This window comes from Lotus japonicus, chromosome 6, assembly GCF_012489685.1.
Source record: "Lotus japonicus ecotype B-129 chromosome 6, LjGifu_v1.2".
Taxonomy (NCBI): Eukaryota; Viridiplantae; Streptophyta; class Magnoliopsida; order Fabales; family Fabaceae; genus Lotus; species Lotus japonicus.
Genome location: NC_080046.1, coordinates 4,131,374 through 4,202,713, shown reverse-complemented (window position 1 = coordinate 4,202,713; position 71,340 = coordinate 4,131,374). Strand labels below are relative to the sequence as shown.

Genomic DNA, 71,340 nt, shown 5'->3' with positions numbered 1-71,340 from the left:
AAAAATAAAATAAAATTAGTTAATGGGGTTGTCTAACTTATTCAAGGTGTATTTTGACTAAAATTACTCTAATTTTAGGTAGAAAATTACTTAAACAATGAACTCGATACTTAATTGTCTAAAAACAAGTTGGACTTGGAAAGTTTCCCCAATGACAATTTAGTGAAATTTTGAACTTCCAAACAAGAGACAACTTACCTCCTCCCCATCTCTTCCCCTCTCATTCCCTTCCCTCAAACTCTTCTTTCCTCTCCTCTAAAAACTCACAAATAAAGACTAGAAGAGCATTACAAGACAAACCAAAGGCCATCCAACAAAAATCAAAAGACTTGATAAACCACCAGCTCCATTTCTTAACCACAATCTCTCTCCAATTTCCACAAAACATGTAGATAACTCCATTCCAAAACAACAATAACTTTCACCCAGCAAGTGATAAATCAACGCCACCAACCTTAGAGCTCTTCAGAAACCGAAATTGAAAAACACCAGGCCAACCAAATTGCACTGATAGATAACAAAAAAATCGCACTGACCTTTTCACCTACTCCTTCAACAACAACAAAAAATCCAAATGTATGCACTGAACAACAAAATTAAATACAACACTCTTGAACCAAATAGATATTCATTCATCTCTTTAAAGTATTAGCACTGATATCTTGAATATCGTCTCTACAGCAACTACAATAACAGACAACAACATTAAATGAAAAGCAAGTGACTATTTGTACTTTTGTAAGAGTGTGGACGATCAAGCAATGAGATGATACAGCGTCCAACCATCTACAAGAAGAAGTATATAAGAAGACTTCGGTGCTAGAGAGCATACCAATTCTTTCAATCTTCTAGGCATTCAAGCATCAAGCCGAAAAGTCGAAAGCATCTTCGTTCTTCATTGAAAATCATAGCACCTAAGAATCAAATCCTGTCTCTGAAATACTCTTGAACATATTACAGTCAAATCTCATACACTTGCAAGAAAATAACTTGTTCTTAATCTTTCTACATCACTCTTTAAGAAGAGATTCACAAAAGAAGCAAAATCCTTTCGGATTTAAGAGAAGTCTTGTATAATACATGTTAAGATGAGTTCTGTAGAATACTCGTCGGAAGAAGTTATGTCGAATACTTGTTGGGAGAAGTCTTGCCGAATATTTGTTGGGAGAAGTCTTATTGAATACTTGTTTAGTGGAAAAACTTGATGGAACCAAGGCCTGAACACAGCCCACCGTTATTAGGTGAACTAGAATAAAATCTCTGGTGTTGCTCCTGTTTGCTTTAAGTTCTTTATCGCGAAACACTTTAATCAATCCGCTGCACGTAAACTCATTTTTAGAAAAGCTTTAACAACTTATATTTTCTTGATTTGGTTTTATTAGACACAATTCAAACTCCACTTTCTTCACCAACGAGTGGTTGGTTCAAGTGGTACATGTTTGATTCCCCATAAGTAAGGTCTCAGGTTCGAGTCTTGAGGATTAAAAAAAACCCTCACTGGAAGAGTTAGCCCCACCATGATGTGGATGTTCCCGGCTCGAACAGCATTACACCCGAAGGAGGACACCTGTCTCAAAAAAAAAAAAAAAACTCCACTTTCTTGTGTCATTCCTATTTTTATCATAATAATCCAGACACAACAATTACCAATACAACAGTACGTGTTTCATTTTTGAAACAAATTGAATTATTTTTCCGGTATTCCCATTAATTTAATTCCACACATTATGTCATGAAATTTCATTTCATTTAACGCACACAAAATTTTGTGTTATCTTTTTTTTTTTTTGACTAACTGAACGTCAAAATAATTACGCGACGCGTAAATCGCGTCAAAATTTTCTGGCAATAGAAAATAATATAAAAAAATAATTTAATATTCACACCATTAAAGCACACATAAAAATATTTCATAAATTTTTCTTGTTATTGCGAGCGAAAAGATAATAAACAGTAATAATAATGACAATTGACGCGCTAAATTACAAGAATTAAATTATTTAATTTGAATCTTACATTTATTCTTTTGTTAATATTGGTTTACAAAGTCCTCATGTATAAAAGGGATTGTGTGTGTAATAGTCACTAGTTAATAATCATGTTGGTAGGTAGAATGATGAAAGGGAGGAAGATGAAGGGGAAAGAGGAAAAGGGAGAAGAATGGGTGCAGGTGGTTGTGGGTGGAAGGAGATTGAGGAAGAGGATGTACAAGATGGAGAAGAGGAAGAGAATGAAAGGGGAAGAAGAGGTTGAAAGAATAAAATAAAAATGACGCGTAGAATAAAAAAATACATATATGATAAGTGAAAGTCATGTGAGTTTGATAATTGTGCAAAAAAGGTGACACATGAGTATAAAATGGAATTGTTTTTATTTTGAATAAAAAAATCAACTTTATTTAATTCTAAACATATTTAGGCTTTTAGTAATTTTACAAGTTATCATATATCATATAGTTCATATTATTTCCGAAAAAAAAATGGTAACTCTGACAAGTGTCACCCTACATTTTATGCTTTTTTTTATCATATTATTATTAGTAGGTATATAATGTCATATTTATCTTTTCTATTTTTTAGTAATTGAAATAATAAATAATTTAATATTTTCAAAAATAATTGATGTATTAATATAGTATTTAATAGTTATTAATGTTATTAAAATAATTAACAAAAGTCAATTGTGACTTTTTTCAAAAATAATTGTTGTATTAATTAAAAATTTAATTATTTTTAATGAAATTAAAATAATTAATAAAATATTAATTGTGACTTTTCTACCATTAAGATTATGTTGTCAATTTTTTTAAAGATTATGGTTATATAAAAAATGAGTGTAATATCTTACGTTCAAAATGATATCATATGTTTTGAGTGTGGGAGGTTTGGTCATAAGAAAGAACCATGTCCCCATCAACACCCGGAGGAGAAGGAGCAAGCTGCTCCGGTCCAGATCAGGGAGGAGTCGGAGACCGCTGCCAACCAAGGAGGTGATTTTGGCCCCTGGATGATAGCCAAAAGGGCTTCACGCAACACCGCACGACGGCCGGCGCCGAAGGTCGATGCTAGATCCGCCGGAGGAAAGGGCGGTGGAACTAGGTTTGCCGCTTTGTCGAATATGGAAGTTGATGAGAATCTGGGAAATGCCATTTCTGGAACTGTTTTCCCTGTCAATCAGGAAAACAATCAGGTGCCAAGTCCCACTCTGCCGCAGCGGAATATTCCTGCACATGATGGCACATTAGTTGTGCCGGTGGTGGACCCCAAAGAGTCAGATAAGTCACAACGCAATCAGGAGCAAATGATTGAGAGTAGACCCAAGGGCTCGGAAACCATTGTGGCCAAGCCTAATGATGGAGTTGCCGATCTTGGGCCCACAACAACAATCCATAATGCTCTTACTAGTCCAATTCCCAATGGGGCAAGCGTGATTTATGCCCAATAGTCAAAGCAGGACCCACCCCAACAAACCAGAGTCAGCCCAGTGTCGTTGAAAAAAGCGAAGATTAAAGCTCGCCAGACCCAACGTGAAGCAGGTACTTCTGCTCGTGATGGAAGCCCTAATACAAGGGTACAAAATAACAAGTTCCCTGGAGGTCAATCACGGGAACGAGAGAGGAGTCTGTCTCCTCGAGGCCACAGGAACTGTTAAGTGTTCCATCCTTCACCCCATATCTGTTTTTTATGGTGTACAACATATTCAGCTGGAATATTAGAGGAGCTTAAGCTAAGGGAGTTTCTCTCCTTCTCAAGGATATTGTAATTAGACATAATGTCTCTTGTTTGGCAATTTTGGAACCCCGTGTTCGTGCAACAAGCATTCCTCTGATCTTGAAGACCATAGGCTTTGATGAGTTTTTCGTAATAGAGGCCGAGGGTTTTTCAGGAGGTATATGGATCCTTTGGTCTAAACAGTGGGGATCAATGGAAATTCTTTCTTCTCATCGCCAATTCGTTCACGCAAGGATTACTCCTAAGGATGGCCTCTCCCCATTCCTGGTTACCTTCGTCTATGGTAGCCCTAACTATTCTATCAGAGAGTTTCTTTGGAAGGAGCTTCGCTGTATCGCTGCCCAGATCTCAGACCCTTGGGTGGCCATGGGGGACTTCAATTCCTATCTCAGTGCCGTGGACAAGTCAAAAGGTGGTCCTCCAAACCTGCTAACTATGCGCAAGTTTAGAGATTGTCTTGACGACTGTTCACTCTCGGACCTTGGCTTCAAAGGCCCACCCTACACCTGGGAAGGGCGAGGGGTTAAGGAGCGAATTGATTGGGCTTTGAGTAATGACCGTTGGCTTATGCAATTTCCGGAGGCCAGCGTGTTCCATCTCCCTCGCATGAAATCAGACCACAACCCTCTCCTTCTTCGAATCTGCCCAGAACCTGTAGATGCGTCCCAACGACCCTTCCGCTTCTTAGCCGCTTGGTTGACACATGCAGATTTCCCGCGTGTTGTTGAAAGGTCGTGGAATAATAACACCTCTTGGATCCCGGCTTCAGATACCTTTCGGGAAGAGGTAACAATGTGGAATAAACAAACATTCGGGGAAATTGGAAGAAGGAAAAGACAGCTTATGAAGCGGCTTGAAGGGATTAATGCTCGCCTGCGCATGCATCACATCCCCTACTTGGAGAAATTACAGCAACGCCTATGGAAAGAATACCATGCTACCCTTGTTCAAGAGGAGCTACTTTGGAAACAGAAATCGAGGGTCAACTGGCTCAACCACGGGGACAAGAACACCAGGTATTTTCATACAGCAACGATGACAGGCGGAAGAGAAATAAAATCGAGGCACTGACTAACGCAGAGGGTACTACCATTACGGATCCGAGCCAGCTCCGTTCCATGGCCGTGACTTTTTTCCATGACTTGTATACCCGTTCGAGTGATGTAGTCCAATATCATGTTAGAAACGCTTTTCCTCGCCTCCCCACCGAGGACCTCACAGAAATCATGGGCCCTTTCGACCCTGAGGAATTCAAACACGCAGTGTTTAGTATGGGAGCTCTAAAGGCTCCAGGCCCCGATGGTCTCAATCCTCTTTTTTTCCAATCACAATGGCATGTTTTTGGTAACTCTGTTGTTCAATTTTTACAGGAATGTATCCAACAACCGGAGAAGATCCAGGAGATGAATGACACCTTAATTGTCTTGATCCCAAAAATAGATCGCCCTCATCTCTTGTCACAATACAGGCCAATTGGGCTTTGCAACGTCATCTACAAAACCCTGACAAAGGCGATAGCTAACCGCTTGAAAGGGGTTCTTGGCTCACTCATCTCACCAAATCAGTGTAGTTTCATTCCCGGGAGACAAAGCTCAGATAACATCATCATTGCCCAGGAGGTCTTTCATTCCATGAGGTATATGAAGCGGAAGAAAGGGTGGGTTGCTATGAAGATCGACTTAGAGAAAGCCTATGATCGTCTCGATTGGGCCTTCTTGCATGATACTCTATTGGAGGTGGGACTAGATCAGAAGTTATGTGATCTTATTTTGCAATGTGTGTCACTCAGCTCTTTCCAAATCATGTTCAATGGTGGAAAAATTGAAAAGTTCTCTCCCTCCCGTGGTATTCGCCAAGGGGACCCGTTGTCACCGTACTTATTTTTACTTTGCACGGAGCGCTTGGCCCATCATATTCAAAGAGAGGTGGATGACTCGAGATGGAAACCTATCTATCTTTCGGGACATGGCCCCCCCCATTACTCATCTCTTCTTTGCGGATGGCCTTCTCTTATTTGGGGAAGCCTCAACTACCGAAATGAACACGATGATGAGGTGCCTTGATGACTTTGGCAAGGCCTCAGGACAAAAAGTCAGCAAAGAGAAGTCACGTATTCATATCTCTCCTAATGTTAACCGAGTGGAGGCTAATAACATTAGTAGGACAACGGGCATTCAGCTTACTTCTGACATGGGGAAATATCTTGGGGTCCTTTTACTACATAAGGCTCCTACCAAGGCAACCTATGACTTCATCCTAGAGAGAACTCAGCGGAGACTCTCCTCTTGGAAAGCTTCTACCCTCAGTCTTGCGGGAAGAATGACGCTTGCTAAGTCGGTGGTGGCGGCCTTGCCCTCTTATTGCATGCAAACAATGAAGATCCCTAAAGGTGTGTGTGACCGGCTTGATCAGTTGCAAAGGAATTTTGTGTGGGGTGCAGAGCAGGGTAATCGAAGGGTCAGTCAAGTCAGTTGGGATGCCATTTGTAGCCCTAAACAGCAAGGAGGTCTCGGTTTTCGTCGTACTTCTGACTTTAACGATGCACTCCTCATGAAAGTGGGATGGGGTCTAATACACCAACCCAACTCATTATGGGTTCGTGCACTTAGAGGTAAGTATGGGTGTGGTCAAGGTACTTTACCGGTAGTAAAGAGATGTGGAAGGGAGTCACTGATTTGGAGGGGGATTCGATCAACGTGGGATCACGTTGTTGCCGGTTGCACATGGCGGGTGGGGGATGGGAGAACCATCCGTTTTTGGAGAAACCCGTGGCTCATGTCTGGACATACTTTGCAGAATTTGGCCACTGGTGTTATCCCTCTTACAGATCTGGAGCTTCCTCTCGCATACTTCTTTGAGGAGGGAAGGGGTTGGAAAGTCTCCCTCTTCCAACATCTACTTCCCCCCTCAACAACACATGAAATTGTCTCCCTCCATTTCGTGTCCCCTGATGGAGGTAATGATGATCTTTCCTGGTCCGGTACTCCCTCGGGTGCGTTTACCACAAAGTCCGCTTTTGATATGCTAGCTACCACCCATACCCCGCATCATGAAGAGAGACTTTGGAGAGTGGTCTGGCAGATTAAAGGCCCGCAACGAACCAGGGTCTTTCTCTGGAAGCTTGGTAACAACGGGGTTCTTACAAATGCAGTCCGACAGAGAAGACACATGTGCGCCACTGATCTTTGCCCACTGTGTCGTTCTTCCTCTGAAACATATACTCATTTATTTCGAGACTGCAGCGTGATGTCCACTTTTTGGGGTTCTGCTATACAAGGAAATACCTCAAGTTCGTTCTTTACTGAAGACTGGGACACATGGTTCCAACGGAATATCCAAGGTGACTTTAGAGGTAGTCCCGGGGTGGATTGGCCACGCTTCTTCGCTTCAGCGCTGTATGCGATTTGGCGTATGAGGAATGATAGTGTCTTTAACCAGATCCCTCATTCTTCCACGCGAATTTGGGCCCTGCTTAAAGCTCTAGGTCTGGAGCATCCGTCCTCTTCAGCTCCCTCATCCATGCTCAGAGCCAATACACAAGGCCACTACCCGAGGGTCTTTGATTGCAACTCTCCAAGGGTTACGAGTTCAGGCTGGATCAAACCTGATGTAGATTTGTTCAAGTTGAACGTCGACGGAGCTGTTAGCCATAACCTTCATGCAAGTTGTGGAGGTGTCATTCGTGATGCTGGAGGCTCTTGGGTTCGAGGCTTCAGTTGTAACCTTGGTAATCTTGCCTCAATGAATGTCTTCCTAGCTGAACTGTTAGCGGTGAAACACGCAGTGGACCTCGTTATGGACATGGACCTGCAGCAGGTGATTGTGGAATCAGACTCCTTAGAGGCTATCTCTCTCCTGCTCTCCTCCGATGTCAGCTCCCATCACTACGCTCATGTTGCTCTATCTATTCTAGACCTGCAAAGGGTTCATGGATCCCTTGTCTTCCAGCACACTCCGAGGACTTCGAACTTTCTAGCGGATTACCTGGCGAAAGTGGGTTTTGATCTCCCTTGTGGTCCGCATTATTTTGACTCCCCTTTTGGAGAATGTCATTCCATCTTGCAGCTTGACCTGAGTAGTTCCCCTGGCCACTCTGTAGGCCTTAGCTAGTGTTTCTTTCCTTGGGGCTTTGTCTTTCCCCTCATTGTAACAAAAAAAAATGATATCAAATGTTTTCCGATGAATAAAAAAAATGATATCAAATCTATATCTATCTATCTATATCTATCTATCTATCTATATCTATATCTATATCTATATCTATATATTATATAAAAGCAAAGTTTGGCAACAAGGAGGGTAAAATAGTCATGCAATAGAATATGACTCATGAATGAATATTTTATCATGGGTCTTTATGTAATTTTGTAGAATAATTTCTAGGAAATCAATCATTACTGTTAATTAGTTTTGATTTTAACTGTCCTTACAATTTTAAATGAACTTATTATTATGGGATGTTATTAGTTATGGAATTCCATAAGACAAACATACTTAATTTTCATTTATTAAATTATTAATTCAACTAAATTAATATTAATAATCATTTTCAAGGGAAGTTGAAGGATTTTTTTGTTACAAGAGGAAAAAGAAAACTTAAAAGAAAACTAATTCCATAGGGAAAACATAATTAGTTTTGATTTATTGAATGGATTAAATACTATGATTTCACTAAAAAACCACTAACATTTTCCTCTTCCATCAATATCATCTTATATCTATTTACTATTCACCTTGCAACTAATTTAAATGAATTTATAATTACTTAAATATTATATGTTATGGAATTCCATAGGGCACATTAAATATTATTTCACTCAAACAAAAGAAAAACAAACCACTAACCTTTTCCTATATAACTATATAAATTAGTCATAAAGCTCATTTAGAATGTGAACTTCACATAGTGTGTGTTGAGGTATTTTCTTTGATTTTTTCAAATGCTCAAAGTTTGAGTCATTTTGCAAGTACTTATAATGTATTTTTCAATGATTAGTTTAGTTTACCAGTTTGATATTGATTTTCCATCTTGATTTTCTCATAATTTTTTTCTTTGATTTCATCCCACTTTTCATGAACAAGAATCTCAAGGACTCGTCTTTCTTCAGCACGAAGTTAGTTGATCGAGAAAGCAATGACTCATATAGAGAAAGGCCATGAGTAGATCGAAAAGGCCTCGCGAAGTCGGTAATCCTTTTTCCAGGCTCCTCTTGAACAGAAGAAGAAATAAAAAAAATATTTGTAAGTCTTTCGTCTTTCTCCTATGCATCTATCTATCAATATCTATAACTATATATTATAGGGGTTGATGTTCTTCATCATCATCGTCCATCCGGTAAGATCCTCATTTTTCTTTTCCTTTTTTCTCTCTCTTTTGAATTATTTATTATGATTTCAACATCATTTCTTCTTCACATTTGTTCTGTCTCAACATGTCTTCTTTTTCCATTCATTCTTCTCATTCCTCATTTTTCACTACGGTAAGAGATTCGGTGTTTATTCGTAATATGTATGTTGTTATCGCTAATTCAATCGGTGAAAGTTACCCATTTTATGTCACTTTCGTCATTGATGCATGTTTTGATAATTTAATCTTTAGTTAATGTAAGTTTCTTGCTTTTTTTCCATTATTTTATTATCAACTTAATCAATCAAATGATTGTCCTTTCTTCTAATGTAGTTCAATGGAATCTATGTTATCCTCTTACATTTAACTGATTTCGTTTCCATTTTTTTTCTTGCAGGTTTTGCAGCTAATGTTTCTGTTCTTCCAATGTATATACTATCTTGAAAACATGTAAGTGTCTTGCATTTTTTGTACTTTTTATTATTTCATTGTCGAATTGGTCGACCAATGAGAGACATCTTTATTTTATTTAACAATTTTATGTGGTGTTGTCATCTTCACCGAGGTTCTTCTCTTCTAATACATTAAGTTTAATTCCACTTATGGCAATTTTAGGTGTCACTTACACTATGAATGTGGTCACTAATTTTACATTATTTTTTCAATTTTTGATTTTGTTATGCCTTCTTATTCCTTTTATCTATCAACACTATTTAATGAGTATACTTAATTTTTGTTTATCTTCCTATTGAAATCAAATCCTTAATATTTTTTTAAAGAAATTGAAGGAATAATGACATTCAAGTTAAATTATTTAAATTGTCCTTAAATTAACCATGACTCATGAATATTTTTTTTACCGTAGATACTTTTGTAATTATGTAGATTTATTTTATGGGAGACCAATCATGATCGTTCGTTGGTTTTCATCTTGAACGTTCTTTGTAACCTTAATTAAAAAACCAATTAGGAGTTAGATAGAAATTGTAAATTTCAAGAATGAATTTAAAGTGTCAATGCATCATTAAAAACAAAGAACTAAATCCATGAGGTAAAAAAAATTCCCTGCCCAACTCCATAAAACATGTGTAACATTTACATAAATTTAATTAATATCTAAAAAAACATTATAATCTGACGAGTGTAAAATAAAAAGAATTAACAAATTAAAAAAATAATCTCATTTTAAAACTTAACAAAAGGAAAATTTCATAGAATTGTACTTCATTTATGTTCGTGGATAAACAAACATAAAATACATATTTTTTTACATATCTATTAATTTAAAGGGTTAACTATCATATTGGTCCCTGTGTTTGAGTCGCCGTCTGAGGTAAGTCCCTTGCCGGAAAAATTATTGTAAAAGATCCTCTTCTTTATAAATCATTTGGAGCAGGTCCTCGCCGGAGCCCGAAGCTCCGGCGAGTGATGATTTGGACCGGTGACAGGGCAAAAAAAGCTGACATGGATTTAAAAAAAATAAAAAATAAAAAATTAAATAACACTTCAGAATATTGGACCCAATTAACAACAAAAAAAAACCCTAAATTAATTAATAAAATCAATTCTCCCAAAGTAATTCCCCAAATTGTTCAAAAAGAATTTCCCCAAATTAACCCAAATTTTCAGTCATTCTAATCAAAATTAGTGTTCATATTTTGCAACCCAAATCTTCTTCTTCTCCTCAAATTAGGGTTCAATCCAAATCCTGTTCTTCTTCACCACCACCAACCCCAGCAGCCTCCACCACTTGAACGTAGCAGAAGCACAAACACTGCAACAACGATCTGGATCTGAATCTGAGTGCGACGGAGGACGATCCTGGCGTCTCAAACCGCCGCCACCGCCGCCGACGATGATGACGGTGATGATGAGCAGCGTGAACGAAAATTTCTTCCTCTCATGTCGATTTCTTCCTCCTCGCATCGTGACAGAGACCTCAATCTCTTTCTCTGCCTTCGATTTGTGCCGATTCACAGCAATGCTTGGGTTTGCAGGTTAGGGTTCCAGATTGGTGGTATTTGGGGGGTTTGGTTGAATATGGATGAGGGTGGATCATTGGTGGTTCGAGGGTGGTTGTTTGTTCTTGCTTCTACCTTTGGTCGTAAAGTCTTGGAGGCAATTCAAGTTGGTGACCAGATTCTGTGTTCTGTGTAGCTGCTGCATACCTGTTCTGTTCTGTTCTGTATTGGGCGTGGTGTGTTCTTGTCCTCCCCTGTGCGTCTCTGACTTGCTATTTGTTATATTGATGTACTGATTCGGTTGGGATTGAGCCTCCTCCATGTCGGAAGCAGAAGAAACTGTGGGTGAAGCCTGATGAGTGGATCTATCAAGAGAATGAAGACTGATGTTTTGGTTTTTCTGGATCTATCAAGTGGTTGATCGATCTCTTCACCTCTCTCTTCTCTCACCCATGTTCTGGGTTCTTCTGGATCCAAACTTAGATTGGGGTGGGGATTTCGGTTGGGGGTAGGGGTTGGGGTTTTGGTTTTGGTTCCGATTGCAGGTGAGGGTGAGGATGAGGATGCGGGTTGGGGTTTGGGGGTGAAGTTGCGGGTTGGGGTTTGGGGTTTGCGGGTGAGGGTTGAGGTTGGGTGAGGTCGTGAGGGTTTGCAGGTGGGTGAGGGTGAGGGTGAGGTTGGGTGAGGGGGTTTAGAAACTGTGGGTGAGGTTTGAGGTTGGGTGTTCTGGGTTTGTGTTGTGCACTGGGTTTGAGGTTGGGGTGTTTTGATGATGATGATGATTCTGGAGTGTTATTTTTTGGGTTAATTTGGGGGAATTGAAGTTAATTTGGGGGGAAATTGATTTTGTTAATTGATTTAGGGTTAGATTTGGTAATATGTTTAATTGTAGTTAATTTGATTAATGAATCTGACATGTAATTTTTTTTAATTTTTTAATATTTTTTTAAATCCACGTAAGCATAACTAACACAGTCAGCGATCCAAATCATCACTCGCCGGAGCTCCGCCCTCCGGCGAGGACCCGCTCCAAAAGTTTTTCAAACACGGGGACTTTAGACCAAATATTTTCCGGGGAGGGACTTACCTCAGACGGCGACTCAAACACAGGGACCAATATGATAGTTAACCCTAATTTAAATTATAAAAAAAATAACAGTTACAAATTATGAATTTGAAAAGTACAAAAATGAAAAATATGTCAAAATGTTATTAAAATTAATCTTAAAATTTAATATTGTGAAGGCTTTAGAAATTTACATATCTATTGATTACAATATATAAAATTAATGGTTAATATTATGCATTAATATCATTTAGGAGTTATGTAGAAGCTCAAAAGGTAAAAATATTAAAGATTGAATTTAAATCAAATTTTAAAGTGCTTAATCATGACACAATTCAACGTTTAAATTCATGAGGTAAAAACTTTTTCACTTCTACAAGTCCATTTACATGTGCTTACTATTATACATAATTCATAAAATTAAAATATATTCTTAACGTGGTACTTCCTTTTATTTGTGAATTAAAAAATAAAATTGAACAGTAAATTAATCTCAATTTTTAATTTAAAATTAAAAATATAGATTGAAATGTTTCTCAAATTCATCTAAACAATATATATTGGATACACATCATTATCAAAAACATAAATAAGTATTCTTTGCTTTACTCACAAAAAAAGGACGGTTACATATTATGAATTAATGTCATTAAGTAGTTATATAGAAGTTGAGAAGTTTATAACTTTCAAGATTGTATTTAAATCTCACATGAAAGTATCAAATCATGACACCAAATTTAAGGATTAAGTCCAAGGGGCAAAAGTTATTTCACTTTTACATCTTCATTTCCATTTGCTTACTATGTAAATGACTGAGATTGTTCATCCATCTCAATGTACGTATAAACTTCGTGCTCTCTGAAAAAATTTCTCTCATATAAATTATTTATCAATTCAATATCTTCATAAAAATTTGACATTATTTCCAAGCCTCTACAAGCATTCAACAAATTAATATTACTAATGGTATGTTTCAAATAAAAAATCATCAAATTAAAATTTAGTTATATAGCGTCAGAATTCAATTAATTATATTATTTTTGTATATAAAGATTTGTAGGAAATACGAGAGGGGATCAAAACACACAAGTGCGTCTCCCTTATATAAAGTCTTAAGAGAAGGTAGTTTGAAAAATTGAAGGATATAGTAGTCATTCAGTTAACTACGAGTCATGAATGTTTTTCTATCATGTATATCTTTCTAACTGTTTAGATTTTTTTTTATAGGAGATCAATCATGACCGTTCGTTAGTTTTCATCTTTGTTGTTCTATGTAACCTTTTAAGTGTTATATAAAAAAACTTTTAGGATTTAAATAGAAATTAAGAAATTTGTAACCTTCGAAAATGAATTTAAACCTCACTTCAAAGTGTCTAATCATAAAAAAAAGGAATTAAATTCATGAGACAAAAAACTTTTCACATCCATAACTCCATATAACATGTGCAATATTTACATATATTTCAAAAAAAAAAAACAGTGTTCCATATTATGCATTAATATCATTTAATAATCATAGACCAAATAAAAAATCATATTTTTATGAGTTAAAAATAACTATCCAATAAAAAGTAAACAATGTCATTTTAAAATAAAATAAAAAATTCTTATAATGGTGTTTTATTTTGCAAGATAGAAACTTACTATGTAACGTAGAAATGAGTGCATTTAAAACAAAGATTATACAAAAACAACACTATTTATAATGCAATAGTTTTCTTACACTATCATTTATAATGTTGTAGATTTAAAACTTACTTAGGAGCAAATAAAAGTTTCCGTATTTACAAAAATAACCACTTTATTGCAGAGCAACAACATGTCATTAGACGACTTCCCCTGAATGACTCAAATTGAGAACTTTTATTTGGAGAGAACATAGAGAACTTTTATTTGGAGAACATTAACAACAGTTATAAGATCAAAGGACGAATAACACATTACTCACAAGCATTATTTTGAAGTTGTAGACTGAATACTTGGAGATATTATAATATTTACTAAGAAGCACAGTTTCAACCAACCTTTTGGAGGAGAAGTTGTTGTTGTGGAATGACAAGAACAACTGAAAGTTTCAACACAAATTTCAACAAAATATTAATTCAAAACAAAAATATGGACGCATATTGTATCAAAATTGACTTTCACCACATCTGGAGGATGTCGAGCACGTGCCGGGGAGGAAGCTCCCTGGAGGTTTTGGCGCATATGAGGTATTTGTTGTCACCAAATATGGACACAATGCAGCAGCATGTCACAACAAAAAACTCAATGTGACGAAACATATTATTTGGATCCTCCCGAATAGTGTAGAAAAAAGACATGAGGATACCTGCACTACCAACATCAGCCAAAGTAAAAAAAAACATATAAAATCCTGCATATAGGTAATACAATCCAATATATATATTACCAAAGCAACACACAAACGACAAATGACAAGGGTTTTTTTTTTTTTTTTTGATAAGCCAAATTTGTATTGTAAAGAAGTACAAGAGGTACTTCAACCCAATACATGACAAGGGTTGTAAAACAAGACAAGTTTAAAGTATGTGTTATGTCGTCTTAGGGGAGACAAGACACCACAGACACATTAAATCTATTATCATGCTACAACCAAACAAAAAAAAAACACATCTATCAAAAAAAATTCTAATATAAAAATAATATATTAATACGAAAATATATTTTAGAAAATAACGTAAAAATCATAAAAACCCACAAAATAAATTAAAATGAATATCCCCGTGCATCGCACGGGTAAAAGCACTAGTATACCATAAAAAAATTGATATCAAATAGTTTTAAATGATTGATTTGGAAATTAACTCAAAAAATTTGTATTTTGTTATTTCGTACATACATCTGGAAGATTAAAATAGTTTTGTTATATTGATTCAAAGCATAACAAATTAGAAAAAGATAGGGAATTGGAATGTAATTAGGATTAAAAAAACTTAAATGAATGATATACGTATTTAAAAAAGAAAAACGAGAGAAGAAAAATGAAAAAGTATGATGTATGACAATAAAATACTATTACTTTATCCGTACATAACGCGAGATCAATATTAATAAAGTGTAATGTATATTCAGAGAGGTACCTAGTTTTTTTTGGTACGTAATTTTTTTTTTGTTACATGCACATGCACTAGTTTGTACATACATTCCTAATTATTAATGAGATTCCATTTAATAAAATATTATTATTTAATATACCAAATTGTTTCGTTAGAATTAATATATCAAATTTAATTCAACTAGATCGGCATTTATAAACAGCATCACGTTCGAAAAATTTATAAACAGCATCATTCAATAATATTCTCGTGTTAATAATTGAATCCACGCCAAAATAATACTAACAATAATTTCTCAATGATACAACCGAATTATTAAAAAAAAAACAGAATTATAAACATCCAAATTTTCATCAATAATTCCGGTGGGACCCACGTGCCAATAATAATCTCCTTGCCATGCCACTTCGTATCTCGCGTAATCGAAGCTTATGTCTTACTCCAACGTCTTTTATTTCCATATTCTTGTTGTTTTCTTCCATTTTCTCACCTATCTCTCTGCATTTGAATTGACTGTTTTACCCTCGTCCCATTGCCTCTCTTATTTTCCTTGTTTTTTTAAGTTTAAAACAAACAACTGTAAAAAAAAATTAATTTAAATATTTCAATCCAAATCTCTCTCGATTTCTCTCAATTTCTCAAAATTTAAGATCTTATTGTTTTTTTTAAGTTAAGTTCTAACCGTTAATTTTAAATATTAACACCTAAATAAATGGTTTTGAATTTTAAGATATTTTATGATGAATTTTGAGATATTTTATGATGAACGAGATAGAAATTTTAAAAAACTAAAGAATTCGTAGATAACAGTCGAATAAATAACTGCATCTAGATAATCATTAACAGTAGTAAGATCTAATAGGCGGTTAGCACCCAAACTCGCAAGACAATTCACAGAGTCATTAACCTCACGAAAAATATATAGCGAAATTGATTGTCCCAACTACGCATAAGAAAAAGGTCGACCGTAAAAGCCAAACTACACCTAAGTAAAAGGTGAATTTTGAGATTGAGTTTAATTAAATCATGAATTTTTTACACCATTAAATTTAAAATCCACAATTTAGATTTTGGACTGAGAAGATAGAAACTAAAAAAACAAAAACATTAAAAAAACAAGTGTGTGTCCATTACGATTTTGATTTGGTTTCAACTACTTTCTCTCTCATGTTCTTTCTTTTCTTCTCTTCTTGTTTTCTTTCCTTCTTCCTCTGTTGTCTCTCTCTCTCTCTTCTCTGAAACAAATTGAATTTCGCCATAATCGCCAACAGAAATTCGCTGACACGCGTTGAGACCTCTCTGTACAACCGCATTTATGCACTTCCTCCTTTAACTCTTCTCACCATCTCTTTGTTATGAAGTTACACGCTCCTTCTTGTTTCTTCTCTTCTTCGATTTCATGGAATTATCAATTCTCAGGTTTCAACCTTCTTCTTCTTTTTCTGATTGAAATTTAATTGATTGAAAGTGAAAGATGTGATGTTTTTTTGTTTACCCGTTTCTGTTTTTGGTTTTGGAATTTGATGCAGGTGCTAGTTGGAAATTTGCAGAAATTTTTTGTGATTGTAAGAAGGGATTTCAAGGTGGTTTTGGTTTTCTTCATGGGGAAAGGTGATCATGGACGCTGCATTTTCCCTCTTACAAGCTTGCAAATTGGGTATGATTTCTCTCTTTGTTTCTGATTTCATGGTAATTGATGCTGTAGTGAAATTGATGGTGGATTGAATTTTTGTTTGTTTATTGACTTGATGATGCTTGATTTTTTATTTTAATTTCTCCTTTTTAAATTACTGTTGTTAAAAAACAAACTTCAGACATGAAATTTTATGTCATGATTTTTGGTGTGCACATTGTTTGTTAGTTTGGTTTTCAGTTTAGGGTTCTATATGATGCTTTGTCATCAATGGTGATATATGCAAATGATCTGCACTTTTGTTTTTTTTTCTCCTTGTAAATGTTCTAAACTTTGCAACATTTTACCAACTGGTGTTGTCTAGTGATTATATACATTGGTCAATAATGCTGGGTTTGCAAGCAGTGTTATTTTGTGTTTCCAAACTTGTCAATGTCATGCTGACCATATTCACCGTTGTGATGTATTTTGCAGAGACTTGCAATCATATTTTGCAGATCTTAGCATTTTCCTTGCCAATGATAGTAAACGAATGTATATTTTGGTTGACAACAGACCATGGTTGAGAGACCTTGGTTCACGGGGAGCACACATTTGGCAATTGATGGTTACCAAGGTTACTAAATACCTCAAAATCATTTGAAGAATTTGCCTGTAGTATTTGTCCTGGAATAAAAGTTTTTAACTTATTTGCAGTCAAGGTTGTCTCCTTTTGCCAACACCAAATCTCGAAAAGAAAGAAAGGAAGGAAAAGAGGATCGTTCTCAATCAAGCACAAAGAAACCAAAGAAATTTTTGAGATGGTTCTCGTTGATTGAAGCAGTGATGTCATCAAAAAAGAGAGTTGTACTGCCTGTGAAGAAGCTAAGGAATTCTTTGCAATTCAGCAGTGAATTGCACAGAACTCTGTATGGCTTTATCTTATTTGAAGTTGCTTGGACTAATGTTCGTGGTATCAACTACTTTAATGAACTTCAGGTACTGGATCTCTTCAACATGCTAGTTATTTTTTCAGTTTAGAGTCATCATATATGGATTCATTTATTTTGCAGACTGATACATCACTGGCTATAGAAGCTAAACTTATGAAAAGATGGGAATTCGACAGTATAGCTCAAGCTGCAAGCTGCATGTCTTCATGGTTCTCAGGAACACTTGCTGAACAGCTGCTTTTGAGAGAGCATCTGGATTCTGCCTCAGGTGGTAACTGGGATTCTCATTATTGCTTTATGAGTGTGCATATTACGTCTGGTTTATGGTAGCTTTGATAATGAGCATGTATTTGTCAGTAGTATTTGCATGGAGGGATCCACAGACACACACCCACACCTGATATTAATTTACTACATATGATTTATTCTGCTATAATTTGGGTTGATAGGACTCTTGTTTAGGGAGAGACATTGCCATATTTGGAGTGTTGTAAAACATAGAAGATGAAGGGATAGAATAGTGAGACTTCTATTAAAAAACTCCGAAGTTTACTATGTTAACCTCTTTCCTATATGCACGTCACGAGTCAGGCAGGGACTATATTGGATTTTCAATCTTGTAACTCTTTCTTTTCCTGTTCTATCCTTTTCATTCTTTTATAATCTATTTTACTGTGGCTATCAAATTTCCAAACATAATCTAACAGTATCTTACATGATGGCCACTAAAGGCTTCAGTGTTTCTTTAATTTCTTAACCAAGATGAATTTTCAACTAACATTTCTTCTTTCTCTGCCATTTTATCAGGAGAAAAATTTTATGATGCTAGTGAATGTTTCTCTGGGACTGTATCCGATGATGATGATGATGATAACATATGCGACAGTATTCTAACTGCTGAAGATAGTTTGGGTACTGCTATTGGAGTATATGCTGATGATACTGAAGAGACAACAGACATTTTACACACACCCCCTCCTCCTTCTGGACCTAACAAGAGAAGAAAATTAATGAATTTTGTTGATGCTGAAGATAGCTATTCAGCAGCTAAAATGGATAAGTCATTGAATTATTCTCAGAGCTCTAGCTATGTTTCTGATGATACTGTTGAACCCACTCAGTATAGTGACGTTCTACTGTTATTTAGGTTTAATGATCATGACCTCCCATTTAAACTAAGGGAAATTATTGTTTCTGACCTGAGATTGCTTACTTTGTTAGAGGCTGGTCTTCCATCTTGGGTCATCTTCCTTCAGTCATATCCAGTGTTATGCAATCTTTATCGTCCATGGATGTGCCCACTTGCAAGACTGTTATATGTTTTGATCTCATTTGTCACTGTCCTCATTGGCTTCTATGATTTATACAAAAATGTTCCAGTTCTTAAGGCAACTGCTTCTCGTATATGTGGGCCTCTTTTTGATTGGATTGAAACTTGGGAGATGGTTTCAAGGGTCAAATACTTGGGGACAATGCTGTTTCTACATAACTTCCAGAAGGCTGTTAGGTGGTTTCTTGCCTTTTCACATACCACACGATCCTTTTTCTCAGTTCTTGTTCAACCGCTCGTAGAGTCATTGGTTGAGATTTTTGGATTTCTTCTCCCAAGCTTAAATTTTGTGTTTGAATTAGTAAAAAGCATCTGTTCTGTCATTGGGTTCGGGATTGAGTCTTCTTGGAATCTAGTGGGAGATGTAGTGGAGCTGCTCTTTTTGCCATTGTGGTTTATGCTCTCTATGATTTGGAGTATTGGTAGGTGATCATGTTTTTTGGAATTCTGGAACTGTCATTTACTTGCTACATTTATCTTTGTTTTCGGCTACAAAAATTATCATCTGGCATACAAGTTATACTAATTACCTGCATGTTCTTCTCTTCAATATACTGCAGCTACTTGTGTCTTATATCCTTTATTTTGGATTCTATGGGAAGTACTATATGCTCCTGTTCGTCTAGTCCTAGCAGTATCCAGTTTTGTGGCTTCCATCAGTTCATGGATTTGTGATATACTTGGAGACACATGGCAGTTTATAAGTAGCATTTTTCAGATGGCATCATCTTCTGAAGCAGCAGTCAGCACCTATGAAGTTTCAATGTGGCGCTCTCTTTGGAATGACCTTTTTTCACAGGTTAAGATTGCATAGCAATGTTTTTTTTTTGGATCTGGGTGGTTTCATCAAGGCAGACATCCTGATTGGTAAATATGTTACATTTTCTTTTCCAGATTTTCAAAGCTCTCAAGAGCATACTTTATGGGCTTGTTGCTTTTTTTACTGCCTGCAACAGGCATCGGCTAAGGTACGATTATATTCCATTTATTCATTGAAAGAGACTGAATTCCATTTCATGTAAATGTTGGTTGTGTGATGGTTGAATTTCTGTATTGTAGTTAATAGGATGTGTTTTGTGGATTTTTTTAGCAATGGCTCTGGTAATTGTAATCATATGATCAATGCTGTATTTAAGTCAATAATACAGTAATGTGTACTTGATTACCTAAATTTCATGGAAAATAAATGTTCAATGAATAAAAAAGAATGAAATCACCATGTTTTCTTTTGGTTTGACATTGAATTGCCTGCTCCTCTGAAAATGGGGCATATAGTTTTTTAGCTTTTCGTGCTTTTTTATTGTCTTGTTCTTTTCCCTTCAATTTTCTGTAGCAATTACTGACGTAGATGTCATTTTCACTTCCATATCGTATGACCTTCTTTTTTATTTATTCATTTTAACTTTTAAAAAAGAACAACCTCTCCAATTGATGAAACAGTAGAATTATATTAAAAAGATGATGAGAAAAATATGAAAAGAACTGTATTACAGAATTGTAGTCTACAATACCCCAGAGCCTGGCTCCTATTCCACTACCACAACACGCCAGCCCCAACCCCTGCTAACTTCCCTCCTTAAAGGAATAACCGTGGGATTAACTGCCCACTACTCTATTACATTAGTTCCCATTTTTCTCTTCTACCCCATCCTTTTTCTTACTTCTTCTGCTGTAGGTTTTTGAAACCCAAGGCCCATGACGAAAAGTAGGCCTAGCATGTTTTCAAACTAACACGATTCCCACTCTTAAAGGGTTGCAAATGAGAGATGAGAAACCATCTTTCTTAATTGAACTGGAATGACCTAGACCACGATTGAAGGCAACTTGGACATTCTGCAACAGCACATATGTTAGAGGAAGGAGGTCAAATATGGCACGCCCATATGTGATCCAAATCATGTGTCAATCATCAATCATACTGGTCCTTTATAAAAAAATAGTCAACCGAAAATGAATATGAATATTGATAGTGCATGAATAAGCTATCAAATGGAAAATTAAATTGAATGAACAGCCAGGGATAAGAAGAACTGAGTTTGGAGTTTGGGATGAGATAGGTGCAGCTTGATCAGTGTTAGTGACTTTAAGCTTAGAACTGTCAGCAAGGGTGATCAAATGAGCAGTTTTGGTGGGTGATGTGTTAGAGAAAAGAGAGGGATAACTAGCAATATGATCAGAAGAACCAGAGCCTAGTATCTAGGTAGCCCTTAATTGCAAATGCCACATTGTTTCACTGTTTCTTGTTTTCAAATATTCAAATATTTGTATTGAAAACAGTGAAAACAAATTTTTCGTGTTAATGTTTTTTAAACAAATATTTGAGAACAAAAAATAAGGTGAACAGAGTGTGCACTTTTACAATTATAATTGAAAGCAGAAAATGTTTTCTCTAACCAAATAGGCCTTCAGGTGCGCTTGTTCTCTCTCTCTCTCTCTCTCTCTCTCTCTCTCTCTTGTCCACTCCCGTAGCCGTAGGTGTTCTGACCCGGGGGTCGGATAGACGTCACCCGGCTAAACCTACCACCTCTCTCCTCGAGCACCCCTGGTCCCCAAAGGATGAACACTCACGTAACTTCTGAAGGACCCAAGAGCCATTAAACAGAGTGACCAGGCTTAAAAGGAGATCCAGCCTAAACACTAATGCCCTGCAGCACTACCCAAGAAAAACTGACTACACTGAACCTCTCGGACACCGACTTCTACCACGGCAAAACCAATCGTGACCTCTCCCGGCTGCGTACCCGGCGAGACCAACGTCGTCTCCCCCCAAACCAAATGTCCAGGCCAAAATGCTTTCCATCATCCACGTCCCATCAGGGGTTGGTATCCTTACGCCCTAGGAGCAGTGTTATCAAATCGCGATCGCGGACCATCGCGGTGAGCCAAAAATCCGCTATTTCGGCCGCTATTTGGCGGCGAATAGCGGAAATAGCGGGAATAGCGCGCTATAGCGGGCAATAGCGGCGTCGCGATTAGCCAAAAATCCGCTACGCTATAGCCGCTATTTGATAACACTGGAGCAGACACAGAGCTCGAGAGCACCTCTACAGTATGCAAACCCACTCACAACTGCTCGATCTGGGCAGGTGCCACAGGATCTAACGGCCCCTAATTGGATCATAGTATACGGATACTCATCACGACCTTGGTATCCCCAGAACCACTTTCCTGTAGAAGGCTTAGAAAGTTTTAAGGCACTGGTTCTCATTATTAACCCAATTCCTCTCTTCTACCTGCCAGCTCCATACCTCTTACTTGGGTGTTGGAGTGTCTTTGCAGGTACCCGCGGCGTTGTTCAATGACAGAGCCATGCCATTCCATCACCGGAGACGCCCACCTTCCCTGTAGCCTGTCGTTCTAACCTCAATCAAGACTCCAAAGTGATTTGGCCAGATTCGTCCAATCATATTCTATTACTCATCTATTTTATCAATTGACACAGTATACGGCTGGCTTGTCTTCACTTATGAAGTCTTAATCCTTGCTTTATGTGGTTGCTGGTGCAATATTAAAATGAATATTTTCTATGTTGGCTGCTACTATCTATAGCATTATTACAGTAGATTTGATGTCTGTTGAAATTCAGCATTGATGATAGTTTGCAGGAGTTTATATGAGCACTACATGCCTAGAACAGGTGGTTTCAATTTCATTTTCTTTTTGGGTTAAAACTTCCTATGTGGTTTGAATCATTAAATTGTGTTGCAAAATGTTGGATTGGCTCTTGACTGTTGTGTGCTTAAAATGCAACTAATTATCATGAACATATTTAGCAATCTACTAATCTAGCAAATAATATATGTTGCTAAACCTAATTTGCCATGGTTATGTGCAGCATTTATAATCATCTACAGGAGTTTATCCAAAGATTATTTCGTCAGTGCCGAAGATCACAGCAAGCAGATTTAAAAGACAACAGAAAAACTTGCTTGACTCTGGATCTGGTGAGAACTGTTAAATTGAGTAGGATGCTGTTTATTGTGGAGAATCCTATACTAATTCATGTTTGATATGAAAAACGATTGAAAAGCAGGAGAATAGCTCTCAACTTAATTATTTTAAAATGGCATTGTTTAGACTTGCACAAACAAATCAAAATTGCTTCTGGGAAATTTAGTTTCTACTCAAATCTCAGCATTGCTTCATGGTACTTTTTGTTATAGAAATTAAAGACCTTTATTTTGGACCATTCAGAATGCGAGCTTTGCACTGTTTGTTTTACTATGTGCAAATATGTTGATGCCATTTTTAGTAGCTCTGTTTGTTTTACTATGTGCAAATATTTTGATGCCATTTTTGGTATCTTTGGTGCTGCTGTGTAAAATTAGCGACCATTGAAAGGATATAAACTCATCTATTGACTCCAATTACCAGGTGGAAGACAAGAAGAAAGTTTAATTATATCATGCTTTCCAACAGACAGATCTCTCCAAATGGAAAAACAACGTTGACTATCCTAAGTTCCTAACATCAATCAACGGCTCAGAGACACGGCATTTGGGTGAGTCCATTGCATTTTCAGCAATCTCAATCACCTATAGGAGTTTTTTTAAGATTATTTTTCTGTGTAAAAAATTTGTTGTAACCATTTCCCCTTTCTTTAGTTCCATTTCTTTCTTTTTTTCTATTTTCTGACTATTTTTCATAGTGGAAGTTATCAATTGTACAGACATTATGTACAGGAAACTTGTAAATTTAGTTATTAATTTCTTTCAATGTATATTCAAAGTTGATTAATGTTTAACTGCGTACATGTTGTACAGCTACAGCATCAAATTTTAAAATCAGCTATTTATTGGCGGTTTATATATTTATGAAGGACAATGTGGTTTCCTTTGAGATTAGAAGGGTGCATTTGTGCAAGCGACGTTGTTAAGATACATTTCTGTTTGGTTATAATCGGTTGAGTACATGATCTTTACTTCTTTTGCTCATTCCATTGTCGATTCACCAAAACTGAATTTGAAAATGCTATGATACCTTCTATACATAGGGAGACGAGTAGGATTTTATTCATGGCTTTCAGAGTTGTTATCATTGTATTTTAACGGCCCAATTTGAACCTTGGGTAGTTATTTCTTTGGTACCCTGATTTGGTGATTATCTACTATGTTCGGTGAATCCTTAAGTGAAATAAAAAAAAAAAAAAGTAGATTTTGTGCTCAATTAAATAGGTTTTTCTTCCTTGTTGTGTGAAACTTAAAATCTATGGTAAGGTCTGTGCCTTAAGAAAAGAAAAAGAAAAAATAGATATGATATTGAAATGAAAACGTTTCATTACTTTGTTTAAGAAGAAAAAAGAAAGTGAAAAGAGAAGAGATAAATGAAATAAATTGCTCTATTGTGCTTGAAAGAAAATGATCACTTAGCTCAAAAATTTCTGCAGCTATTTGTGTTTCCAATTCTTTCTATATCCTACCATGCATTGCGCCTCAAGCCCCCATTGCAACCTTTCGAGGTCTCTCCTATTCTACACGTACTTCTTTGCTAGATTTTGAGGTGATTGATTGATAGATTTAATGAAGAAGACAAATATTATTGGAATAAGCTCATGTAAATATAAAGTATACATCTCGGCACTTCTCACATACGACATATCTAGCATAGAGATATTGTTCGAGGATGAGATCCGACAAACTGACCAAAACTTGAGGCCTCAAATGAAATTGGGCTGAGTTTCGTCTTATCATTTCATGGCTGCTCAAATCTAAGAATGCTACATTCATAACACTTTAGATAATTATGCCACATATAACTAAGTCGGTTAGGCGGTTGACATATTGATTAAGCGATTAACTAAGTACTAAATTGACAAAGAAATAAAGATAGATACTTATTTTTTCTATTGATCTTCCCTAAACATCCTAGAAATTGACAACTTTCTTGGATGTCATAGTGCTTTCTGCAGGTACACCTCTGCTGGATTTGCTTGCCGCCGTGTTCCTCCATTCCTTGCCCCACAATGTTCCGCCCTGCTTAGCTGAGATCCATTGTGCCGCTTCGAGCATTGCCAAGTAGGGACTTGAATTCAAATTCTGAGGAAGAACAGAACCAAAAAGAATATAATAGGCTGTTTCGTTCCGTTTTGTTTGCGTGTCAAATGGTACCTAGATTTGATTCGAAAGAATTAGCAAAAGGAAATAACAAAGTGGGAAATAAATAATTCACGACACAAGAAATTAGAGAGGGGGAAAGAGTAAAGAAAAGAAAAATTAGATAGAAAGAGTGTTATCAACTTGAGTACAGAACTTTACAAAATTTTGAAGAGATGTTTTCATTTGCAATTAAACTCAAGTCATGTGTTTTGTTATAATCTTGTTTTGTTGCTCCAACCACAGTTGTTGCAGCTGCAGCAATGTTTGGTTTTGCATTGACACATTAGATGTTTGTTCATTGCTCTTTGCACAGGGCCATGGCCCAAATGGATCTTCTTCTGCAGGCATTGCCAATGTTGTCTCCTGGCAATCCTTTGCACTAAAAGTTGGTGCCACTGTTGAATTATACACTTGAACTATACTCCGATTAAGATTCTGATCACTATGGTTCGATGCTTCCATTGTAGCATCAACATTTGAATCAAGCACTTGAAACGTTGGTGTTGAATCATACGTAAAAGAACATTGAGCCTGGAAGCTTGGTGCTACAATCATCTTATCAGATGTTTGAGTATGAAAAGTTGGTGGCACTGTCATGTTAGTCTCGGCAGAACATTGAAAGGTTGGAGCAATTCCTGTCTCATTTGGAATTGTGTCACCAAAAATCAGATCCAAATTTGTAAAGGAATTAGGACTTTGATCAGATAAGGTTGATGCAAGAGGAGCCGGAGTACAGAAGGTTGATGCGGTTTCCTGAAACGTCGGTGCCACATCTAAAACATCATTGGAATTAGCATCTGTGGCATGAGTAACAGTTCCTATGTCTTCCAAGAAGGGATTGTATGTGTTCTGAGGTGTTGGACTTGGAGCTTGATCAAATAAGGCGACAAATGGATCAAACCCATTGTTCAATTTGGGTGATGTTTCAGCAGGTGCAGTAACTGTCTTTGCCAAAACCAACTCCCAACAATCTTTGGAGCTGTCATTGGAAATGGAACCCTTCCTTGTGTGTTTATGCTCCCATTCAATTATTTGATTTTGTTGCACATCTTGCTGCAAATCTTCAAAGCTTATAATATCCAAACTCGACCTTGATGTTTGATCAACAGGAAATGATTTGGTAGAACTAGAACCATTTGCACTAGCAAAGTCATCATATTGTGAATGTTTCTCATCTTGATCAGAATCAGATTGCTCAGAATACATATCTTGCTCAAGGGACCTCCTAGGACTCATAGCAGCATCTGTAGCAGTCATGAGGTCTTCAAGTGATGTGCATTGAGACCCCAAATCAGATCCACTCCCAAAATACCTCTCAAGCGTTCCGTATCGTTCCCCGGCTTCAACTTGGGACGATGAACTCGAAGCTGCAGAGTGATACTTTGTTGCAGGAGGAGATAGTGAGTGTTTGGAATTGGAACCACCATCATTTGCTTGGTCCTTCAGGAATTCCTGCAATGTCTCCATGAGCTCTTCAGAAACTTTTTGCACAGTTGGGTACTCATAGGACCTCCCAATCCCACTGTTAGCACAAAAAGAGTAAAAACGAGATAACTCATCAAATTGCTTGGAAGATTTAACACAAGCATGGAATGCAGCAGCGCATGATGAAAGTGGCATATGGAAGAAGCTATCTAAAACAACAGCAAGACCATCAGAAATATCCTTATAGAGATCAAAGCTTTCTTGCACAACAGCATAGAGGGAAATCTGAATCAAACGATTCGTCTTGGCCGACCCGGTTGGCCTAGTTGCTATAGCTCTATCCAACAACCTTTGCCAGTGAGGCATTCTATCAAGCACCATGGCGGGTTTCATGTCTCTAATCCCAGGCTCATTGGAGAGATTCTTCCTCTGATGCTTCTCATGAAATCGGTTATGATACGTGAACCTCCTTTGAAGCTTTCCGGTTAAAAAGCAATCCAAACGCTCATCAAGGTACAGAGCAAATGTTCTGATGAAAGCAGTGTAATCCCAAGGGCTAGAAGAATTGGAATCATCTTTGAAACTTGAAAGGTTGAGAATTTTGGCACCCCTTTTCATTGCATGGAAAACTTCTCTAGGAAAATATGGATCGCCATCTTGGAAAATTCTGAGGACGATCATGAGAGATTTAAGGACAACGATCCAGTTTCGCGTCTTGCCGATTCGCTTGCCAATGCAATTGGCACATGCTGCTGCATAGAGTTTGTTAGAGGAAACAATGTTGACAATTTCATTCACGTAACGTTCCTCAATGGGACTTTTGTCATGGGTTGTTGCTTTGAGGATTGTGATTTCAAGGTTGGCTGCATTTGTTACCTTGGCAAGGCTAATGCTTGTTTGGTCCTTCACTGCTCCAATTGCCTTCCTTAGCTTGCTTGGCATGGTGAATCAAATTAAATTTCAAGTTTTCTGGGAAATTTGTTAGAACATTACTTGGCATTGAAGTTTATTATTTTTGCAGAATTTGTTGTAAGAAAAAAAGTTGAAGAGTAAAAATTGTTCAGAAAGAAAACTTGACATCATTTTCTGAGACATGGAAGAAAATTGGCCAACTTTCAATTTGTTCTATTTTTAGGTTGTGGATTTGGATGGTGGAGAGTAAAGGTGGGAGACAAAACCCAGGGCATGACAAGAGTGTAGGATAGAGTTAGTTTTTTTTAGTTAACAAAGTGTAGCCAACCTAATAAGTAAATAATAAATAAAAGGGTTAATTAAGTATTTGGTTCATGTAAAATAAAGCATATAACTTGTTTTAGTACAAAAAAAAATCTTGTTGAAATACATCCCCTACTTTAGGTTTCGCATAGAATAAAATAAACGAAACTCGTCGATCACGTCATTATTTTCCATCATCGGAAAATAATATAAGCAGTAAAATATAAACTCTCAATTAAATAATACAAGGCAAATATTCTATAGATATTTCTTGTCAATGTGGTGCGAATAATAATTCAACATGGCACCCAGAGGCGTCGGAAAAACCACCCTCATTCTCCAACGTTTACTCGCCGACTGGAACAAAGGCCCTCACCTCACCAGCTACGTCGACTTCGCCAAATCCATCAAACACTGCCACACTCCTTGGGCCTCCTGGTCCAACTGCTCGCCGCCCGCCCTCTCCGACTGCCGGAGGAGCCTCGAAAACTGCCTGGAATCCATGGCCGAGAATGGCGTCCGCGCCGGCACCATCACCTCCCACCAGATATTCGCTTCATTAAACAAGTGACACGGCCTCATCACCACCCTCCGTCGCATCCTGCAAACCCTGCCTCTGACAGAGTTTCTTGTCAATGTGGTGCGAATAATAATTCAAACATAAAAATACAGTAAACTAGCGCACAACGCTAGAATTACGATTGTGTCTTACAATTTTCACCAAATAAATAACATAAACGTGGCTTTTTTAAAAAATTTAGAATAATCTGAAAAAATCCATGTAATAAATACATGAGCAGAGATTAAACAACTACATCGTCACTTAATTCATGTGATGGATCAAAGCATGTGTATTTTCAAATATGTATTTTAAATAAATTAAATAAAGATGATTTTAAAATAAGATCAATGATAATACCACAAAATAAATGTCAACCTTTTTTTCCGATGAAGGGGACGAGCTTAGCAGCCTAAACGACAAAGCCAACAACCACATGCCTCTGTAATAGACAGTAGAAGCACTACTAGACATAAAAGTTACAGAACAAAAAACTAGGGAGCGAATCAAAGACGCGACTCGAACCCAACCCATGTTTGACCAAAAAATCCGCAACTAAATTGGCCTTGCAAAAGAAATGACCCTAAATCACATGCAAAAACTCTCGTAGGATGCCACAAATTTGGATTATGAAAGGAGCATAGGGATGGAGAGCTTCACAACCCATATTTAGAAGTTTGATACAACAGGAAGAGTCTGATTCAATCACTACTCTATAGAACCCTCTAGCCTGTAGGAGACGAACGCTGAAGAGAATTCCCAAAGCTTCACATGTAAGGCCAAGTAAAAGTTCAACGTCTTTGCATAGGCCACTACGAAAGCTCCAAAGTGATACCGAACAACACCACCACAAGCCGCCACACTAGAAAGGGAGGAGAATGCCCTATCAAAATTGAGCTTAACCCAACCTTCATCGGTAGGAAACTACCGAATCACAGGCACATCAAAATCTGGACGAACAACACGAGTAACTTGAACCAAACGCAATGTCCCCTGGCAATGGCCAAGCTTCCCAAGGGCCTGGTTGCAAATAGATAACGAACAAGCCTGCTACAAACCTCTAAAATAACGGGTTATCTTGGAAATTCAAATTTTAACAATTGTATTTGTATGTAACTTAATCAAGCATAAAAATTTAATCATACCTGTAATGATTCAAAATAAAATATAATAAACATAATAATAAACTAAGAGATTGATTAATTTATTTAGAAACAAATTTTTTTATTACGCCAATTTTTATACTTTCTCACACAAATAAAAAAGACTCCAAACATATATCTAACTTCACATATTAAGAATTCACGCTTAGACCTCAAAATTACATTTACACATAAGCTATAACATTCATCCTCTCTATAAACACACTTTAGAGTGTGGCCAACATGATGCAATTTAACATGGAAAAATGAAGAAATGTGAGAAAATTTTCACATAACCCAAACATTATAATGAAACCTTAAAATGATGGTCACTCGTGTAAGACAAATGTTAGTTATTAGTAAATTATTTCTTCCTTATAATTTAAACCTTGACACTTCACCGTGCAAATCCCTTCATTTCCTTTAGTTAATCTTCACTTGCAATTTTTACTTGAAAGTGTTCAAAGTTAAATGGGTGGTGGTGGCTAAACCCCAAAACCCTTGTTCCTCTTTGATTCCTCCTTCCTTCCCACTCAGCAATCAGAATCTCCTTACTGCAGAAGCATGGCAGCAACAAAGAAAGCATGGAGGATCATTCCAAGACCCCTCCTCGAAACCATTCTCAACAACCACGCTCAACACCACCGTGTCCCTCAACCCCTCCTCCTCCACGGTCCCAGAGGCGTCGGAAAAACCACCCTCATTCTCCAACGTTTACTCGCCGACTGGAACAAAGGCCCTCACCTCACCGGCTACGTCGACTTCGCCGAATCCATCAAACACCGCCACACTCCATGGGCCTCCTGGTCCAACTGCCCGCCGCCCGCTCTCTCCGACTGCCGGAGAAGCCTCGAAAACTGCCTCGAATCCATGGCCGAGAACGGCATCCGTGCCGGCACCATCACGTCGCGGCAGATTTTTGCTTCATTAAACAAGTGGCACGGCCTCACGACCGCGCTCCGCCGCGTGCTGCAAACACCAGCCTCTGATAGGGCTTCTCCGGCCACGCTGTGGGACCGCGCGGTGTTCGCGATGTCTGCTAAGGGCAATGCCGCTGAGATCGAAGGGGTTTTGAAGTTTGGGGAGAAGGAGATGCGTGCTCTGTCTGTTGAGGAGGCTTCGTATCTCAAGGAGTCTGTTGCCGCGCTGAAGCTCGCGAAGAAGGTGATTGAGGTTCAGCAGGGGTGGAGGGCCAATGCCATTGCTCATATGAATCGGACCGGCACGTTCTCTAGGACTTTGACTCTTTCGTGCACGGATTGGCCTTGTTTGTTGTTGGAATTGTTATCACAAGCTGCTGAAATTGATCATTTTCAGGTACCTGCACCAATATAGCATTTCAAGCTAGTATTAATCTGAGAGTTAATTTATTTTTCCAAGGCATTGCCGCGCTCTATCAGTATTGTCTTTATCTATGCTATAAAATCAACTTGGATTGCATATTTTGTTGTTGTTGTTGTTGTTGTTGTATTATGTGTTGAGGTGTTCAAATTGATGATGTGTTCAAGTTGCCTGCAGCCGAAGCTGGTTATAAACAATATTGAAGTTCTGAAGCATGCCACTATAAATGATGAGTTTTCAGTCAGTGGATCTCTATATCATGATAGCTTGATATGGAGAATAATTGCTTTGGGCGCCAACGAGCGGTGTCTTCCTGTTATCCTGCTGACATCTGACAGGTGATTTTCTTTTATTTAAACTTCATCTCCTTCCCCTCTTTATACTTTTTGAGAACTTACTCTACCAAAATTGTTCTAAGACTTCTACCTGAGTGCAATTATATTTGTTTAGTCATTATGACTTCTATTTATGATTGTTAAGCTTATTTGTGTTCGGTGAGACGGTTCAGAGTTTATTTATGCATTGGTTTCCTTTGGCTAGTGACTGAGGGCCTGTGATACGGGCTTTTGGTGTGGAGTGTGAATTATTAGTTGTTTTAAGTCTATAAACATTGTTCCATGACTTCAGTTTGCTTGCTACTGAAACTTTGGTAGCTAATGGAACTTGTAATCTTGTTTTCATTGTCAACTTTATAAATAACTACTTATTAAGTATTTCCAGAAGAATGCACATCAAATTTTGTCATTCATATATTAAATTTATGAAATCTCAATATTTAATAATTTAAATAGGTAATACAGGGAACTATTTGAAGCAAATAATGGAAAGTGCACAAATGAATGCCAGGACTAGAATAAGTAGAATAAAAAAGGGTAGCCTTGTGTTATAAAGGTCTCAACCTGGTTGGGTCCAGGGAAGGGTCAAACACATTATGGTCTAGTGTAGGTAGCCTTATCTTGCAGTTGCATGCGGTTGTTTCGAACCTTTGACCTCCTAGTAGCATGGCAACAACTCTCCTTTGCATTACGGGTTCGCTTCAGAATAAGTAGAATAATTTTTATTATTTTAGCAGCTTATTAATTTTCAGCAAACTTGTTTTCTATTATTTACAAATAGTCAATTATGATTACTATTAGTGGTCAAGTATATCAAACATCTACAAATAGTCAATCAAGAGTAAATGTTTTGAATGCCATTGGGTCTAGGTTGCTCCCATGTACTAGGTTTAACATGCTTGGGCCTTTGCTTTTTATGGTCTTACTCCACAGGTTTTTGGTTGTTTTTAGTGCTCTCTTATATTTATAATTATTACATCTTCCCTCCCCCTTCATGTTTTCTTTTCACAAATTGGAATATTTGGTGGAAGTCACCCTTTTTACAGATATTTTATTCATCTTTCCTTTCTACAATTAACACCTTGTTGTTTACTCCAGTTACTATTCATATGAAGCTTTCTTGGATTTTGGATATATGGAGATTTTCATCTCACGCGAGGTACTTGAATAACTACCATCTTCCTCCTTCCCCAGTCCACCCTGTCTCTACACACACACAAATGCATCCTGAGATTTTAGGTTCGAAGTTGGGTCAGGAAACATGAACTGACATATTATTGTATGCTGTCCTCTGTTGACTGAAACATGAAAAAGGAATTCAAGGATTAATCTACAACATTTTATTTAGCGTCTCTCTCTGCCTCCCTTCTGATGAAAGAAATCAAAGGGGATTAGAATGTAGGGTAAACTACCCTTTACTTTGTGACCGTAGGTCTCCTGGGCTTGGAAATTCTAAAGGAAAGAAAATCTGTTGATGTATGTCAGTGCCCACCCAGAATTCATAAGTTTTTACTAAAGTTTAACAAGGTTTGGCACAGTCTTAAGCTGCTTGGAATTTATAAAATTTGGTAATTGCACCATTTGTATAGTATTGGGGTTCTCATTGGTCATTGGAAGATGATAAGCATCACTGCATCTCCCTTTCATGAGGAACCATAGTTTGGAAAGAACTGCCCCTTGTATCCAATTTCCACATGCATTCCAGTAATTTCAGGCAAACACTGTTAGTAGCAGTCATTATGTCAAATAAGACATAAAGCTCAATTAACTTGAGATGTGTCTAATTAATTCTTTATAAAGGATTAAAGGGTATGAAAATCCTCACACCTAAGCTAAGCTTTTGGGGTAGTGTTAGGCATAGCCCAAATTCTAAGATATACCAAGCAGTCAAGCACAGCTAAGTATACTTGCAATTTAGGTGGCAAACCATTGTAGGGTACAATGTTATTGTTTATATGATTGCATTTATAGGTGCATGAAAATTCATCGATGATGGTGACTGTTCAACTAAATTTTGATCAACATCTTGGAGAGCCTACATCTGGAATTTAGCTATGAAGTCTATTAGAAATTGGGAGGCCTATACTCAACCACAAAAGCTAGCTCAAGAGTTGAGGTTTGCACTACCCTTATAAAGCTTATCTTGGCTCTATCTCTAGCCAATGTGGGACTTCTAACACACCCCCTCACGTCCAGGATTGAACAGACTGGAACGTGGGATTAACAACGGGTGGCCCAATAATGGGAGGTCTCCACAACAAATGGATCTAGGATAGGCTCTGATACCATATTAGAAATTGGGAGGCCTATACTCAACCACAAAAGCTAGCTCAAGAGTTGAGGTTTGCACTACCCTTATAAAGCTTATCTTGGCTCTATCTCTGGCACAACCTCATGAGGAGCATTGGAAAGCTGTCAAAAGGATTCTAAGATACCTAAAGGGCACTCTTACTCATGGTGTACTTCTTCAACCATGTTCCATGACCAGGCCTCTCCCTTTGATTGCCTACTGTGATGCTGATTGGGGATCTGACCCTGATGATCGCAGGTCCACATCAGGCTCATGTGTTTTTCTTGGTTCCAATCTTATTTCTTGGACAGCTAAGAAGCAGACTCTGGTTGCAAGGTCAAGCACTGAGGCAGAGTATAGGAGTCTAGCAAATACTACTGCAGAACTGTTATGGGTGCAATCTTTACTCACAGAACTGAAAATTCCCTTTACTACTCCTACAGTTTATTGTGACAACATGAGCACAGTGTTGCTGACTCACAATCCTATTTTGCACACCAGAACTAAGCATATGGAAATGGATATATTTTTTGTAAGAGAGAAGGTTCAGGACAAGAGTCTCCTTGTTCAGCATGTGCCCTCTGAACATCAAAAAGCTGACATCTTCACCAAAGCTCTCTCCCCAACAAGGTTTCTACAGCTCAAGGACAAACTGAATGTAGTTGACAAGCTTCAGCTTTTGTCACCTCCTTCAGTTTGAGGGGGTGTATTAGAGTATATAGGTGATATGAAAATATTGGTTATGCTTAGTGTGTGTGTGCCAGCTGGAATGCCAGCTGGACACAGTTGTTAATTCTGTTAGAGGAACAGCTGTCAATTCTGTTAGAGGTTGTTACCATTCAGTTAGAGTTAGCTTAGCTGTTAGTTTAGCTTGTAGAGCAAGCTTCTTCAATCCTATATAAGGATTCAATCCTCATTGTATCGGTTAACAATTCATAGTGAATATTTCATATGCAAATCTTTTTCTCTTTCTCTGGTTTTCCTATTAAAGTCAACATGAACTTGAGATATTTTATTCCTTGGGCTGTTTCTATGCAGCTGCAAAAATGAGGATTTGTGTCTATCTAAGACCTTTGTCATTTGTTATTTGGTTTACTTTATGTAATTCTTCAACTTTTGGCTGGCAGACCTTTGGATGGACTCCGCAAGAAGCTAAAATGCACATGGTCACTGACTATTTTAGTCATTCAGAAGTATGGATATTATCTTGTACAAAGCTTATTTATTTATTACTCTTATTTTAGTTCCTCAGTTTTTACAAGTTTTAACTATTAGTTCTTAAATTTCAGTGGAAAGTGATTGCTGAGGTACTTGGGCCAAACCCTCGACATCTATCTGAACTTTATGCACTTAAACAAAGCAAGTAAGAGCTTTTTCGGATTCTCTTTATTAGTGGAATATTTTTACTGCTGTGTATGCTGTATTCTGTTATGGTCAGTTAGGGATTAGTTGAATGATGGCTGTCAATGTGACTGCATTAGTTAGAGCAGTTATACCTAGCTCATTGTATATATGTGATCAATCTTGTACGCTTTACAGAATAATGAAATGCCGAATCATTTCAGCTAAATCTCTGTCAACCTGATTTTCTCACATTTTCCCGTAGAATATTCTCAGTACTCTTATTACACTCTCATATATGATGTAGTCTCAGCAATAGTACACTTCTAAGCTTTGTATGTCTGTGTTTGGTAGAGTATGCAATAGCTTAGCTTACATGTAACTCAGATATCATTCTTTTATTGTACAGCTGTACTTGGTTAACACTTAGTTAAATAGTTAGTTATTCTGTAGTAATTAGTTTCTATTAATTAGATCTGAGCTTCGCTTACTCAACAAGCCCCATCCTTTGATAAATAAGTACCTGTGTTCATCAAATGAATAAGAATATCTGTGTTCAGTCTAAACAACATATCAGCTGTATCTCTTATTCTCTTTTATCTCCACTATGGTTTCTCTACGTGCTCTACATTATCATATAGGGGTGTATAGTCTTTTGATCATTGGTACTACATGTTTAACTAGCTCATGCTTTTATTTTACTGTAGGACAAAGGAAGACAAAGCTAGTACCTTTGAGGACATTATAGATGCGTATCTAGCATATTTGCAAGTAAGTTCCGAATTAAGCGTGAGATCACTTCTTTCATTTCTAAATCTTATTGTTGTTTATAAACTATAATAAAGAGCATATATTGAATTGTATTGAACTAGAGTCACCATATATGTGTCTTTACCTAGTAGCTCAAGCTTTTAAGAGAGTTGGTTCATACTTCATAACATAATAACATAAATTTTCTTAAAATTGTTTCTTATAGTATTCTAAAGTGCGTGCGCGCGCACACACACACACTCACTAGATATGACCTTTTTGAGTAAATTGTATCCCTCTCCTGAAGTTTCAAAATATTTCAGATGGCCCCGTTAGAATGTGATAAATTGCAAAGAATTCTTTTTAGGAGCAAATAAAATGTGAATTTGTAAATATTAATTTTTTTTATTAGGGAACATTTGTCATATTTAAATAGAAAGCAATAGAAATTCTTATTATTCTCCCTTTTATTGTGGAAGGGGGAATTTGTGAATTCTGATTTTTCAAAAGCTTAGGGAAGATGTGTTTCATTTTGTTTGTTTGTTTTTGGTTCAGTTATATTATTTCTGTGGTAGTCTTCTCACTCCTGCACGTGTGATTAATTGTGTGTAGCATTACCAAACTTCATGTAGATTTCTGTCGTGAATCCTGCTTTGGATAGAGCATTGGAGATCTTGCAAAATTTTGCAATTGATGTACGCAATGGAAAAATTTCAGAAGACAAATTACGTTTTGGTGCACCTTGGAGGCATCCTCCAAACATGGATGACCCTAAATTGCGCATGGAGTGGGCAAGGCTTCAGTTAATTGATTTTGTTCAATCTCTGGTCAATGCAGAATTTGGGGTAAACTTTCTACTCTTTTCCAGTTTATATTTTTCCTTTTGCAACAAAAAGTTCTGTTGGAAAATGGGAAAAAAATTGAGCAAAGTATATAATATATTCACAAATGCTAGCTTGTAAATTTGGATGACGGTCCAAAATTACGGGATGATGTTCGTGCTCTTCTGAGTGTTTGTTTGTTAAAGAAGGTTAAAAGCTTTACTATCCTACCTTTTACCTTTTTTTTGTTTTGAACACAATTTTACATGCCTAGAAATAGCTTGAGCTAAAAGGAATCTTTTATGAAAGGGATAAAAAAACCATAAATATTATTACTGTCTAAGTGTCTATATAGGCTAGGAAGCTGCTAAGAAGACTAATATTAATTTTAGAATTTCCTTTTGTTTGATTTCTATTTGTACCAGTGTTATTAATTTGTTTATGTTTTGCACCCAGTCTATTGTATTGTACTAGAGTGGATAGTGTATGCAAAAGTAATAGAGTAGATTACAAGAGTGATTGTATATATAATGAACTGTGTAAGATACACAGTTAAAATAACAGCTGACATCGAACTTAGCATCACTCAATGGTCATAACTAAATCAACAGATTTTAACAAAATTTAGGTAGCAACAGTATCTGGACACCCCGGCTCGCTGTACATTCCTTTAGCTATAGGCGTGTCCAATCCAAGAATAGTCCGTTCCCTCTAACACCCCCCTGCAAGCTGAGGATTGACCAAACCACTTTGAGCATGTCTGTAAGTGTAGAAAATCGCAAAGGAGGCCTCTGTAAAAATGTTTTCTCACTGATGAAATGAGGGTATCCGAGTCCCTACCAAATTTTGCTTGAGAGCCTTCTCTCTTACTGTATTATGAGATAGAGTCTGCTTAGATGGTCAGAAAATATTTGAGGTATTATGTTAGGTACCAGAGAAAATCAATTGGAAGAATAACTGAGAATTACTAGAACACTGAATCCTCTGGGTTTAACAACCAGAAGCAGTGAATTAGGGAAATTACAAGCAGCTGAAAGAAAATGCAGTAGTAAAATAAGAGCAATTCGAGAGTGCTCTGCTCTCCTAGTCCTAGTCCAATTTCTGCCTACCTATCTCTCTCTCCATAACTAACATATATTCCCTATGATGATTGAGTGGTCCCCATCTCCCCATCAGGTGACAGGTGCCTCACCTCACCTAGTGGTCCTAATTTCTAGAAGGATTCCTTTACAGGCCTTTTGACAGATCATTGGGCCTTCTGCCATATACCTTGCCAAACCTGGCCTTAGTTGAAGTGAGGTTTGCATCATCTCTCCCCCCTTGGAAACTCACCTTGTCCTCAAGGTGAAATTCTGGGAACTGTTCCTTCAAAACAGTGAGTTCTTCCCAAGAATTTTCAAACTCTGGCAGCTCCTTCCATTTCACTAATACCTCAGTGTTCCCATCTGCTGTTTCTCTGAAGTCCTCAATTGTTTCAGGCTCCACTTTCAATTCCCAGTCCTCAGCCAAAACCTTAGGAAGAGGTTGGCTAATCACTGCTCCACTCATTGCCTTCTTCAAGAGGGATATGTGAAAAACAGGATGAACTTGGCTCCCCTCAGGAAGCTTCAACTTGTATGCAACAGGGTTAATCTTCTCTACAATAGGATAAGGCCCATAATATCTAGGACTCAGTTTCTGATTTGTCCTTTTAGCCAAGCTCCTCAGTTTGTATGGTTGAATTTTGAGGTATACAATGTCTCCAACCTCATACTGTACATCTCTTCTATGTTTATTGGCTTGTTGCTTCATCCTGTTCTGTGCTCTCTCCAAGTTCCCCTTGAGTTCCTCCAATATCAGGTTCCTTTCAGTGGTCATCCTGCTAACTTCATCCACTGAAGTTCGAGCCATATCCCCTCTAACAATAGTTGGGGGATCCCTGCCATATAAAGCCTTGAAGGGTGTAGTCTTAATTGCAGAATGGTAATTTGTATTGTACCAGTATTCTGCCCAATTCAACCACTTAGGCCATTGCCTTGGTTTAGTTCCTGTCATGCATCTCAAATAGGTTTCCACACACCTATTAACAACTTCTGTCTGACCATCAGTTTGGGGATGGTATGCAGAACTGAATTTCAGCTTAGTACCAGCCAATTTGAACAATTCAGACCAAAAGTGACTCAAAAAGACCCTGTCTCTATCAGATATTATAGTAGCTGGAAAACCATGCAATTTCACCACCTCCTTGGTGAATACCTCAGCCACTTCCTTGGCAGTATAGGGATGAGTGAGGGCAATAAAGTGTGCATACTTGGTGAACCTATCTACTACCACCAAAATGGTGTCTTTCCCCATAGCCTTAGGAAGACCCCCCTATAAAATCCATGGAGATATCAGACCATACCTGAGATGGTATTGGCAGAGGTTGAAGGAACCCCGCAGGATTGAGAGCTTCATATTTGTTTCTTTGACACACCTCACACTTTTGCACAAATTCCTGGATGTCTAATTTCATTCCTTCCCAATAGAAAAGTGCAGAGATCCTCTTGTATGTCCTAAAAACCCCAGCATGGCCACCTAGGACAGATTCATGGAACTCCTTAAGGATGATTGAAACCTTCTCAGAACCTTTGGGGATCACACTTCTGTCCTTATACATCAGCTTTCCCTTCTTCATTTGATACCCCATAGGATAATGACCTTGAGTTGCTATCTCCTGCATAATCTCTCTATACTTGTCAACAGCCAACAACTCAGCTTCTAGATCTTGCCATTCTTCACACTGGACAGAAGAAATAGCTGTAAATTGCATCTTTCTGGATAGAGCATCAGCTGCTCTATTTTCAACCCCAGGTTTGTACTTGATTTCAAAGTCAAACCCCATTAATTTTGACATCCACCTTTGCTGCTCTTCTCCCATTACCCTTTGCTCAGCAAGGAATCTTAGGCTTTTCTGATCTGTATGGATGACAAAGTGGTGTCCTAACAAATAATGCCTCCACTTCTGTACTGCTAAAACCACAGCCATCAATTCCCTCTCATAGACAGACTTAGCTTGAGCTCTAGCTGAAAGTGTCTTGCTCATGAAGGCAATGGGCCTCCCCTCTTGCATGAGCACTGCTCCCAATCCATTGCCCGAGGCATCTGTTTCCAGAATGAAAGAGTTGTTGAAATTAGGTACTGCCAATACAGGTACAGTTGTCATAATTTCCTTCAGTTTTTCAAAAGCCAGATTGGCTTCATTGCTCCAAATGAAATTGTTCTTCTTCAATAACTGATTTAAAGGGTATGCAAGCTTGCTGTAATTTCTCACAAACCTCCTATAATACCCTGTTAACCCCAGGAACCCTCTCAAAGCCTTTACTTCCTTAGGAGCAGGCCAGTTCAGCATATCTTTGATTTTGTCAGGATCAGCCGCCACACCTTTCTGGGAAATCACATGTCCCAAGTAAATTATCTCTTCTTGCCCAAAAGAACACTTCTTTTGGTTTACCACCAAGGAATTGACTTGAAGTGTGTGTAAGACTTCCCTCACATGATCAAAATGCTCCTTTTCACTCGCACTGTAGATGAGAATATCATCAAAAAAAACTAGCACAAATTTCCTTAAATAAGGCCTCAAAACTTGGTTCATCAAGGCTTGGAAGGTGGAGGGGGCATTGGATAACCCAAAGGGCATCACAAGATACTCATAGTGGCCTTCATGAGTCCTGAATGCAGTTTTTGGAATGTCTTCCTCATTCATTCTGATCTGGTGATAACCAGATTTCAAATCCAACTTGGAGAAAATCACTGCTGCTCCAATTTCATCTAGCAGTTCATCAATGATGGGAATTGGAAACTTGTCAGGCACAGTAACCTTGTTAAGGGCTCTATAGTCAACACATAATCTCCATGTCCCTTCCTTCTTCTTAACCAAGATTGCTGGACTGCTGAATGGACTTGTGCTTTCTCTGATTATGCCAGAATTCAGCATCTCCTTGACCTGCCTTTCAATCTCATTCTTTTGATAAAATGGATATCTATAGGGCCTGCTATGTGGAATGGCTGCTCCTTCTTTCAACCTGATAACATGATCACATTTCCTCTTAGGAGGTAAACCTTCTGGAGTCTTGAAAACCTCAGGGAATTCTACTAACACTTCCTTAAGTTGTTGAGGAATCATCTCTTCCTTTTTGTTGGTTGCACACATACAATCATAAGCAAGGAATTCCTCTTTTGTTGCCCTCCTCTGAAGCTTCTTGCTACTCCTCATGGATTGCTTGTTTTCTCTCTTGAAGTGGTCTCCTTGCAGCCTCATCTTCCTACCATGCACCTCCCATTGAAGGGTAAGGTTCTTGAAATTGGCCTTAATGTTGCCTAAACTTGCCAGCCAATCCATACCCAGAACCAGTTCAGTACCTCCAAGACTCAGTAGGAAAAAATGTTGAACAATAGGGATCCCTTGTGCTTCTATTTTGAGGTTCTTACAGACCCCTGAATTCCTCTCCTTGGCCCCATTTCCCACCTCTACAACATATTCTGTGGTAGCAATCACTTGCAGCCCCAATTCAGCCACTAGTTCCTGAGAAATGAAATTACTAGTAGCCCCACAATCCACCAAAATCAACACCTCCCTTCCTCCTATTCTTCCCCTGATTTTGAAAGACTGATTAGAGGTTAACCCTTCCTTGCTGTTGAGGGACAGTTGTAGCACCTTGCCCTCCAAAATAAACTCCCCATCCTCAGCTTCTTCAAAGATCTCCTCCTCTTCCTCATCCTCCTCCCCTTCAATTAGGATGAATTGGTAATGCTTCTTAGTGCACACATGCTCCTTTCCCCATTTTTCCCCACATTTAAAACACAATCCCTTCCTACTTCGCTCTTGCAGTTCACTTTGTGATAGTCTTTGCCCTCCATTCCACTTCCTCTCCGGAACCTTAGCTTCATTCCCACTTCCCTCATTACTCTCCTTGGATTGAGTGGTCTTGCCCTCCTGTCCTTGCCCCCCAGCAGTGTTCTTCCTAACATAGCTTGAACTAGAATTTGTATGTTTTTCCCCATTACTGGAAAATTTGACACCAATCCCTCCTTTATCCTTCCATCCTCTCTTGTCTTCTTCCTTGGTCTTTCCTCCCCTGAGAGCAGAGTTCTTTTCTTCTATTAACAAGGCCCTATCCATCAGTCCAGCTAAATCAGCAGCAGGATACAACTTCATTTCTGCTCTAATCTCCTCTTGTAACCCATTCAGAAACACCCCTTTCAGAATCTCCCTATCAGCACCTCTCATCGGAGCTGCAGCTTCTTCAAAGCTCTCTCTATAGGCCATGACACTACCCTTCTGCTTAATGCTAAGCAAAGGGCCAAATGGGTTCTGAACCAAAGTGGGTTGAAATCTTCGAATCAAGGCATGTTTGAAAGGTTCCCAAGCTCGCTCCGGAGCTTGCTCTTCCCACCACTGGAACCAACCCAGAGCCTTTCCTTCCATGGCGATCATCACCATTTCCAACCTTTCCTCTTCTCCGACTCGACTGAGTTGGAAGAAGCGCTCTACCCGATTGATCCACCCATAAGCGTCGCTCCCATCGAACATCGGGATATCCACCCTCCTTCCCGTTACTGCTCGCAAATGGACACGATGAGGATGATCAAATCGCTCTCTGCTGTGGTCAGAAAATCGCGACCCGGTTCGCGACCCGGTTCGCGACCCGGAATGCGAAGAAGCTTCGCGATCTCTCTCACGCGATGCTTGCCGGAATCTGGGTGTGTTGGAACGTCCTCGAGTTCGCCTCCGCTCGCGATTCATGATGAGCCTTCGGAGTTCTTCAAATTGCTCCGTCGCCATCTCCTTCATCGACGTCACGGATCGCTCGAGATCATCTACTCTGGATTCCATCGCAGCTCTCGTCACCACCATACAAGCTCCCTCAGGATCGGGAGCTCTGATACCAATGTTAGGTACCAGAGAAAATCAATTGGAAGAATAACTGAGAATTACTAGAACACTGAATCCTCTGGGTTTAACAACCAGAAGCAGTGAATTAGGGAAATTACAAGCAGCTGAAAGAAAATGCAGTAGTAAAATAAGAGCAATTCGAGAGTGCTCTGCTCTCCTAGTCCTAGTCCAATTTCTGCCTACCTATCTCTCTCTCCATAACTAACATATATTCCCTATGATGATTGAGTGGTCCCCATCTCCCCATCAGGTGACAGGTGCTCACCTCACCTAGTGGTCCTAATTTCTAGAAGGATTCCTTTACAGGCCTTTTGACAGATCATTGGGCCTTCTGCCATATACCTTGCCAAACCTGGCCTTAGTTGAAGTGAGGTTTGCATCATATTATGAAAGGAGTCTTCTTCATGTTGAGACAACGTAAATGAGAAGGCATTGAGTAAGTCCATATCTTTCAATTACGGACTGAAGGGTGTTATATGTGATAGGTGTTATAAATTCAAGGTTCAAGAGTTACCCTAATTTACTATAATTACATCACAATATGCAACATAAAATCATCCTATAATTATCCTATTTACATTATTTCTAACACTTCCTCAAGAGTGTTGTAAATAAATTTAAACAGGCATGTCCTGGTCTAGAATATTTTATTTTTACCTTTATAGGGCAGATTTTTTCCTTTTTCCTTTGATTAGCAATTAATTTGATTGGTTAGTGATAGTTTATGTGATTGGAGTCTGTACCTGTATAGCATCATAAAAAATAATATTCATATTTTTTTAACCTCATTTTTCAAGTCTAGCAAAACATTTTTTGATACTATTATTGGGATAATCCCATGCTGGCCCCCCTAAACTACTCAGGCTCAGATATCCAGTGTTGTCAGCATGAGATTTCGCCTAATAGTAGTGATGATGAAGTGAGTGCCAAAGAATGTGTTGGTAGCACCTCTCTATGGTCCAATATTATATGTGATATTTATAGTTCGGGAAGGCAGTGTTATTTTGTTTACTTACCATGTTACGATGCTTGGAATCTGATAGGACTGTTGACTGTAGTCTCTCATTCTTGCGGGCCTAGACTGTGGATGGTTTCAGACTTTCAGTAGGAGCCGTGAGAAGAATTAGTTTGTTAGCATATGTGGCTGGTTGTTAGTTTGTTTAGAGGGAAGTTATGAGAGTATATTAGGCATGAGTGATAGAGGGGTCATCATTTTCTTATGCATTCAGTTAGGCTTGGTCTGAGGAGGGAGAGTATTCCTTCTCCGGGAGTAATTGCTCTGGTCTTCTTGTTAGCTCTAGAGTTCTTGAATTTTTCAATAAAAAAATCTCAGCTGTCAGAATTTTGTTTCTGGTTTCCTATCAGAATCTGTTTGGCAATACTGATTGTTATCTTCATGCAGGTCAACTACCGAATCGATTATAGTGAAGAAATATTTGATGATCCAGCTGCAGTTGCATTATTACAGGTACAAACTACCGAATCGATTATAGTGAAGAAATACTATTAAACATAAGATGGCCAAACTGAAATTATACTGCTGAAAATCAACAACAGTTGAAACCTAACATATCCCTTAGGTACTGTCAGCTAAAAGAGCCCGATGATAACTTTTGTAAATTAAGAAACAAATTCATGATGCTATTATTCAACAGCAACAACAAAAGCTGTTTTGCGAACAGCCGGGGCTCAGTACTACTAATATTCAGTAGTATGAAAGCTTTGAATTTCTTCAAATATATTTGTAAACTAAAATTACTGGAACCATGTTCTTAGAAGCATTGCACATGGAAATCTGTCTTGTTTACACCTCTTTGGGGTCTCTGGTAGGTGGGGTTGCTCTATGCTCAACGGGATCCACCCTTCATTCGGCCCATATCTAGAGGATATGAGAAGTGTCTAGTAAGATGGTAAGTGATTGATATTTTTTTTTCCAGTGTAATGTGCTATTGATAAAATGGAGAGGATAATTTAAGATACTTACATAAACTTATATTTGGTTACAGGCTTGTCCAGCAGCGGATGCAACTCAGGTTCCTCGACTTGATTTCTTTTCTATGGCACAGAACAATACGGGGACGTTATTATCGCCATTTGATGGTGCAAGTAGGCTATAAGTAGAGAGCATCATAACAGGTATCATTTTTACTGAATCATTTTCATTTTCATTTTTTCTTATTGTTGAGACTTGAGACTAATGTAGCATCATTAATAATAGTTCACTGTTTTGATCCTTGATCATTGTGGTCAGTTAGCCAACATGATTTGGAATGGGTTTAGTTCATTATCTTGATTAATGATTACACTGGCGGATCATTCATTGAGCTTAATAGAGGTTTCAGAAACTGTTGAGTTTGGTATAGAGGGGAGGCAGAAAGTGAGGAATATAAAGCGTGCCTGTTGGGTGGATTTTAGTAGCAGCTATACTTGTTTGGATGTATTTAAAATTGGACAATCATATTTTCTATGATCTTTGTTGGCAGAGTTGCCCTTTTTCAAACATTTGTCCTATTTTCTTTATTTTTCTTATTTTATTTGTGTGTAGGAGAATGATTTGAGTAAAGATATTCAGGTTTTACTTTGGACAATGACAAAGTTAGGCAAGTCCTCTCCTAAGCTTCATTGAAAGACGTGTAAGTATGTTAGATATGGTTAATTTACTCTATGAAGATTGAACAGTACAATTACCAACATTAATGAGCTTTGGTTTAAATTTTCTTGCGGGTAGACTTTCTGTTCCTTATACTGAAGATGAAATGCTTTTGAAAATGGCTCATTGCATCAAGCTCGTTGTAAATCCCTGCAATTGATGATTTTGCACGTTCTGATGTAGTTGAGTTTCTGCCTTGCAATTTTTACAACCTGCAGATGCTTGCAAAAACTGTTCCATGGCATCATTTCACAAATTTGAGATTTTTTTTATCCTCATCTTAAATCTTAATATGTATGAGCTTCTTTTTCTGTTCATACGTTGTTATAATATTGCTATCTGCTTAAGGTCGTGCATAGCAATTATCTGTTTGGCTGCTTCGTCTTCCTTTTTCCTATGAACTAAATACATTATTATGTTACGTTTACAAATCTATCTCCTGTTTGTGTTATGAATTTAGACTTACAGTAGGGATAAGTTCAAATATGTCACCCCAACAAAGTTCATTTCTGCCTTCAATGTTTTTTCAATGCACCTAAGCAATTGTACTTACTACTCACGGCTTCCCTGCCTCAATTTTTTTTTTACAGATTATGTTTCTAAGTGCATTGTGCCAAAGTTTCAGTAAATGATGGCTCAAAATTCTGATTTCAACAGTCAAGAATTTTCGGGCACATTGAATTAATTTTTTGTGAGATGAGGTATCGCGACTAGCCAACTATACTACTATTGAAGTAGCAAAACTCAAGGACACACCAATTTGCACTGCCGGAGTTCTCTGCTTGTTTCTAATCTGGAGTTCCAGGTATTGAACAGAACAGACATTTGTTCAAGATAAAGAAAATTTCACATGAGTGATTAACTTCATGGGCTGCCATAATGGTTTAGCAATTTATTTTTTCTATATAGTGAAAATATATCTATGTGGATACTGACAGTCATATAGATTGGTTTTTAAGTTGTATAGCAAGCTGGCCAGTTTCAAGGGGTTGTTTGGGAAGGAGGTTTTGGACAGAGGGAGTATTCATTTATTTTTATTTTTAAATGAAAACAATTATATGATATTTATGATAATATATTTTATCAGTATACTATGTTAGGCTAATTTATCACTTTCTTTTTTTATTTTAAAAAATTATGAAATTAGATACTATTTATTTACAAGTAAAAATTATGTTCTCCCTTCCCCTTTCTTCCAAATTTCCCTACTAGCACGTCTTAGTATTCATAGAAAGTAAATGTAATAAACATTTATAAATATCTCAATTCGTTTAATGTTTACTAATAGAAAAATATGACCATTAATTGATTGAACAGCCATTTAAAAAATAATTAATACTGATCCACATGTAACATTTAGTAAGACAATCTTATTTGAATCGTGAAAATATTAAAATTTTCGTTATCAAGTATTTAACACAGCTGTATTTATCAAAATTTAAATATATACTTCAATTGAATATCTATTTAAAATTGTAATAAAATATTAACTTGATTTTTCTTTAAATATGAAAATTAATTTATGTTATATGGCTAAAACTTAACTTTTGATGAATAAGGCTCAGTTTAGAAGAGCTTATTTGAGCTTATCTGACAGCATAAGCTCTTATGTCAGTGTTTGGGAGAGCTTATGCAAACAGCTTATGACCTGCCATAAGCTATTTTCAGCTTATTTTCATAAGCTACTCAGGATAGCTTATGAAAAACAGCTTATGTTTATATACAGCTTATTTTTAATTTATTTCAATAAATTTTCAAAAATAGCTTATAAATAAGCGTTTATGTCATAAGCGCTTATGACCATAAGTGCTTAATTAAATTGTTTTTCCAAACGGGGCCTAAAAGTATAAAACCCAACTTTTGATTAACTCATAAATATACAATTAACATATAAGACACATGTTTATTAAGGTGTCTGTCGACTGATCACTTATTCTAGCCAAAACTATAAAATGTTGGTAAAGAGACGGACACTCTGGGCCTGTTTGATAACTGTTTTCAAAACAGTTTTCAGTTTTTAAAACACTAAAAACTTGTTTGGTAAGACCTGTTTTCAAAAACAGTTTTTGAAAACAGTTCTCATTTTCAGTTTTTAAAACTAAAAAACCAAAACAGGTAAAAGATGTTTTCAGTTTCAGTTTTTAGTTTTCAGATATCAGTTTTCTAAATGTTCGAAAACATGTCATTCAAACTGTTTTCTTCTTCTGAAAACTGTTTTTAAGAATTGTTTCTGAAAACTGTTTTAAAAACTGAAAACTAAAACTGCTATCAAACATGCCCTCTATGTCTATCCCTTGATTCCCTTCTCCTTTTTCTCTCATTATAGATGAAAGTAAAAATAGTTTGGTGAAGTGATACTACTTAACTAGAACACGCACGTCTTTACTCCATGCACTTTAATTTAACACCACAACAAATTATTAATAAAGAACCAAAATGGAGAAAGAAAGTAGCTATATTGCATGGATACGGGTACGGTACCGGTACCGGGTAGGGGTATGACATTTTTTGAAAAACCAGGGTACTGGTACGCCAGTTTTATATATATATATATATATTTATTAAATATATATATATATATATATAAATAGAAATAAAAAGTTTTCTACCATAATATTATTAATTAAAAATATCAAATTTCCTAATTGGTCAATACTTATATGAAAGACCAACATAAAAACCATCACAACCTAATGAAAATCATCAAAAGAATATGTAATACCTTAACATATATCTTCAAACACATACTGTCATAGATAATCTTAAGATTGAAGAAACATAACATAAGATTGAGTAACATTGAAGAGAGATAACATAAGATTGTTCAACATAGACAGTAACACAAATTAAAATAGTGCAAAAGAGACAATACGATTGTTCAACACAACAAAACAATTAAATGATAGATTGATCAACAACCAACAGTACAAAATCAAAGCTCTCTCAAAGAGTAATTGTGTTATCATTCCCTTTTCCATCATCAGTGAAACAAAACGAGGTAGTTTTGAACAATTTTTTTTTTTTTAAAAAAAGGTATCCAGAGCACGGGCGTACCCAAACGTACCTGTGGCGTACCCAAAAATGTACCCCAGTTTTTTTTTGGTGGACTTGGGTACGTACCCACGGCGTACCCGTACCAAGTACGTACCCGGTACGAGTACTGTAAGACCTGGATTTTCAGAACAAGCTAATTTCCGACTCACGCGTAGAATCAGTGTAAGCGTGACAGGAGTTTGATATTTGAGAAAGATTAATGAAGAAGAAAGTTCAGGAATTGCTTGAGGAATGTTGCGTAGTCATTTTAGGAATTAGAGCGAGTCGTCTGCACACCCGCCTTATGGCAAGCGTGTCCAGAATAGGCTAATTTCGCTTTAGAGCAACGTTTTAAGTGAGATTTCGAATCCTTGGAAAATTTAAAGATTTTCTTTATTTTTCCTTCGACCAGCGTTTCATTTCGGAACTCTAGACTGTACGCACGATAGTATTCACTTTTCGGAAGTCCGACGACGCTAATTTCCTTGCTTCGAAACCCTAGATTCGAGCGATGGATGAAGACTTTTTCTATTCGGGACTTCTAACGAAGTTTCCGTCCGCGTTGCCAGATTTGTTTCGACATTTCCAATCTTTCTTCAGAAGGAAGTTTTGTCGTCTGAGCATCATAGCAAAAAGTAGTTTAACGGGACAGATTAACTTACACCGCCTTTGGGATTTTAGATATCGTTTTTCCCAAATCATAGATAATTGTTTTGAGTTCTGGAATTCTGACGCCAGAATCTCTCTTAGAATTCCTCGGTGGACGTGCTGCAAAAATCGGAATCGCGAAATTTTCATTTTCCCGCGATTTCACCTGCCTATAAATAGCTCGAAAAAGCAAAATCTCTTCATTCTCACCCATTCAAGGCCGCGAGCAAGAAGAGAGGAGGAGAGGAGAAATTTTCGCGAAAACTTGACCAATCTTCGTGCAGTTCGTCCCTACTTCTAGGTATTGAGGTAACTAGCATGAATCCTACCTCTGTTTACTGTTTCTGTTGCGTTTCTGAAGTCGTTTCTGTGCTCACAGTTTTGAGCTTTTTCTAAAATTGTCCGATTTCCTTGATTTCTTGGTTGGGTTATGTTCCTTATGTTCCCATGAGTCTAAAACCTCTGTCAGTAATCGCCGATTGCGATTCAGTTGTCCAAGATCTGAAAAATTGATTCAAAACCCCATTAGTCGCACATTTCGAAACTTTATTGTCGAAAAGCTGTAATCTGACTTCGTGCCTTTAGGATTTGTTGTCACGGATGTCATGAGGATCAATGCTGTCAAATTTGTTTTCCGAACTGATAGCTTTGAAGTTTTGAGCCTTTATTTTGGACCAAAATGCCCCTGGATAGTCGTATTTCGACCCGATTGTCCGAAAATTGTTCCGACAATTTCTTTGCCTTAGTTTTACCCTAAAACTACCTTGTGAATTGATTTAGATCGAAGAAAAAGTTCGAAAACCCTATTTTCCATAGTGGCCGAAACCTAATTGCTTGGGTACCGTGTCCAAAAATAATTTTTGGGTCTCTATGACCTGAGCCATTGCGTAGCTCTTTCAATTGTCGAAATTTTGGCGCCGGTTTCGTGTCATTCTGAGTTCTGTAGCTCGAGTTATGCTCGTTTTAGCGAACGAAGTCTCCGTTGTCAATTTGTGCCTAAATAGGAACTCTGAAGCTTTAGAGGCTTTCTTTACGATTTCGATTAGTATTAGTAGATCGTGTTGCTCCTAGTGAAGCTTGTGTTGATGATTGTATTTTCTTTGTTCTAGGTTCGCAATTTTCATGCCCAACTTCTACTCACGAAGGTAAGGGTAACTCGGTTTTAGAGCGTCTTTGAGTCTTGCATGCTTTTATCGCACTGCCTGTGTTTGAGATGAAGATGTTTATATTGATTGGCAGATGATTATGATTATTATGCTGAATTTGGAAAATGTTTTCTGAGAGGCTTCGGCCGTTTACTGGTTTCTGTCGTTACTGCTTCCTAGTGGATGGAACATGTGGTTACTTTGGATTGGTCCTTGGGTGGGCTTTGTTATTGTCTGACTTGGCATATAGGGCTTGAGTCAAGTGGCGATGAGGAGGTGTGTCCTATCATGGTCCCATCTTGCGAGGTGCTAAGTGGCGATCAGGAGGTGTGTCCTATGATTGTCCCGTCTTGTGTGACGTTAAGTGGCGATTAGGAGGTGTGTCCTATGATTGTCCCGTCATGTATGACGTTATAAGTGGCGATGAGGAGGTGTGTCCTATCATTGTCCCGTCTTGAGAGACGATATTGATCGATCCATTTTGTTAGCAGCATATAGTTGCATTATAGGGAACTAACACCTGACCCTATGTTGTTGGATTTTCGTATTGGTTTATTGATATCTGATTTGATGTTACATTGTTGAGGTTATTATTATCTGAGTCCGATTTATGTTTAAGTTGTTGATATATGAGTTGAGTTATGTTGCTAGTTATTTACCATGCCAGGTAATTAAATTCGAACAGCATGATTTTTCTCTTTTATACATGGTAATTGCATGGAGTTAACCCTTTCTATTTGCTACTTGTTGTTTGGGCGCTTAACGCTATTAGGCGATGGAGATCCTTCCGCCGAGGCATAGCTACTCGAGTTGGAGATCGAGTTGTAAGCGGTGGAGTAGAGGTATGAGAAGCAGCTTTGCTTCTCTTCTTGTGGATTATGTTGGAGTCTCTTTTACTTTATGAGAACTCTGTTATTAAAGTCTTGCTTCCGCCACTGTTAAAGTGCGCATGTTTATTCTGAACCTTACTTATGGTATTGTAAACTATTATTACTGTATATCGGGAAACAAGTTATCTAAATAAAGTTATGGTATGTTTCCAACCTTTTAGCCGAAGTGTTTAGTTGTTTTACAGAAAAAAAATTCCCTTGGTTTTTAGGGATTGCAGATTGGTCCTTAGACTTTGTTAGGTTACTAATGTGACTCCTCAGTTGAGAAATTGGGGTGTTACAAGTACAATGCGATTTTTGGAGTACCCGTGCATCATAGGAAAGTAGCATTCCATGCTCCGACCATGCATGCGGCTATGCTTGACTTTTCTTGTGGACCCTCACTTTGAACCCACCAGCCATATGAGCCGTTAAGAGGGGAACAAAAACCGGCTGGTCAACTGACACCGGCCTAATCTCAAATCGTTTTAGAATTGAAGCCACAACATACTCCATCTCAATGAAAGCCATCTCCTTTCCAAGGCACACCCTCGGACCGGCCTGAAAAACCGGAAACATGTAAGGACTCACACATTTCAAAGCCCCATTACATTTTCCCTTGACCGGTTGATCGAACCACCGGTTCGGTTCAAACTCGCAGCAATTCTTCCCCCAAAGTTCCTCCATCCTCCCCATCCCATATGGGAAATAAGTTACCCTATCTCCTTGTCTTACTCTAGTTCCATCCGGCAACACATCCCTGCGTGCGGCGTGCTTCGAGTCCCACGGCACAGGTGGGTACAACCGCATGGACTCACATAGGCAAGCCTTCAAGAAGTTCATCTCCTTCAAACCCTCATAATCAAAAGCTTTATTCATTTCATCATCACCAAAAACTTCCCTCACACCTTACACTATCATCTCCTCCTTGCTCGGATGCTTGGACAACAACCAAAACAGCCATGTCATCGCAGCGGCGGTGGTGTCCCTCCCAGCCATTATCATGCTGATAACCATATCTCTTACCAAGATCTCATCATGCCCCGCCTCCAACAATCGCGCCAACAAATCCTTCCCTTTCACACCATAGTTCATTCCTTTCTTCTTTTCCTTGATCATTTCAAGCACTGACTCATGAACCAGTTTAACAGCTTCTCTAAGTAACTTCTCGGACCCCACATTGAACAACCTCTTGATCTTCCACACTAAACACATCAGCGCTGCGCCACGCATGGCTCAGATCTCGGTCGCGCTGTCAAACGCGGCCAGAAGTGGCGGTAAAGGCTTAGACATGTCCAAGCAACAAGAGTCTTTACCAAGTGAGACTTTACACACAGTGTCAAATGTGAGCCTCCTCAATATGTCTTCCATGTCTATAACATGATTCTCGGTTGAAGCTCGTTCGAGAAGTGGAAGCAGTCTTTGCTGGACTTCTTCTGCATAACTAGTTGCCTTCAACACTTCATTTTGTGGCTGCTGTTGCTGCCAATCTGCCATTATAACTTGTTTCCATTACAACTTGCTGCCATTCGGGCCTGCTGCCATCATCTCAAAGCATAACAACTCAGCTCGTTGCTACGGGATTCTTGAACAAATCATCATTAAGAAGAAATGTAAAAGAGTGAACCAGGATCTGAGTGAAGAAGAGAGGAGAAAAATGTAAAAGGAGCTAATTAACAACTGAACACAACCATCGACTCTCATTTTTCCTTAAATATTTCCCAAGAAACAAACACTTCAGCTCTGATTTTAATTCCACCTGATAACAAATGGCTTCCACGAATCCAGCTGAAGAGAGGGATACAAGAGAGGAAGAACCGAAGAGAAGGATGTAGAAACTTGTACAGGTTCCCTGTTTTGGACTTACCGCTATTTATTTTACTTAAATCTTAAAGTGTAGTGTGTTAGCATTATTCACACTGAAAATGATTAAAAGATGAAGCAATAGAGTAAGAAGTCAAATAAAATAAGAACTACTGCAAGAATTTCCCTTCCACATCTCGAACAGATGTAGGCAATTCGTTTCAAAGCACATGGATCGAAACCCAAGATCGATCGTCAACAGCATTGCCTATCGTTAGGCAAAAGACTCTCCAACACGGTGAATTGGATAAGCAGTAGCCGCAGCTGGAACCTGCCCAAACCTCACTGGAGTTTTAAGCAACACGGTGCTGGAGTTTTAAATGAGCTGGGAGGATATAATTAAAGTAAGAGGACTACTAACAACACACTCTTTAAAGGTCACACTCTTTGGGTGTTTTGATGGTTTCCAACTGAGGACTTGTAGGTTGGGTACGATTCTCTAAACCAATAGACCACTCAGAAAACAGGCAAAAATGAGTACTAATTAAACTTTAAAATAGCAAAAAAAAAAAAAAACTCAAATTGTACGAAATTTAATCCATAATATCAAAAGAAAAATATTACATCCATGAAAACCGTTAATCCATGAAAATTTAGGAAACTTATTTTTTGATATACCTTGCTGGTATAACCTGTCTCAATATCTTTCGGTTCTCTGGCAGATTTAGAGAACAAAATAAATTGCAGCAGTACCGTCTACTGAGGCAAAAATTTAGTCACAATAAATTGATGAACAAGTATATAAATCATCCCAGTTTAGCATTAGGACCTCCGTCTTTTCCGAACCTCCCTTTTGATTGGCAGCTTTCCTTTGTCAGGGTTAGAATTGGACCTAAGAGGTTGGTCGCAGTTCATCCCCATTGAAGATGTCAAAACATTTCCATTGTGCGAGTCGTCTGGTGTTTGAGATAGGGGTACATTTCCAGGGTGAAGACTGAAGTTACTCTGACATAAACCACTAGGAGCAGCACTTGTGAGAGGAGTGACATTGAGAGGGTTAAACATAGATCCAAACATGCTATCCAGTGGCATTGGCAGTGCATGACTGGCTATGTAAACAGGACCATTGAATACAATTTGGGGTGTTCTGGCGTGAAATGGTGGCTGGTCAGTACCTGCATATTCTCTGGAAAACTGGTTTTGAGCAGCTGCAGGATGAGTAGGATAATCTGAGAATTGACGAGTCACCGGAATAGGTTGCTTCTTCGGATTTTGGCGGCGCACAGGTGTAGCAACAGGGGTGCTATATGGTCTTCCAATATCTCTGCTTTCTCCACCTATCACAAGAGGCAAGTTGGAGATATTGTCATTTCTGCAGACTTTCTTGTGTTGAGAACCATCCATGTGCTTAATTCCTTTACCAGAATGTTCTTTACCAGCCTTAAGAGAATCTGATGCTTTCTTTACCAGCCTTAAACCATTTGAATTTCCAAAGTCGAACCCTGACTTTGATGACTGTCCCCTCACTGAAACTCGCTGATATGGGGAGTCTGAATATGACTTTTCAGGTCCTACAGATACCAATGCTGAAGAACTGGGATTTACTTGGTTTTTCTTCCACACAACACAACCAATCAGGGAATCTTTGTTCACCTTAACGGCTCTCTTGCCATTGTAGGATCCATGTTTTGCAAGTAAGGTGATTATTTTGTCACTTCGAGGACAGATATAAAGATCAATGCCAGGTAGTAGCTTAGCCAACCCAACTCTCTCAGATTCTTTATATTTTTCTGCAACCTGTTAATGAGGTGAACAATATTTTAAGCAAAAGACATATTTTGAAAATTGAACTCATGGCGCTGTTAAATATTTATCAAATTAGCCTCACCGTTTTCATGTCCGTCGGTCCATATTTTGAAGATCCTTCTTTCCAACGCAGAGAAACTACCTGAAATTGCATCGTTAAGAGTAATTTAAATTCTCATAACAGTGGCTGTTAGAATGTTATAGCTCTGACAATACAGTAGGTATGAAAATTTTAATAAGACCTGCAGTGGAATTAAGTATATAAATTTGTCCACCTAACCTCATAGCAAATTAGCCATCATACAATAAGAAACAAATGACAAGCTAAAGTCTTCAGTCAGTCTGTTCAAAAAATTTGTAAAAATAATATGGACAAGCACTAATTAACTATGGATTATCCACTTAGAATAGATAGGTTTTAATGAACAGATTTCACTGCACTAATCTAAAGTATCATTCAGGATATATACACAAGTCCTATACTACTCTAGGATACAAGGAAAATCTGAGCAGCCTAAGGGCTGGTCGTATTGGTTGCCATGGGCAGAGTATGCTATAACACCAACTGGCCCATTTCAATTAACTCTACTCCGTTTGAGATTGTCTATGGAAGGAAACCACCATCTATGTTCAGTTTCTTACCTAGTGAGATCAGGGGTGAGACAATCAAATAACATAAGTATCACCTAGCTCGGGCACAACTCTATGAAGAAACAGGCTGATCAGCATCGGCGAGATTTATGTTTTCAAGCAGGTGATCAAGTCTATATCAAACTTTAACCTAATAAACAACACTCACTAGCTAGGAGGATCAAAGCTCTCTGCTAGATTTGGCTCCTCCCCTCAGCCAAATGAAAATAACAAGTTCATATTGGAGGTGTAAATTACAAGTGAAATTTATAAATGAAGGACAGGAAAGATGAACAGCAGATTACAGAAACAAAAATAAAAAAAATGGTAGGAGTTGTAATTTTACAAATTCAAATGATCAAGAAGTCACCTAGAATTCTTATCTAACAATTGATAATCTCATATTTATATGCCATTTAAATGTATGAAAACTAAGTCATCATGCTCAACAAATAGTATAGTATGCTATTCAAATGATGAAAAACAGGACCAAACTTTCAAACACACAAAATTTTGTTACAGGATTTTATAATGCCACTCCAAATGATAAATAGTCAAAGGGTTTTCTCTATTTCTTCACCAAAGATTGATCCAGTTGCATATATTGCATAGATTAATTTTTGGGATATAAAACTAATTGCAGCATTGAGTCCAACAGCCTGAATAGTGAATACATTTATTAATAGAATGGTAACAATTCCTTACCATAAGGCCTCTGTTGGGTGAGCGACAAACATCTCGAACATAATTTTCAAAATCAACTAATTTTACTCTCCCTTTCACTTCAACAAATTCAGACCACTTGATGTCAGGCATCTTTTCACCACTACAAAAGAGAATAAACACATATGAAGTTAATACTAAAAAGTGTAACAAAATTTCATTTTACCGTAAAAAATCAAGTTACCACCACAACATATCTTTGGAAACTGAACTAGCATGCCAAGCAATATTCCGAGGAAAAGGGTTTAGCAGTCACAATTTCTACACATCACTAGGAAAGTACAAAAATAATTTTATTTTCCTTACTTTGAAGTTTGAATGAATTTAACTTGATTTTCCTATAAGCAAAAAAAGGACTTCTTTATCATCTCTCTATATACAAAAAGAGAACTATACTGGTTTTGATCAATTTAAAAATAAAATGTACATAACTTCATTTTATTGAATAAGCTATTATGTAAGGCCAAAATGGCCAACTTATATAATTACATTTAAAATCAAACCAAATCCCACCAAAATTGATAAGCATTCTAAAATAAGAAAAATGCAATCCATGGGATTGTAAAACTTCAATCAATTGATATTTGTAATATTTGGAACAAAATATTTGATCTACATACAAACCAAATTAAATCCCATTTTTTAACATTCCAATTAAGCTCTTCAGAAGATTATAACAATAATAATATAAAGGACAATAACAATAATTATATAATCATTTACAATAGCACTAATTTGGAAAACAACAATAACGATAATGTTTCAAAAAACAACAATAATAAAACACCCTACATTACTATCTAATATTTTGGAAAAAATGTTCTTATAATACCTTTTTTCTAGATCTCTTTTTACAAATAACTATTCTTATTAGCTTCATACAAAAGCACTCAAACAACTTTGTTTACTACTTTTTAATTCTTTTTTATTGAAAAGACCAGATAAAATTTAAACAAAAATAAATAAATTAATAAAGTTTTTTTTTTTTAAATAACAAGGTACAACCAAATAGCCCCCCAAATCAAGTGGAGCCAAACTGCGGTTTGCAACCTGGCTTCAAAGTTATCAATATTTTTATTATGTAAATACAGTGCTAGAAACATTACCTGTTATAGAAGACAATTGCAGAAACAGTAGTGGAAGGGTTCAGCTTGAGGTACCCATCCCAGAGCTTTTCAACTGGAGCTACCTTCTGAGCAAGATTTTTGCATTTTTCATGAGATTGAATATTCCCTACTACCGCATCAGCATTCTGGTTACAACTTTCACCTAATTCTCCTGCTCCCTTCATTCTTTGGTTTTTCACTTGTCCATGCCCTCCTTTTTTTTTACAACCATCTTCCATGACCTTTTGTCGATGACAAGCACCAGATTGGACTTCATTCCTCACTAAGTTATTTCCAGCCTTTTTAGAAGAAGCACTGGGGCCCCTAGAGTGACTTCCAACTTTGTTGATCATATTCCTTGTAGCAACATTAAAAAACTAATCACTTGGTTTCATATCACCTAGTCCTCCATTCTGACTTTTCACGCCACAATCTGAAATAGAACCAATGATTAGAAGCAAGATATCTCTATTACACTAAAACATAATTCAAAAGCCAGTATTCTTATGAAAGATTGGCCCTATCAACCTCATCTTGATTAATTATTAACGAGGACTTATCCCTATTATCAGTCAGAATGTAGATCACTTAGGCTAATGTGTGTGTATGCCTTTTGATCATGCAATGAGTGCTATATATGGCTGGATGATAGCAATTTGATCAGCAAACACAATAAATTATCTAATCTGCATCAAAAACATTAAAAGGCTATTTGGGTTTGTGCATCCACTCTTGGAAGAACATAATGTATCGTAAAGATGGTCAAGTCTTGCTTAGGTGGTTTGGGCATGTATGAAGAAGATCCGTGGACGCACCAGTTAATTAGGAGGGTTGAATAGATGTAAAACATCCCAGTAGTTAAGGGTTCTATAGGCCAAACCACTAGGAGAGATTTAGTGGTAAATGGTCTATTAGTGAATCTAATAAATGACATAGCATTATGGCATCATTTGATTCATGTAGTTGCCCCCATTAATTGAAATTAGATCACATCTTCCTTTCTTCATTTCATCACATCTTCCTCCACTTCTTCCAAAAAGGGGGGAAAAAGCAATTGAATAAGCTATTTTGAAATAAAAGTAACTGAAATTTGATTATTAATGTGCCCTTTAATGAGTCATATTTTTTACATTATTAAGAGAATTTACAGCCAAAATGCATCCTTAAAATATCTACAACACACAATTCATTACTAGTGCTATCTAGATGCTGAGGCAAGTACAGTTAAATTCTTTGTGATGACCACTTTTCGTATCAGCTTAAGACAATGCACAGGTGACAGGCCCATTTTACCACTTGGTCATAAAGGTATTAATACTATGTGATTAACCAACACTTCTAGAAGTTTAAGCTATGATGTAGAGACTTATGAAAGATTTTATATCTTGAACAGTCTGATAGAATAGAATATTAGAATATAATATTCTTGTAAATACATTTACAAGAATATTCTATTCTAACAATCACAGTCGTTCTAAGGTTCACCTTGGGGTAAAGTTTATAGATGGCATATTAGTGTGATTTAATCCTGAATTTATTAATTCATGAACTAATGTTGCAAGCCTGCAAGTTTTTCAATCAATGCACTCCTGAACATCATTTAAACTTTTACATTGTTTCACAAAAAATATAGTAGATAATAACTGTTTGAGCTTACTGAAACAAAGATGCAAGGTCCATAGTCCATACTCATTTAAAAGGCAAGTACTAACAGAGGAAGTTGCATCCTGGCCGGTAAGCCGTTTTTCGATCAAATATTTTCTTTTGTTGATAAACAATGGTATTCCTTTGGTGATCTAGAGGAATTGTAAAGGTAGTCAGGGGCTAAAGGCCTTCTTAAGCCACTAAAGTGAGAGGCACCACAAAGTACTGGCCTCACTTAAGCAGGGCATTGACAGGAAAAGAAGAAAACATCAAAATATTATATTATTTTGCTTTAATATGCCATCTAAATTAACTGCTAAGGTATAACATTTAGAGTAAATATTAAAGATCAAAAGGTTCAATATGCAAAACCTTGTCAGCTGCTTCCCACTGATACTTCAAACAACAAGAACAACAAGAACAACAACAATAACAACAACAACAACAACATCAACAACAACAACAACAAAAACAACAACAACAACAACAACAACAACAACAACAACAACAACAACAACAACAAAAGTCTTATCCCACTACGTGAGGTCGGCTATATGAATCACACTACGCCACTGATAGTCCAAGGTGATACTTCAGGGATTTTTATAGTTATCAGTAAGGTTATAAAGTGTGCTTCCCTAACATGGTAATTCCTGAACCAGCTAGAAGTACTAATCCCTTCTAGCACCTATGACTTCACTTCACTAGACACTCTACGCATTCTAGGCAACAGATAATGCTAGTATGCTACCTAAGCATGGTGAACATGGTAGTCAAAATTAAGGGGAATAAAATTGGTGTAGTTTGGACTTTGGACAAATGCTGTTAAGTGAAGATTTTTGTGAAAGATATTTTCCTGATAGAGGAAATTCTGATGAAGAATTTCAAAATTGCTCTGGAGAAGGTAGAATTTGAAATTCTTTATTTTGTGTTGATGAAATTCCCTGTAACTTTTAAAAAAAATTCTTTTGATTCCCAAGCAAATGCATTTTACATTCAATTATTTAAAATCCCCCCAACAAATGCATTACCCCTCTTTAGGTTTACTCCATAAACACATGCTTTGAATCTGTCTCAGGCAATGTAAACAAAATCTGTTTCATGCAGTTGCACAGAGAGATAGCATGGTTGTTTCCAGAGACCATCAATTGTTAGAAAACAATTTTTTTTGTGATTGTCATGATAGATAGGTTTTGATTATCCTCATGCCCACCAATCAACCAAAATTTCATGAAACAAAACCATTTCAGAGACCCATGAATGCAGAAAGACAGAGGAGTCAAAAATTGAGAGAAAAGAAATTGAAAGACTGAAATATTTTCCCTCAATCCCATCAATCAGACGCTGCAAAAAATTTCCCATGCAAATAATGCAGGTGTTGAATTGAGTGAGAGCAACCAGAGGAACATGTAGATCAATGAGAGCAAAACTAAAACACTAGTAAACTGTAAACAATCTACTGAAAAAATATATATAATTGTGTTTATTTACCTCAGAATCAAATGCTGAGTTACAGGGTTAGCTGCTGCTGCTTCTGTCGATGCTGCCGATACTGATCACGTTGTGGCTATGCATGGAACAAGAAATTCTGGTCGAGGAAAGAAAAGATGAAGAAGAAGAAAAGAAGAAAAAGACAGGAACAGTGTGTGTCACGTCTTATGAAGACAGTTACTCTAGGATATGCTTAGTCAAGAAGGATCATAAATTCAAAACAAAATCCATGTGGGGACATGATATTTACCCACAGTTGGAAATATAAATGAGTAAAGTTTAACAAATTAATGAGTGGTACACAATTTATTATTTATTTATTATTTTAATATGAAAAATATTGAAATATATCATATAAATTAAATTTATGTTTGAATTTTTTGAAACCATTTTATTTTTGGGTTGAAAACATCCCTGACATATGCACCCTCATTTAAAGTGGTCATTATAGCTTTTTATCCCTAAAGAAAAAAATTGTTTTAAAAAGTCTTTGTGACGTCATAATGTTTATGTAGATTTTTTTTTTAAGTAATAAACAATATACGTAGGCAGCTTACGTGGACAATTCACATCCTTTTTAGTCCCTTAAAATTTTCTTTTATCAAATTAAGTCCTTCTCTCACCTCATCGCTCACTCAATCACCATACATGAGTTTTGACGTCACAATGCTTATGTGGAATTTTTTAAGCCAATAATCAGTCCACATAAGCAGTCTATGTGACATCTCACATTCTTTTTAGTCCTTGAAATTTTATTTCATGAAATTAAGTTCTTCTCTCACATCGTTCACCGGATTTAACTTTATGATCATTTTCTTCAAATATTCCAACCGAGTTTTTTTTAAAACAAGAATTTTATTGATAAAACCCGGCATATGAGAACAACCCTCTCAAATAGGATAGTAAACCACCAAAACCCAACACAAGCACACCCAAGAACAAGCCTCATTAAAGCCGAGTTATCATTAAGAAATAAGAGAATGATTAAATTTGATTAAAGAAAATTATAAGGAATAAAAAGGATGTAAATGTCCACATGGCCACATATACTTCCTACGTAAACTGATTATTGATTAAAAAATTCCAAATAAGCATTATGACGGAAGTGATATATTATATTAAACTTTTGTTTGAATTTTAAAATATTAAATATAATACACGTATATCCAAAAAAATCAATGAAAGAATGTGTCAACATTTAGTATATAATATATAAGTAAAATTTATTTGAGAAAGTATTAGTGATATATTAATTAAAATATTAATTAAAAATTAATGAAAAACTTTAATTGGAATACATTATTAATTAATAAATATAATAGTAAATTGTATATAATTAAAATGTCAACATTTACTAATTATTTTTTAATTGAAAATCTTAAAATACATTTAATGATACCTATTTCTTGTACTAATTATATAAATAAAAAACTTATGCATAATTAAAATATCAAAATTTCAAATTATTTACTATATATTTGTATATTATTAAAATTAACATTATTTTTAAATTATTCAAACTTATATATGCTAAGCTTTATTTTCAAAAGGTATTTTTAACATAGTTTAATTTACTGACATTTTACGTAACTAATGTGTGCAATACTAACGAAAACTAAGGAAAAGTGTTGATCACTTCCGGAAGATACATGAATCACGATCTTCACAACACTTAAAATATGAGGATCATTGAACTTACAAATGATTTGGAAAACTTTACCAGATGGCACGAAAACTCAAACAATCTACTTGATGACAAAAGATCACCCTTAGAAAAAGTAGGCCTAGGATAGACTAGTAAACAAGAACAGTATAAACCTCATGATAATCCTTCTAGTTGTTGTTTTGCATATGGGAAGTCTAAGCACACTACTTCTAAGGGTTTGCTCATAAACAAAATATGATACTTCTAGTATATATGCAACCTGGCTCTCTAATCCCGTGTTTATCAAAAAGGTGAATGAAAAGTTGCGGATGTGCGTAGATTACACGGACTTGAGCAAAGCCTTCCTCAAATATCTATTCCCACTTCAGAATATAGATAAGTTAGTGGACAATTCCTCATGTTTTCAGTTTCTTTCATTCATGGATGTTTTACTCAAGGTATAATCAAATACCAATGTACCCGTTGATGAGGAGAAAACAATCTTCATAATTGATAATGCAAATTACTGTTATATATAATAGGGCTGAGCATCGGTCGGTTATGGTCGGGTTCGGTTGAAAAATCCCACACCGCGGCAAACCGATGCCCTGCATATATAGAACAGTTGTCGTCCACTTAGCTTGTCGGTTTTGTCGGTTGTCGGTTTTTCGGTTAAGCGGATGACTCGGGTGGGTTGATTCGGATTGGCTCTCTGTTGGGAAAGGGAAATTAGCTTCAAGGTTATCAAGCAAAAAACAGGGGCTACCAAAATTTGGTTAGAGTTTGACCAAAAAATTGATGGTTACAGAAGAATGAGTAAAAAAGACATTGAAGGGGAAGAAGATGAAATTGAAAACCCTAAAGTTGTGGGCGAGGTGTTAGGGAGAGGAAGAAGGCGATGCCGTTGCTGGAGGAAGTGGGGTTGAGGTTGTTGGAGAGGAAGGAGGTGGTGCTGGTTTATGCTGACTTGTGGGTAATGGGTACGCATCGCTCGGTTGCTTCTATGAAGGTGGGTGTCGTCGTCGCAACGACAAGGCGACATGAAGTAGGCGAAGGCGACGACGTGAATCGAAGGCTGTAAGTGAGAGGGTTTGAGTTTGAGAGATCTGAGAAGAAGATTGGTAGCTGCAAGAGATAAGAATGAAGTGAGAGGTACATGTTTTTGTGTTTGGGGCCGGTTAGGGTTAAGGTAAGAAACGTGGTAGATTTTTTATTTTTATTTTTGGAGGAACTTACTCTCTCTATCTACTGGGCTGGGCTGGAACAAGTATGTTTTTTTGTTCGGGCGGGTTCGGTCACTGACAGTTTTTGTATTCCTGAACCGAACCCGCCCATGTGAACCCATAAGAACCCGTTTTAATGACCCGCTCACCCGCAGACCCGTCCTGGACCGCCCGTAAGCATTGGGTTGGGCTCGGATTGGGCGGATCTTGGTCGGGTCGGCTTTTTTGAGCAGCCCTAATATATAAGATGATGTCGTTTTGATTAGGGCGCAGTGTGCTCTTTTGTTGGGGCTTAGTTCATGACTGTACAGATGATGTTGTCTTAAATCAAATTGCGGCCCAAATTCTTGCGCGAAGTAGGTTGTAGTGAGGTTTTTAGGGTTTTGGGTTTTGGTTCTTTCTGGGTCTTATTGTGCCTTGTTGTTTGGTTCTTTTGATGATAGTTATAGGTTTTGGGGGGTTGCCTCTTATCTCTTGTTGTGGGTGTTTTGGTGGGCAATTAGGTTTTTGGGTTGTCCTTGATTTTACTATCTTTTTGGATGGTATTTCCCCCTTTTTTAAGGGTTGTGTATTCATGTATTATTCTATTATATATATATATATATATATATATATAAGATGATGTCGTTAAACTTAAACAACACAAGCACTATTTATTAAAGAATGATGATTGTAGATAGACGATATAATTGTCATAACGATGATCACCAGAGATCATGTAGGAAATTTGGCAGTAGTCTTCCAACAATTGAGAATGTTCAATATGACAGAGAGAATGAATCTTTTCCTTCCATTGACTAACAATATATTTGGTGCAATTACCGTGTTTTTTTTGAACTCCAATTACCGTGTTAGATGCAACTTGGATCTATTGAGGGAGAGCAAGGAGAAAGAAAGAAAAAGAGGAGGAGAGAGAATGTTTTTAAAATAAAATTTGTAAAAAATTATATAGATGGTATTTAAAACTTTTGTTTCATATTTAATTTATTTAACCCATTTTTTTTATGTTACCTAGTCCAATAAAGTTCAAAAAATTATGGACAAGTCATTATCCGTCCAATAAACTTAGTGAATGGATCTTATCTATCCATTTAATTTTCATCTTATAGTTGGATGGAATTCATTGCGGATGGATTTGATGGTTTTTGAGTTAATGGATCCATCTAATATCCCTACTTTTAATGTATTTAAGACAAGTCTTATAATCTTTATTCGCATCTTGAACTATTAATATTTTTTCAATTCACATTCATATTATTAACTATATAATGAGCTAAACTAATGTATAAGTGAACAAAATATTGTAAGATTATTTTCTAGTAAACCAGAATATGCAAGTAATAATTATTATGAGATTGTGAAGTTCACTCTGCTAGAAGATCAAACACTACTCACACAACATTGGTTTTACGCAACGTATGTCTTTTCCTCAATTGCCTCGGCCTATACAACGGTGCAGAGGTGCACACTTCACAATCACATTCAAATGAAAACCTAGGCATCATCCAAACTGAAGATGGAGAGTGCATCTCGGGGTTAGTGAGAGAGATCTTATGTATAGTTCTATCTGAAATTGAAAACATTCCTACTTCAGTAGTGAATGAGTTCTCAGAGTAGCCAGTGAAATACACGCTGCCACGCTGAAACTTTGGACAGTACTTCGCATCAAGACATTCAATGTTGAGGTTAGCCACAAACAAAACATGGTCATCCAAATTCTCCACCTTCACCAACTGAGGCGTGGTGCAGTTTTCTTCCACCGCAAAAATAATAAAGTCTATAGTTGGTGTGTGAAATTTGGTGTCATCAGAGAATCTCTTCACAACAAAAACCTTCCCTCCACACTCCACCAAGTAAATGGTCATGCAATAGGACCTAATGCTTCTTGGTAAATTGGGAATATGTTCAATTGGGTTAGTGGATACCACACTACCAACCTGCAAAGAGGAACCAACAAAACTAGTAAAAGGAGCGAAAATTGAATAAATATTAAAAAAATCCATAAAAGTAATTGAAGGATGTAATGAAAAAAAAAGTAGGAGTGAATAAAACACTAAAATATACGTTTGATATAGGTGTAAAGTGTCAAATAATATAAAAAATCATTTACAAAAAATTTTAAATTTTTTAGAAAGAATATTATTTCTATAAAAATGTTTTTAAATGAATTATTAATTTATTGTTTTAGTTAGTTTGAAACATATTATATTAAGGTTAGTGGTTGAGCGAAAAAAATCCTAAGAAAAAAAAGGGTAATAGAATATTTTTATTAAATTATTTAATTGTAAAATAAATAAAATATGATAAGTTATAAGCTATCCACTATAAATTTATTTATCAAAGAATTAAATTTTAATCAAATAAAGTTATTACTAACATTTAATTGAAATGTATTTCTAAGGATACGATTCTTAAATACAGTAGTTTTAGCCTCGTACTTGTTTTCAACACATATATTAGTACTTAATATTATATTTAAATGAAAATTCTTCACCAACCTGAATGAGCACTCCCTCATCATACTTGAACATGTTCACCTTCAAACCACCTCGTACCACGGCATAAAGCTTGTTATCATGAAAAGTTACATTGGTATATAACTTATCATTTGTGTGATAACCTTTCCATGTAGTGTCTCCCACCTTGCACCACCCAAGCTCGCCCTTGTAAGTGACTACTGCGACCAAGGTGGGGTTCATGTTGGGACACATAGAAATTGTGAAAGCTACGGGTGTGTGCATGCCAAAGCAATCATCACCCTTGGAACAAAGCAAACACGACATCGTTCTAATAGGAGGGAGGTCAAGGCGAAGCTTCGAGAAGAGGTTGAGGATGAAGAGACTTTGATCGGATCTGAGAATCAACCACCCATTTGAGGACCCTACAATTGAGGTGTTTTGCAAAGGGCTGAAGGGTTTGTAAATATTGAAGGCTTGCTTGTCTGTGGTGCTTATGACCTAAATAAAAATATTTAGTAAACACCCAACTAAACAAAAATTAAATAATAGAGAAAAAAGAGAGAAGAGAGGTAAATGATGGATATAATTAATATACAGTCTCGCTCGTGGCACCAATTAAGTATTGCATATCAATTGATAAATATGTATGGTGTACATGGATTAGATAATTATAAACTTACGTGGATACTAAATTGATATGGATTCAGTTCTTTGAGGAGATAAAGAAACGAGATACAAGTTAAGAATATAATATTATTATTTTTGATATATGATATGACATGGTATGATGATAAGAGGTATAGAGAGAAAAATGTGATATATGTGGTGTGTATGTATAGTTTTGATGTTTAAAAATTAAGATTCAGTACCTGAAACTGAGTGCTGGTGGAGTCGTTACTAACAAGCCATGGTGCGTCAGGTATCCAGTGGTAGGATTTCTTGGAGGTGTTAGCAAAAAGCCAACTTTTGCACACAGTAATGAATCGAGCCCGATTTGGAATCGTAAGAAGCTTGCAAACCTGCTCCAACATCTCGGTTGGCATCTTGGACCAGTCTGGTAATAGTAGCACTTCTTCTTTGTGATTATTCATTTTCATCCTGATGAACCACATAAGAACATATCATTCTTTGTGTTTGTGTATTTAAACTAGAATAATTTGTATTGGGGTATGGTAGTGCAGGAGATCTATAGAATAGACTAAGGCTTTCCTTTTATTGCATTTTCCCATGTAAGTAGGAGCACAAATAATGATGATCATTGGTTATCTATGCACTCCTTGTCTTTCGATGTGTCTCCTACTTGTATCTAACATTTTGTTCTTTCAGACTTAGTTCTAGTTTCTAGTTGAATAACAACTTAAATTTTCGGTCAGAAATAAATAATAATTAATGTGAAAAGATTATTTAAATTCATTTTAGTTGTTAAAAAATGTAAATTGTTTTTAGGAATCACGAAAATTGATTATGTTTTTTTTTTTTGAAAGAACGAAAATTGACTAGGTTGAATCCTCTGTTTATTAATTTATTTGAATTTAAATTTGAAAAAACTATTGTGATTTGTAGATCATATAATTTCTTTTAATTTAAAATTAAATATGATTAAATATATATCCATAATTGTTTTAAAGTGGAAATTAATATAAATTTATTTGAATTTATTTTAGTTTGTCATTCTAAAATCAGCAATATTGTTTGTAGGAATTGTCTAAAAATTTATATAATACTAGTCTTTTTCTTAATACATTGATGATATTACCTCTTACTTGGAGGAATTATGATATTACACTCCACCTCTGTGCCGGAACTACCTTTGAAAATCCAACTTTGATGCCCCTCTTGAATGAGGTATTGCTTAACCCTTTTAGGAACATGCTACATGTAACGGAAAAAGGATGGAAGTTAATACATTAAGATACAAAATAAGTGCAAAATGTCAAAGATATATAAATAGAATTGGATGTAATTTCAACACACCAGCATGTACCGCTTAGCTTGACACTTGGTAAGTGTGTGAGTCCATATTAATTCATGTTGAAGATTGATGTCTGGGATGATGACCGGAGGATTAGGCCCTTCATTCTGCTGATCTGGTAAAGCAAGATCTTCAATAGTTTCAGCTTGAGGAACGTCATCAAATGGAAAATCATTCATGCCAGGATGCAAAGGGCTTTTCGGTTGTTCTTTATCTGGATAGATAACTTCTTTATCGAGATAGTCTTTTATATTGAAATGGAAGAGAGAGTCACCCATATACCGAAGAGAGAAGAGACAGTCTTCTTCAATCTTGTAGAACTCACGTAACGCATAAAATCCATTTGTCAGTTGTGGATCCGAAATATTCATGTTGTATACAACAACATGAGAATTACCAGCAGGGTCTTGCAACGTCCATTGTTCTCTCAGCTCATCCTTGAAATCACTCACGAACTTTTTTGAAAGTATTTCTCCGTAAAGCTGCATAAGTAATATAAAAGAGACGGTAAATTTGCAAGATACGTTAAGGGAAGGGAAATTCATAAGAGTTGATATAGGAGTTGAACGAATTGATGCATACCCGCCACTTGTAACTCAGGATAGGAACCCAACTTTTGAAGTTCAGCCATGATTCAACTCCAAAATCTTTAGTCATGGTGGATGATTTTTGTAGCAATCCTGAGAAGCTTAGAACTTGTATGCGTTACAATCAACGTAACCTGTATATAAGGAGAAGGGTGATTTATAAATAAGGAAATGTTGGAAAGAATGAAAGTTTTTATCTTGCAGATTATTTTTCTTATTAAGACAATGGGATATCACATTAATTGATTCTAATTTATTTTGTAAATTGATTCCATAATTGTTCACATTAAAACTTCAATTTTAAATTTACCAACTTCAGTCATGGCCAGATTTACATCATTCTTAGAGAGTGGAGTCTATTTTTCCCTTAGATTTAGGATTTTTTTATTGTGCCATGAATAACTTTGTAATGATCAAAGAGAATCATTACGGTAGTCATTATTTTAGCAATTCTGATTCTCATTAAATAGTATTTAATGATAAAAGTGTATTATTTTTGTAGGCCGTGAATGACTCTTATTTAAGAGAGGCTCACGGTTTACCATAATTAAATTTAAATGTGTAGTTAATGTTGATTGTTTTAGGGTCAAAAGAATCAACAACATTATAAAGAAATTCAAAGTTTGACTTTTCATCAACTAATTCATCAATTTTAAATTTACCAACTTCAGTCATGGCCAGATTTACATCATTCTTAGAGAGTGGAGTCTATTTTTCCCTTAGATTTAGGATTTTTTTATTGTGCCATGAATAACTTTGTAATGATCAAAGAGAATCATTACGGTAGTCATTATTTTAGCAATTCTGATTCTCATTAAATAGTATTTAATGATAAAAGTGTATTATTTTTGTAGGCCGTGAATGACTCTTATTTAAGAGAGGCTCACGGTTTACGATAATTAAATTTAAATGTGTAGTTAATGTTGATTGTTTTAGGGTCAAAAGAATCAACAACATTATAAAGAAATTCAAAGTTTGACTTTTCATCAACTAATTCATCAATTTTAAATTTACCAACTTCAGTCATGGCCAGATTTACATCATTCTTAGAGAGTGGAGTCTATTTTTCCCTTAGATTTAGGATTTTTTTATTGTGCCATGAATAACTTTGTAATGATCAAAGAGAATCATTACGGTAGTCATTATTTTAGCACTTCTGATTCTCATTAAATAGTATTTAATGATAAAAGTGTATTAATTTTGTAGGCCGTGAATGACTCTTATTTAAGAGAGGCTCACGGTTTACCATAATTAAATTTAAATGTGTAGTTAATGTTGATTGTTTTAGGGTCAAAAGAATCAACAACATTATAAAGAAATTCAAAGTTTGACTTTTCATCAACTAATTCAATTCTGACAATTTTTAAACCTATTCCCAATTAAGACCATACATGGTAATTGCCGTGGTAATTGGAAATAAAACTTAATAATATCTTAGGATTTTTTTTTTTGAATTTGTACCATAAATTATTGTCATCTATTCCAAGTGCATTAAATCCTAATATTGAATTTTTTTTTGAATATAAGTCTCAGCGAAAAATAACATTGAATTATATCTTAGGATTTAATTTTAATTTTCATCAACTATTCTACACAATAAAATCAATATTTGACATTCTCGCAAATTTGTATCATAAATTATTTTCAACTGCGTCGGCAATGCATTAAACCCGTAACTTAATTTTTTATGAAGATAATCTTCAACAAAAAAATAGCCTACAATTAATTCTCTCCATGTTTTTATTGATATATTGTCTATGGAAACACAACTTAGTTTTTGTAGTTTAAATAAGAGGAAAACATCTCACAATTTTCCTCACATATTCACTTAGCCATAGGCAATCGTTTAAAACGTGAGTGAGATAGGTTTTCATGATTGAAACGAAATTTCGGTGAAATAAATAATTACATAAAACCATGATAAATAGTCTACAAAAGAATACCAAATTGGCAATTCCATCAACGCATACAGATTTAATGGACTCAAGATAAATAACCTTAACACAAATTTATTCCAGAATGAAAAAGTCAAACTTAAACCATGCGACATCTCGCCAAAAAGACAATATTAAAAACATCCATAATCGTGAATGGAAAATTGGCTGGATAACGATTGGCCCCATATGGACAATAGTTATCTTTTATTTAAAAGGGAAATAGCAAGAGTAATTAATTCATATCCTCATATCTTCTCTTTCTTCACTGATTTGAGTAGCTTAATTTTTCCATCCAAATCAGCATCGGGAGGAATGGGCCTCTTCGCAATCGGACTTGCTTTGGTACCACCATCATCATCAGGAACTACGACAGCCAGATCTCCGTGAGTACCGCCTACGGACGGATCTGCTACACAGCTTCCAGCAACAACAGCAGCAATTTGAGATTGAAGATCCTGTAATCAATAAAAATAAGCGTATTAATACAAAAAAATAACATATTAAATTGTAAATTAAGGAATTGTGTAATTAAATTTATAAGTAGTACCTTTATTTTCTGATTCCTCAACTCCTGAACAGGCTCCATTTGCATTTTGTACGACTGTTTGATTGCGTTTGGATCACCATCAATATCATCTGACAATACTGATTTACCGTTGTTTGGGGTACAAAGTAGAGTATTAGAAGGTAGATCAGCAATCTTATCACTTTGAGATTCATCTTTATTGAGATCGCCAGCATCCACAAAAGCATCATTGAGATCCTATAATAATAAAAAAAATTAAATAACAACGTTTGATTTAAGTGTATGAATTTTAAATAAAGTCTCATACCTTAGCCAATCCCGACGAAGATGCCTCAGACTTTGATCCAGAAGTTTGTGTTGTCATGGTAAGAAATGGATCAGAACCATCCTGCAATAAATTGAAATAAGAGTTTTCATTGATCATGAGGTAAAACTCTACAAAATTAAAATATACATGGATCATGGCAACTAATTACAGGTTGAAATGTCATTGCAGCTCTAAAATTATTGATAACTTCTGGATCGGCACAAATCTTTTTGACACGATAAGACTTTTCAAACTTTGAGTGATAATTGTTTGCAACTTCAATCTTGAACAAATATGTTTTGTCAATCAAATTCAAGATTTCCGTGGGAATTGTGAGAGGATCAGAACCCTGAAATAATCAACAGATATATTATTGTCGTTAATTAGCAATATTTGTAATGGCAGATGAATTCCATTCCATTTAACTTAAATTCATACATAAGTTTCAAGCAGATCTGAACATGACTTGTTCAGCAGTGCAGACGCCTCCTGATCAAATAACGCAAATGTAGCGGTGTCTTTTGAATCCATAACCCTTAGTTGAATTCTAAACTTGTGAGTTGGAGAAACAACATGACGGTTACATGTATCACAAAAATACATGCCATCGGCAGGATACACTTTCTTGCTACACTTGCACGCAGGGTAATGCCAGACCATACCCTCTGCAATATACTTAACAGTACCAAGTACAACACAAAATGATTTCTGTAAAAAAAAATAGCATTAATAAATAACTGTAACATATGTTAGTAGGACGAACATAAATAATATTATGGAGTTATGAAGTAAACAATATACTTCAGCGAGATCTTTGAGTAGCTCGAT

General features: G+C 36.7%; 6 protein-coding genes and 1 pseudogene across 8 annotated transcripts in view; 2 read left to right on the top strand and 5 right to left on the bottom strand.

The window, feature by feature from the left end:
* Window positions 1-16,327: 16,327 nt before the first annotated feature.
* On the top strand, window positions 16,328-23,817 carry LOC130722704 (uncharacterized). The gene is made up of 10 exons (XM_057573525.1): window positions 16,328-16,604; window positions 16,715-16,842; window positions 17,293-17,434; window positions 17,515-17,796; window positions 17,871-18,018; window positions 18,558-19,502; window positions 19,641-19,879; window positions 19,975-20,048; window positions 22,916-23,024; window positions 23,455-23,817. Exons 2-10 carry the CDS (start codon window positions 16,787-16,789, stop codon window positions 23,476-23,478), a joined length of 2,019 nt encoding a protein of 672 aa, XP_057429508.1. The 5' UTR covers window positions 16,328-16,604; window positions 16,715-16,786; the 3' UTR covers window positions 23,479-23,817.
* A 665-nt stretch (window positions 23,818-24,482) lies between these two features.
* On the bottom strand, window positions 24,483-27,693 carry LOC130722703 (clathrin coat assembly protein AP180). 2 transcript variants are annotated; one of them, XM_057573524.1, is made up of 2 exons: window positions 25,330-27,693; window positions 24,483-25,187 (listed from the first exon to the last, which is right to left on the bottom strand). In XM_057573524.1, exon 1 carries the CDS (start codon window positions 27,540-27,542, stop codon window positions 25,371-25,373), a length of 2,172 nt encoding a protein of 723 aa, XP_057429507.1. In that variant the 5' UTR covers window positions 27,543-27,693; the 3' UTR covers window positions 24,483-25,187; window positions 25,330-25,370. The 2 variants fall into 2 exon arrangements, with proteins under 2 accessions (XP_057429507.1, XP_057429506.1); XM_057573523.1 differs by having other exon boundaries at window positions 24,484-25,187; window positions 25,335-27,692.
* Window positions 27,694-29,986: 2,293 nt separating this feature from the next.
* On the top strand, window positions 29,987-46,049 carry LOC130722727 (uncharacterized). Of its 2 annotated transcripts, none has more exons than XM_057573553.1 (12): window positions 29,987-30,833; window positions 31,035-31,195; window positions 32,291-32,351; window positions 34,610-34,675; window positions 34,772-34,845; window positions 35,531-35,594; window positions 36,206-36,418; window positions 43,711-43,776; window positions 44,139-44,218; window positions 44,315-44,444; window positions 44,854-44,941; window positions 45,549-46,049. In XM_057573553.1, the coding sequence occupies exons 1-10, from the start codon at window positions 30,081-30,083 to the stop codon at window positions 44,427-44,429; spliced, it is 1,653 nt and encodes a 550-aa protein (XP_057429536.1). In that variant the 5' UTR covers window positions 29,987-30,080; the 3' UTR covers window positions 44,430-44,444; window positions 44,854-44,941; window positions 45,549-46,049. The 2 variants fall into 2 exon arrangements, with proteins under 2 accessions (XP_057429536.1, XP_057429537.1); XM_057573554.1 differs by having other exon boundaries at window positions 44,560-44,941.
* Window positions 46,050-51,028: 4,979 nt separating this feature from the next.
* Window positions 51,029-52,150, bottom strand: LOC130724741 (cytochrome P450 94B3-like; annotated as a pseudogene).
* A 411-nt stretch (window positions 52,151-52,561) lies between these two features.
* LOC130723973 (uncharacterized) lies at window positions 52,562-60,142 on the bottom strand. The gene is made up of 5 exons (XM_057575124.1): window positions 59,857-60,142; window positions 56,722-57,154; window positions 55,598-55,718; window positions 54,345-54,404; window positions 52,562-54,253 (listed from the first exon to the last, which is right to left on the bottom strand). Exons 2-5 carry the CDS (start codon window positions 57,072-57,074, stop codon window positions 53,279-53,281), a joined length of 1,509 nt encoding a protein of 502 aa, XP_057431107.1. The 5' UTR covers window positions 57,075-57,154; window positions 59,857-60,142; the 3' UTR covers window positions 52,562-53,278.
* Window positions 60,143-69,791: 9,649 nt separating this feature from the next.
* On the bottom strand, window positions 69,792-70,614 carry LOC130726756 (uncharacterized). Its single transcript, XM_057578066.1, has 3 exons — window positions 70,513-70,614; window positions 70,227-70,442; window positions 69,792-70,134 (listed from the first exon to the last, which is right to left on the bottom strand). Exons 1-3 carry the CDS (start codon window positions 70,567-70,569, stop codon window positions 69,925-69,927), a joined length of 483 nt encoding a protein of 160 aa, XP_057434049.1. The 5' UTR covers window positions 70,570-70,614; the 3' UTR covers window positions 69,792-69,924.
* A 34-nt stretch (window positions 70,615-70,648) lies between these two features.
* LOC130724740 (replication factor A protein 1-like) overlaps window positions 70,649-71,340 on the bottom strand; it is a 2,330-nt gene continuing 1,638 nt past the window's right edge. Inside the window, exons 6-8 of the mRNA XM_057576028.1 lie at window positions 71,314-71,340; window positions 70,951-71,220; window positions 70,649-70,861 (exon numbers count right to left, since the gene is read on the bottom strand). The exon at window positions 71,314-71,340 is cut by the window's right edge and continues 109 nt beyond it. Coding sequence (XP_057432011.1) covers window positions 70,649-70,861; window positions 70,951-71,220; window positions 71,314-71,340 — 510 coding nt within the window. The remainder of the gene's footprint in view (window positions 70,862-70,950; window positions 71,221-71,313) is intronic.

Coding starts and splice junctions, on each gene's coding strand:
- LOC130722704 (XM_057573525.1), top strand. CDS start 16,787: ATGGGGAAAGGTGATCATGGACGCTGCATTTTCCCTCTTACAAGCTTG. Junction 17,797..17,870: donor ACTACTTTAATGAACTTCAG/GTACTGGATCTC, acceptor TTTATTTTGCAG/ACTGATACATCACTGGCTAT. Junction 19,880..19,974: donor GGAATGACCTTTTTTCACAG/GTTAAGATTGCA, acceptor TTTCTTTTCCAG/ATTTTCAAAGCTCTCAAGAG.
- LOC130722703 (XM_057573524.1), bottom strand. CDS start 27,542: ATGCCAAGCAAGCTAAGGAAGGCAATTGGAGCAGTGAAGGACCAAACA.
- LOC130722727 (XM_057573553.1), top strand. CDS start 30,081: ATGGCAGCAACAAAGAAAGCATGGAGGATCATTCCAAGACCCCTCCTC. Junction 31,196..32,290: donor ATCCTGCTGACATCTGACAG/GTGATTTTCTTT, acceptor TGTTTACTCCAG/TTACTATTCATATGAAGCTT. Junction 43,777..44,138: donor CTGCAGTTGCATTATTACAG/GTACAAACTACC, acceptor GGTCTCTGGTAG/GTGGGGTTGCTCTATGCTCA.
- LOC130723973 (XM_057575124.1), bottom strand. CDS start 57,074: ATGATCAACAAAGTTGGAAGTCACTCTAGGGGCCCCAGTGCTTCTTCT. Junction 54,405..55,597: donor CACCCAACAGAGGCCTTATG/GTAAGGAATTGT, acceptor ATGCAATTTCAG/GTAGTTTCTCTGCGTTGGAA. Junction 54,254..54,344: donor GACCGACGGACATGAAAACG/GTGAGGCTAATT, acceptor CCTCATTAACAG/GTTGCAGAAAAATATAAAGA.
- LOC130726756 (XM_057578066.1), bottom strand. CDS start 70,569: ATGACAACACAAACTTCTGGATCAAAGTCTGAGGCATCTTCGTCGGGA. Junction 70,443..70,512: donor CTTCGTCGGGATTGGCTAAG/GTATGAGACTTT, acceptor TTATTATTATAG/GATCTCAATGATGCTTTTGT. Junction 70,135..70,226: donor TGAGGAATCAGAAAATAAAG/GTACTACTTATA, acceptor TATTGATTACAG/GATCTTCAATCTCAAATTGC.